The sequence below is a fragment of the Phacochoerus africanus genome, chromosome 9, assembly GCF_016906955.1.
Source record: "Phacochoerus africanus isolate WHEZ1 chromosome 9, ROS_Pafr_v1, whole genome shotgun sequence".
NCBI lineage: Eukaryota > Metazoa > Chordata > Mammalia > Artiodactyla > Suidae > Phacochoerus > Phacochoerus africanus.
Genome location: NC_062552.1, coordinates 26115801 through 26186150, shown reverse-complemented (window position 1 = coordinate 26186150; position 70350 = coordinate 26115801). Strand labels below are relative to the sequence as shown.

Here is a 70350-nt window from a genome sequence, read left to right as displayed (position 1 = left end):
TCCAGGGGGAGGATAGCAGGGGGCTGAAGTCGTGGGTGCCTCAATAGCTGTAAGAATAGGGTCTCAGGCCCCATTGCCACTGCTGCCAAGTTACCTGTTGCTGTGGGTGCCACGGTGGCCAGGAGGCCAGTGTTACATGCATCTGATTCCTTGCTGCTACTGGATTTTCTAGGGCTGCAGGCTCAGCTGTGGGAGCCTGAGGGCTGGGATGGCAGTCCCTGCTCTGCCACTGCCATGGTTTTGCCTCCTGTCTTGTGTTCCTTGAGGGGTACAGATGGGTGGAATTCTCTGGCGTTCTGCTGTGTTGGGCAGAGGCACCTTTGTTGTGCTGTGGATGTCTTACTGGTTGTAGATTAAAGGGGACAGAAAAAGGGAGTGTTTCACTTTGCTGTGCTGTGGACATCACAGTAAATTTATAGATCTGTGCAACTGTCACCACAACCCAACAAAGACCCATGGAAAATATGAGGGAAGGGGCATGGGGCCTCCGTGTCTGCTTCAGGTGCACCATTCTCCCAGCACCTCCAAATGTTCACCAGCTGGAAGCTCTCCAAACCCTGTCCTTTTGGGTTTTACAGAGGCTTCCTTGCATAGTCATGATTGATTAAATCATTGGCCATTGTTTCAACCTCTAAGCACTCACTCTTTCCCAGAGGTCAGGAAGTGGGTCTGAAAGTCCCAACCCTCTGACCACATGGCTGCTTCTTCTGGCAACAAGCCCTCATCCTTAAATGTGGTCCAGATGTCACCTCATTAATATAACAAAGAGATACTTTTGTTGTTCTCATTAGTTATAAACTTCCAAGGGTTTTCGGTGCTCTGTGCCAGGAATGGAAACAAAGACCAAATATAGAGTTCATTTTATAAATCACAGTATCACACTCTGGGAAAAAATTAAGTTATGTTTTGTGTAATTAAAAATTGTTGGAGTTCCCTAGCGGTTCAGCAGGTTAAGGATCTGGTGTTGTCACTGCTCTGGCATGGGTCTGGGAAGTTCCACATGCCATGGGCATGGCCAAAAAAATTAGATCTCATGTAAAGTATTCTTACCACAATAAGGTGGGGGAACACAGGGAGATTTTGGAGGTGATGAATATATTTATTGCCTTGATTCCAGTGATGGTAATACAAGGGTATGCCTATGCTCAAACTCTTCAAATTTTATACATTAATTAAGTGCAGGGTTTTTTTTTTCATATGTGAATTATATAGGAATAAACCAGATCCTGAGAAAACACTCTCTTTGTGGAAGAATTAGAGCTAAGGAAGAAACATTTTCACGCTGCAAAGAAGCTGGGACAGAAGGTTCTTCTAGAGTGTCAGCATCTCCACTTCAGCTTAGGAGTCCTGCAGGAGACAGAAGAGAGGGTGGTTTTCAGCCCTAACTCTTCGTGCAGCTTCTTTTCTTCTCTCTCAGGGCCTCATGTTAAGGCACTGCCGTAGGAGGGGGATAAATAATTCTTCAGTCTCCCTGAGCCAAAGCTGCTTTAGAGCACAGGCCTCTTCATAACTGATGAAAAGCTTTACTGCCAACTGTCTGATGAGAATTCAAAGTCTTTCTCATTTTGTCTCTCTCCTGCCTTGTCATCTCCACTACCATTTCTAGGAGACCCAATCTATTGCTAAAAGAGGATTAAAGTCCAGAGTATCCTAGGAAAGAGAAAGATGATATATACTTAAAAGATATGGAGGTGGGGTTCCCGTCATGGTGCAGCAGAAACAAATCCGACTAGGAACCATGAGATTGTGGGTTCGATCCCTGGCCTTGCTCAGTGGCTTAGGGATCTGGTGTTGCTGTGAGCTGTGGTGTAGGCCGGTGACTACAGCTCCGATTCGACCCCTAGCCTGGGAACCTCCATATGCCTCGGGAGCAGCCCAAGAAATGGCAAAAAGACAAAAAAAAAAAAAAAAGAAAGTCTATGGGGAGTCTCAGCTGCTGACAGGCTCCTTACCTTTCTAATACCTGATGGAGATGAACAGTCCCATCCCCAGGAAGAGCAGGCCCAGAACCGAGGCCCCGATTCCACACAGCATCTTGCCTTGTGAAGAGTCACGCTGCGCCCCTGAGAAAAGGAGCTGGTTTTAGTGATTTTTACCCCCAAGCCAACTTCATTAATTGGACTCTGCGATTGAGGGCTTTGAGATTAGGGGGAAGGAGGCTGCCTTGGAGGAACTAGAATAATTAGCCATTTGTGGAAAAAGAGATTAAAATGAACACTGAGTACTAGAAGGTTCAGGCATCGAACTCATTTAAATATCACCACCCTGACACAGGTCCACGTGACCTCAGTATCTGATGGGTGAGGAGCCTTGGACTGAATGAGCTTAAGCAATTTGTCTAGGGTGACAGAGCCAATCAGACGCAGAGCTGGGTTGGATTCTCCTCATGTCAGACAGGTCCCCACATGGTAGAGGATGTGCCTCTTCTCAGATCACAGGGACCAACCCAGAGCAGCAGTGTCAGAAGCACGAGCCCAGTCAGACACAGGGGACCGCTGCCAGGGGCCACAGGGCGACCATGACTTGAGACACGGCTGAAAACAGGGACATCCTCCATGCTGCCTGTCAGGTAGAATTACCTCCCCAGGGGGCATCGGTGTTTGGAGACACTATCACAGGGTGTCTGTAACCCATCAGAGCATTTCTAGCACAGGGCGTCACCGGGCTCCCCCGTCACCTCAGCTGAAGGACAGGAGAACAGGCAGCAAGTGGACACAAGCTGAGAGGAGAGGAGACACCTGACACTCAGGGGCAAGTATGTCCCCTCCTTGGTGCCTGAGGGACTAGAGAGTCAGAAAGCCTCTCACTCCATTCCACTGTGACGGGGCTCGTCAGGCTGGGGTGCTCCACTCGGCAGGTGTAGACCTCTCCACTCTGAGGAACCGTTTCAAGCATCACCATGGTCTGGAAGGTCCAGTCTCCATTAGGGATCAGGCCTGTGGAGACCACCCCCGCCGCCTCTTCCTGGCCGTTCCGGAACCACCTGACCTCCACGTGGCCTGGGTAGAACCCGGTCACAGAGCAGACCAGGAGGTTATGGTGCTGCAGGGGCTGGGTCTTTGCAGGATACATCGTCACTCTGGGCTTGACTAGGAGACAAACAACAGACAGGAGTAGTGAGGAGGACAGAGCACGTCTCCTGACAGACTGCAGCCTTGGGCAGGCCAAGCTGCCCATGTGGCTTAAACGGAGTCGATGTCATGAGTGTTGAATTTAATCCTTAAAGCAGGGGGCCGTCAGGTTTGGGAGATGTTGAGGAAAATTGTGGGTTTTTTTCCCCCATAACTTGAAATAGTTATTTATTGTCAAATTGAGGTAACCAAAAAAAAAAAAAAAAAGAAAAGATAATGCTTAGAGCAGTCAATACAATTGGCAAATAATTATGTGACAAAATAGAACTTTAGAAATAAAAGAAATATAAGTTAAAAAGCATAAGATATAAATTTCCAACTAAGCGGCAATATTAAACATAAAATCTTACAATGGGAAATGTGAGGTGAATTATTTACAACTATACAAAGGGATAACATAACAACTCAAGTACTACTGACATTATTAAAGTGGTAACATCGGTATGGCAAAGTCAAGTAATGAAATTATATCCAAAAGCTGGCTTCACAATCATTTCAAACATGTAAAAATATGCACATTCAGAAAGAAAAAAGTAGCCTCAGAAGGTCAGAGGTGCCTGGGAGGTGCCTCTCCACTGCTTTCTAGAAATTAGTTTTCCCCACAAATTTCCACAATGAAGTGCTCCTGCACAGACATAGGCCACTTATTTCAGGATGGTCAGAATGAGGGGGCGTGGCCAAGAGCAGGTGATGACTCCTCTCTTCACAGACTCTGGATCCTCTCACATTCCTCACCTCTCCTGCCTAAGACCTTCCTGCAACCACAGAAGCCTGGAAACCTCCTCCCCCATCTCTTAACCCACCCCCCCCCCCCCCCCCCACCACCCCCCCCCCCCCTCAGTTTCCACCCCCCCCCTCCCCCCACGACTTCCCTCCTCCCGCTAGATGTCCTCCTTCCCTTCACCTCCGCCCACAGGGACACCAAGGATGCCCGGAGCCTCCCTCCTGGACGCCAGTCCCCACCCCTCTCCTCCCTCCTGTGCCTCTCAGACCCCAGGCACCTCCCTCCGCCCCCTCTCCCTTCCCACAGTTACACCCTCGCAAAATCACACAGTCTCCCTTGATCACAGGCTCTCACTTGTAACCTTGTAACTTGTGCTCGTCCACAATCCTACGCTCTCACCTCTGGCTCAGTCTGTCTCAGTCTGTCTGTCTGACTCACACACACACACACGCACACCCTCCCCTGGCTGCCCATCCACCTTGCTCACCTCGTCGCTGCACCGTGCAGCTCTCAAAAAATTCATAGTTGCTTCTGCAGAACGTGTCCACTGCGGCTCGCATCCGCTTCAGGATGTCCTTCTGGCTGTTCCAGTACTTGGCAGCCGGCTGCCCCATTGGGGTCACCGCCCTGTACTCCCCCATGTCGCTGTCGAAGCGCACCAACTCGTCCCAGTTGTAGATGTATCTGTCCAGGAACCGCACCTGCTGCGTTCCGTTGGAGAAATGACACTCGGACTTACCCTGTATCATGAAAACTGCTGGAGGGACAAGAATGATCTTGTCACCCAGGCTCTTGGGAAGAGAGTGGAGGCAACGCCCCTGGAGGCCCTTAGGACCCCCTCATAGGCTCCATCAGCACCCCGACAACCAGCACTCCAGTAGTGGAGAGAAGATGTGCTGGGTGAAAGAGACCTCTCTGCCTCTGAACCTTTTGGGGTCCACGTGGTTTCCACACTTGGCTGAACATGTCCAAGTTCACCCGAGGTCCAGGATATGCTCCATCACCACCTCCTCCTAAGAGCCTCCACCGGAAAGACACCCAAATGCTTCATCTTTGCTTCTCGTAGACCTTCGCCCATTCCTCAAACCGACCCACCTCCTTCATTCTGTAAATATTAGGTTAGGGCTGACCTGGTGCCAAATCCATGCTAATCATTGGTTTAGGTGTAATAGGGTGGACATGAACTCACTCATAAGAAGTATGATTTAGAAGAGAGGGTTTCTCCATACTACTTAGATTTAGACTATACCATCTGTGTTTTAGCATTAACTATGTGATGCTGGGTAAATTATTAAGTTTTTTGAATTTTAGATTCCATATATATGTTTTTAATTGCTCTGCGTGTATTAGAAGAGACATGGTAATTACATACAGAATTTTGTAGACCTGGTACTTTGCAGCTCCAAAATGTTTTGATTCTCCAGCTCATAGAGAACAGTTTGATTTGTCACTCTGTCCTCATCACCTAGGGTAATAATCGCTGTGTTCCAGATCACCAGTAAATATTGGCTGTATGAATTAATAGTTTTTAGCATAGCTAAGCACCACTGCATACAAGGGCACTCTTGCTGATAACTAAACATCTCTGGTTCTCAAGTCCTCCCAGCTTGTCTTCAGGCTCTTTAATTCTTATATTTTAGGTTTAGTTGACTTCCCAATCCCAGGACATAGTCTTTCCTTGAGGTCAATGATTCAAGAAAGCCATCATAATCCACCCTATCTTCTGCAGCTCCCATTCTCTCTTCAAAAGATCCAATTCAGATCTTGTTCTATACGTTCCACTGCCTGTAAGGTCAAGTCCACCAAGCCCGGTGCTCACTTCTCTGTCATGTTCTCACTTCACGCACTTCTTAGTCATACTCAACAGAGTAGCCACTCCTTCCTTCCTCAAAGAATCTACTTTGACTTGCATGCATCACATTTCTCTTGGCTTTTGTCAACATCACTGGGACTCTTGTTTTGTCCCCCTTAGTTATCATTGGCTCTTGGCTCTCTGGGCTTAGCTCTTGCCCTCTTCTTGTTTTTTACATCCACTCCCTTTGCTTTTCTGGAGCTTATCAGCGTGCCCGTCAATGTTCAGGGCATATATACTTCCAGCTCTGGCCTCACCCTGTCTTACACATTCAGGGGGCCTCTTGATAGCTCCATCCAAATGCAAACAAATCATTTAAAACTTAACTTAAATGAAGCCTTTCTTCCTAACCATTTGCTTCAAATTCTTTCCTTTCACAGTCTTCACTGCCTCAATAAACAGTACTACATTCTACCTAATTATTATGCAAGACAAAATTCTGAGGCTTAAGCTTGATTTCCTATCCTCCAACTCCCACCATGTAATTTATTAACTAGTCTCACAAGGATCTGCCCCAAATTTGTTCACTTCATCTTTACTATTGTCGTGGTTACTCTTACACTAAATGAAGCCACAGGCGCATCTTCCCTGGAGAATTCGCTCGAAATGGTCTCCCTGACTCCACTTGGAACCACTGCAGTCCAATCTCCATGTAGTAGCTACAATTATTATTATCATTATTTTTTAAACATGAATGGACTCTCTTTGTAGCCCCTCAGTAGCATCACATGTTATTGTAAATAAAAGTCAAGGTTCTCACCATGGCCATCAGAGTCTAATGTGATTGGCCTCCTGGTTTCCTCTCCAACCTCATCTTATTCCACTCCCCAATTTGCTTGCTCTGCTTCAGCTTCTCTAGCCTTCTTTCCATTCTTTAAATACAGCAAACATCTTCCCACACGTTAGCCTGTCCCCTGTCCCTTCTCCCTGGGGCACTTGTCCCTTAGATCCCTCACATGTCTGGCTTCTCATCATTTAGGTCTCAATTGAATGTCACCTTCTCAGGGAGAGCTCCCCAGACACTTTCAGTGAAGTTAGATGAATACAATTCTCTCGGTCCCATAACCCTGAGATATATATATATATACATATAAAATACATATTCCCCCCCCCCAGAGGACTTATTGCTCTTCGAAATGTTTTTTCTTGTTAAATGTTTATTGGGTTGTTGTCTCTCCTCTCACCCTGCCCCCATCATTAGATAGGTTCCATGGTAATAGGGAGTTTTCTATGTATTCAAATAGAACTCTCTAAGCCTAGACCAGAACCCAGTGTATAATAGGTGCTTGGGAAAGCATCAGTGGTCTAAATGAATAAACTCATGGTTTGGGGAGTTGATTATGCCTGGGATCCTGGAAAGCAAGAAGGAGCTCCAGCTCCACCACTTTCTAAAATAATTATGACACATTATGTCCCTTCTGCTTCCCGTGAGAACTTCAGACGAACTTCCTCTTTCCCCTCTTACTACTTGAAAGAACGATCCACAGGCGAGGAAAAGGTGATTTTAAGAGTCAGGGACCATTTCGTTATGTTTCATTTCATCCAATGGATCTGTTATAGTGCTGAGGGTCTATTCAAACTTTGCGGATTTTTCAGGACTGGTGATGCCATAGTTGGGAAAGAACAGGGAAAAACCAGAAGGAGAGGTAACACAGATGGCTAATTATAGAAAACAGAGGGCATGATGAATCAGCCTATGAAATTTAGGCCCCAGACTCCAAGAGGCCAGGAGCTCCCTTGCTTGCTTACCGACTTTCAGCCCTACGGGATGGAAACCTCCTTCACAATCTCTGTACCCTGCTCCGGGTGTGTGGTTTGACCATGTGGAATTGCTTATATTTGACTATTTTTGGCTTACAAAAATAGTATTTCATTTAATATATTCTATAAATCTCTTCTTGGGGGTTCAGGCCAGAGAAAAGGGAGCTATAAGAGAAACTAATAGTATATAAAATAGAGTCATAATGAACACTAACCTGTGTTAGGTTTTCAGTTCTTGTGAGTTCTTTTTTGAAAAAAAAAAAAAAAAAAGGAATTCCTGTTGTGGTGCAGTGGAAATGAATCCAACTAGGAACTAAGAAGTTGCAGGTTCGATCCCTGGCCTCACTCAGTGGGTTAAGGATCTGGCATTGCCGTGAGCTGTGGTGTAGGTCACAGATGCTGTTTGGATCTGGCATTGCTGTGGCTGTGGTGTAGGCTGGCAGCTGTGGCTCCGATTGGACCCCTAGCCCAGGAAACTCCATATGCTGCGGGTGCGGCCCTAAAAAGACAAAAGACAAAAAAAAATTATTTTTTATTTTTATTTTTTCTTTTTCTGGCCACACCTGTGGCATAGGGAAGTTCCTTGGCTAGGGCTGAATCAGAGCTGCAGCTGCCAGCCTACACCACAGCCATGGCAATGGCAGTGGTGGATCTGCAGCTTGCAGCAGCATGGGATCCTTAATGCACTGAGTGAGGTCAGGGATTGAACCCACATCCTTAGCGACATGATGTCGGATTCTTAACCTGCTGGGACACAACGGGAACTCCATCTTATGAGTTCTTTGAGAACAGCCCTTAGACACTCTTTATCTACAGGGTCATTCCAAGCACTAAAGATCCCTGCTTAGCTCTGGGATGCTTTACCCAGGAGAGAAAAGAGAGAGAATTAACCCCAACTTTGGTCACAGAACATCCAGTATAGGGAACCAGGCCTTTTAAACAGTGGGGTTTAGAGAGAAAGAAAAGGACAAGATGAGAAGGACTTTTTTTTTTTTTTGTCTTTTTAAGGCCACACATGGCATATGGAAGTTCCCAGGCTAGGGGTGGAATTGGAGCAGCAGCTGCTGGGCTACGCCACGGCCACAGCAATGTGCAATGCAATCCGAGCTGCATCTGTGGCCTGCACCACAGCTCACGGCCACGCTGGATGCTTAAGGCACTGAGGATTGAACTGGTGTCCAAGGATCGAACTGGTGTCCTCATGGATACTCGTCAGGTTCGTTACCACTGAGCCACAACAGGAACTCCCCAGGAGATCTTTCTAATTCCTTTGGAGTCCCTGTAATTTTCAAAGATACTTTCCCATTTTCTGGCATAGCTCAGTATAATAAAGGGAACCACTGATGGGAATGATTTTTAGATCATTTCTAAATCACCTCAAAACCTTGAGGGAATGGGATGCAAGGCTAGCGAGGTTTTATTCAAGGAGAGTTAAGAATAAATAGCTTATGCATTTGTATATATATTTATATGTATATGTACATATACACACATATATACATGTGTATGTGCATATATATAGAGGATATATATATGTGTGTGTGTATATAGATATATATGTATACATACATCTACACACATACATATGCATGGTGTGTATTTATATGTAGAGAGAGGATATATACACACACACACACACAGAGGATATATATACACAGAGAGAGAGATCGAGAGAGCAAGGAGCAAGGGACAGGCATCTTACACAGGTCTCACAGAGAGGCAGGTTTTGTTTGTAGGAGGAATTGAGGATCCATATGATAAAGCTTAGTGGTCACTGAAGAAAATGGCTCGTTTTTAAGGGACCTGGCCTGGATGCCTGCAGACAAAGCAGAGTTCCTTCCGCCCCCGACACCACGGCAGCTCACCACACGAGGTATGCACTTACTTCGGGTGTCCCCTGCCCAAGCCAGGGGAGGGCTCAGCACCATCAGTATCACTGTCAGAACTACTGTCCAGGAGCTTCCAGGGGACCAAAGACGCACCATGCAGGAGAAGAGCAGAGGACAGGGTGCAGGGAAGCAGAAAATCTCACTCAGGGAGGACTAGGGCCCTCCCCCATGCACATCTCAAATATTGCCAACCAAGGAACTCATTTCTTGGTTCCTGGATTGGGTGCTCTTAGTTTTGGAGAACCAATCAGTATTGTATATGAATAATATCATCGGCTGCTGGTCAGAGATTCGGTGTGAAGTTCCTCTTTCGAAACTCAGCTTTCCTTCACTAGGAGGATTTTTTTGATGTAGTGCTTAAAAGGTTTAATCCAGTTGTATTTGTAACATTTCAATGGGGGCCCTATTGTGGGCCAGCTCTGTGCTGGCCAGTGAGGGTCACTCAAGTTTTCAGGATTGTCACCTGGTGCTGTCACAGAGTTTAGTGGCACGTCCAGAAAAACACAGAGAAAGGGCCTTATAGGAGGTGACCTATCTGGGATGAAGGGTACCCCTAGAGACCCTAACTGAGTGACAGAGCCAATGTCCAAACCACATTATACAGGGGCTGGAAGATTGACAAGGAACGCCAATTAAGCCTTTGGGATGGCAACTCTGCTTTGGAATAACTATTTTTCGAGAAAAGATGATCTGTCTCTTACTCCCGGTTCCCATTTGGATTTCCTCATTTTATTGGGAAGACGTCCCCTCATTATGTTCCCCTCCTGCTTTATCCTAAGGAAAGATACAAGAAGATGTTGCTCATGAATATATTGTACAGTGTTCAATAAATAGAACCCTATGAAAAAACTATGAATTACATTCTTGGATGCAATCACAGAATTTAAACATATATTCCTACTTTTAGATTATTGTACCTTGTATTAATATAAATGCAGTTTCTTAGATTCAGAGTGGACTCTCTTAGTTCTGTTTTAATTCACACTCCACCCAGTTCTTTCTTTCTTTCTTTTTCTTGCTTTTTAGGGCTGCACCCATGGCATATGGAGGTTCCCAGGCTAGGGGTCAAATTGGAGCTGTAGCCACTGGACCTACACCACAGCCAGCCACAGTAACGCAGGATCTGAGCTGCCATTTGCAAACTACACCACAGCTCATGACAACACCAGATCCCGGACCCACTGAGCGAAGCTGGGGATCGATAAATCCGCATCCTCATGGATACTAATCGGATTTGTTTCTGCTGTGCCACAGTGGGAACACTTATACTTTTGTTTAATCCTCACATCATCTCAGTGATTGAAGTACCTGCAGGTGGAGAGAATAAAATGGTGACAATTAACAATTTTTGCAAGGATGCAAGACTGGTCAATGGTACTCTCCTGATTGAGCCAAGTTATATGTGACTCCAAACCCCACAAGTTTAGCTGTTACATCATAACAATTTGCATTCAGTTTCTGAAGAGAACTGTGTCCTTATGTTAAGACAATTTTTTTTTTCATTTTATTTCATGGAAATGTGATTGTCCATTTTAGGGAGTGACAGTACTTTCTATAAATTGAGGCAGCTTCGGGATAACAATTCTAGTTCCTCTAAAAGGTTCCCCTCATCAGCATTGCTAATCTCTGGAAATGACAAAATTTGCATTGACCTTATGGAATGACGCCATAGATTCTGTACAAGTCTCCTTATTGAAGAGAACAGGGGCCTCCAAATTCCTAAATCCAATCTATTGCTCTCATTCATTATTTCAGATTTTTCAACATAATGTAGTGCAAGTTTGAATATTTCAGAGTGGAGACAAAGATAGTATCTCATTTATTTTGGAAAAACATATTTATATTCATATGAAAGTTCACCATTTCTTGGAGAGGTTGAGGAGAAAGTCACGTTTGTTCCTGCAGTGGAGAAGAATCTGTGTCTTCAGGATGCCAGATGTTTGCCATTGAGCTGTCCCAGAACACCTGGAACTCTCAGAGATGTGTCCATTAATATTGTACGTAGGAAGAGTCTTAGTTTTCTTTCTCTTTGACCTCGACCTTGTGTTAGTCGTGCTGTATCTACCTCTTTATCCAGTACAAATACTAGCTAGGTTATTTTTCACAAATTCCACTTTGGCTTGGAGGAAGAAGCAGTTCTCCAAATAGGTCCAGAGCTTGAGGTGGTAAGAATTTGAGGTAAGAAAATCCAGCGGTTCTCCAGTTACAAAGCATCCCAATCCTGGAAACAGCTTTACTTTAGTTGGTGACGATTGTTTAAATTGAAATACTTTCCCGTTACAGAATAACCTTTGCTGAGGCTGGGAGACTGAACCCCGTGCCTGGCAAGTGGAGCAGGACTTGGGCGTCTGTTCCTGGGTCTGCGGTGTCGCGCGCCCCCTGCTGGCCGCCGGGCACAGAACAAGGCACGCGCTGGGGAAGAGAAAGTGAAAGTGGAGCCAGGACGCCGTCGCTTGCAAAGCATCGCCCGCAGACCGAGTGGAGACAAAGTTGAGTCAGCGCGAGGGGGCTTCCGAGCTCAGCCCTCCGCACTTAAAGGAAAGACCCCCGGAGCTGCAGCCCAGAAGCCGCCGCTGGTGAGTGGTGCGGGTGGAAGCCTGGAGCGCTAACAGGACGCAGCCCACCCTCCACCCACTCTGCAACCCTACTTCCTTTCCTTCTGGACCCGGGGAAGCAAAGCCAGGGAGCAGGGGTGGGGGACTGGTGGGTAGCGTCCACGGGAATTTTTTTTTTTTAAGATGAGGCTGCAGGTGGTCAGGCTTCCCAGCGCCTTCGGTCAGGCCGAATGCCTTGGGTCCTAGGAGGGAGCACAGGGTACTCAGGGTAGGGTTGGGTAAATCGAGTGAGAAGCCCATGGGCGCGTTGGGAGGAGTGGGAATGGGGAGGGTAGCGCCGAGGACTGGGACTCCACCCCTGGCACTTCTCCCCTTCTCCCCACAGACCTCGCCATGCGGCTCCCTGACCTGAGACCCTGGGCCGCCCTACTGCTGGCGGACTCGGCCTTACTCTGGCTGCTGCAGGGACCTCTGGCGGCTGTGCTTCCCCGAGGGCTTCCAAGCCTGTGGCTGGAGGGCACCTTGCGACTTGGAGGGCTTTGGTGGCTGCTGAGGCTGGGAGGGCTGCTGGGATTTGTGGGGACACTGCCCCCCCCCGCGTCTGGTGATCCCTCTGTTTTCCTGAGGGTTCTGGTCTCAGGAACCTTGAGTGTGCCCCCAGCAGAGTGGCTTCAGTCCCTTGGTGCTGCTGCTGCTGGGGTCCGGGGCTGCAGAGCTCAGCTGGGCAGTGTGGGCTGTGCAGACTGTGCAGTTTGCTGGCTTAGGAGCAAGATGTCTGCTTTTATAAGGAGGCCCTCAAATGATGCTGGCACCTGTGGTGGCCAGGAGACCTGGAACGGACCCTCTGCCTGCTCTTAAGGAGGGTGAGGAAGCTGGGGGAAGGGCGCGCGCACGGAGGGGCGGGGGGAAGGCAGGGGTTCTGGTTCTACAGCTGCTCCTGGGGTCCCTGCCACTTAGTGGCAGGGAGGGCAGGAATGAAAGATTCTCAGGCCCCCTTTTCTTCTCCCTCTAGATGCTGCACTTGGCAATGAAGGTGCTGTTGCTGAGCTGTGGGCTGCAGCAGGTCCTGGCTGGGACATCACCCAGGGTGGGCTGCTGTCCTTTCTGCTCTACCAGGAGAACCTGGGCTCCTACAAGCAAGTGAGTCAGGAGCTGTGCAGGCTCTTTTTCCCACCCCCCTGTTTTCCCCTCTGGCTTCTGGGCCTTGGGTTTTATTTGTTCCTCTTTAAAATACAAAAAACAAAACCAAACAAAAGCAAAATAACTCTAATTTGTTTGCTATGGAGAATTTCAAACAGATGCAGAAAACCCCACTCCATGTAATGAACCCCCATGTACCCATCCGCTTTAACAGTTATCACCTGAAGGCCAGTCTTGTTTCATCTGTTTCCCCATCACTCCTCCCATATTCTTTTGAAGCAAATCCAAGATATGCTTTCATCTGTAAATATTTCTGCGTGTATCTCTAAACATAAAAAAAAGTTATACAGATATAACCACAAAGCCACGATCACACCAGAAAAGTTAACAGTAGCGTCATCAGTCAGTGGTCAAATTTCCGCGTGTCTCTTAGAGGTAGGAGAAGTGTATACACTAAGTCGATCTCTTTCTCTCTCTCATCTGTGGGGGCACCATCCACCAGTGCTCAGAATCCGTCACATTACTGGGGGCTGCAAAACAGTGACCCTCGCCATTCCCTCCTTCATTAGCGGGGGTTCATCTCTCAAGGGAGACGTCTCCTCATCTACTGTGTGGTTCCCAGGGGTGCAGTTTGATGAAGAAAGGCAGAATGAGCATTCAGCTCCTTGCCTATAATTACCAGCTTCCAAAAATAATTAGTCCCTGCATCTTGGGCTTTATTTGATAATTTTCGTGGACATTTGTTAAACATCGTTATGTTGGAGAGCTGCGTGGGAGGCACTCTGGGGGCTACAAAGATGAGGTGGGCACAGCGCCTGCCTTTAAGGAGTCCCCTGTCTCATCAGGCAGAGCTGTGCAGGGGTCACAGGGACCAGTCCCTGGACAGGTTTGGGGTGGGAGGAACACTGTGTGGGAGGAGTGTGGATGTCTCCTTCCTTTATGCTGCAAATTGGAGTAATGGGGGATTGGGGCTGATGTTAAATTCCATCTGCATTTATTTTTTTGTCTTTTTAGGGCTGCACCCGTGGCATATGGAGGTTTCCAGGCTAGGGGTCCAATTGGAGCTGTAGCCACTGGCCTACGCCAGAGCCATAGCAACGCATGGCTGAGGTGGTGTGGGGCAGGGAGTGCGTGAGGAGGTGAGAGGTTGAAAGTAGAACTTTTGATCTATGATCCAGCAATTTGACGTCTGATATTTTCCCAACGAACACAGAAACATTACCTATAGACTCAACCCTGTATTTATCGCAGCATTATTTACAGTAGCAAAGATATGGATGCAACCTATCTGTTCTATCTGTTCTATCTGTCAATAGAACAGATAAAGAAGATACCACAGTGGAATGTTACTCAGCCATGAAAAAGAATGAAATTCTTCCATTTACTACAACATGGATGGACTCAGTGGGTATTATGCTAAGTGAAATAAGTCAGAGGAAGACGAATACTCTATGATTTCACTTGTTGGTGGAATTTAAGAAACAAATGAACAGAACAAAACAGAAATTGACCCAAGATACAGAGGACAAAGAGGTAGTTGTCAGAAAAGTGGCGGGTGGGGGCCAAAAACATAGCCCGGCAGTTTCCGGCTCCGATAATGAGTTAGGAGCAGGGGAGCATCTGTGTGTATGTTCTGTCCCCAGTTGATCACGCATTCTCTTCATGGGTCAGGTCCCTGTGGTCTTGGTCCCAGACCCCCAGTTCTCAAGGACTTAAGGACCAGCATGTTCTCAAATACTGGGGGACAATTGTGGGATGTCTGAAAAAGCCTAAAGCCTCCTTGGGGGGAGGCGCTCCCACATCCAGTGTCTGAGTCTTCCCCAAATTTCCAGTGTCTGCTCGGGTCATCTGGGAAAGAGATTAGGGGCAGAGAGCGTCCCTAAAGAAAGACCCGAGCTGGCTTTGTTTCCTTCACGGTGTCTCATTTTTCTCTCCCCTCCTAGTGCAACCGGAGGTGACAGTGCATCCGGAGAGGACCCCATCCCTGCAGCTCCGCAACCTGCTGCTTTGCTCTGTGACAGGATTCTACCCAGGTGCCATCGAGATCAGGTGGTTCCGGAACGGGCAGGAGCAGAGAGAGGGGGTCCTGGCCCCTGGCCTCGTCAGGAATGGAGACTGGACCTTTCAGACAGTGGTGATGCTGGAAATGACTCCTGAGCTTGGGGACGTCTACACCTGCCTTGTTGATCATCCCAGCCTGCTGAGCCCCGTTTCTGTGGAGTGGAGTGAGAATCAGCTTCTTGTACTTTCGGGGTCCATCTGACTCAAGACGGGTCCTGAGCTACCTCCATGCTCATCCTGGTCAGAACACTAGTTCGTCCGTCCTTCCCTGATCTGAGGGAACCATAGAAATTGGGGTCGTGGGAGGAAACATGCAGAGATCTGTCTTTGTATCTTCCAGACACTAAGGAGGTCTAATCGTCTTGTCCCTTACTTCCAACTTTGGGAACTAGTGTTCCCTACACTTTGGTCTTGGTGTTTAAGGGGGATTCTTTTTTTTGGGGGGGGGGGGTCATGCCTGCTGCCTGGGGAAGTTCCTGGGCTAGGGATCAAACCCGTGCCACAGCAGTGACTCAAGCCACAGGAGTGACAAAGCTGGATCCTTAACCCCCTGCACTACCAGGGAACTCCTCATGGAACATTCTTAAGGGCCATCAGAATCAAAAACGGAAACTCCATGGGCACAAACCTTGGCTTCGAGGATGTATTACTTCCCTAGATAACATTGGATTTGTGTCCTGCACAGGATCTGGGGTTTTAAGAACTTACATCAAAGCCTTTTGTTAACTTTAAGACCTGTTACTCATAGGAGCTCACTCTGAACATTCTTGGAGAAAGGTGCTGAGTGGAGTTGCAGCCTTCCTGGTGGGGCTCATCTTTTTGGTGGGGATTGTCCTTCATGTCAAGGGTCCGGAAAGGTAATGAGCTCTGAGGGGTCCCTGCCCCCTGCACCCCAGCTTCTCCCATTTCCTACTTTTCCTGATGTCTACGATGCGAGCCAGGGAGGGCTGACTCTACTGCTTCAGGACCCCTGGGATGGTCTTTTCTGAGGCTGAAAACATTTCAGGGGTAATCGGGGGTGGGGTTCTGGAACTGCAGGCACCAGCTACACCAGTGAAGCAGAAGGGAACTGTGACACCACGCCCTGGACTGTGTACAAGAAAGTGCAGACTAGAAAGTGAAGACCCAGAAATTGAATGGAAAGAAAACAAAAAGCCATGAAATGAGAGTTAACTAAAGTCAGAAAAGAGAGTAATAATTAAAAAAAGACAAAATCAGGAAGTTCCCCGGTGGCCTAGAGGTTAAGGATTCCGCATTGTCACTGCTGTGGCTCAGGTTTGAACATTGGCCTGGGAACTTCTGCACGCCATGGACCCGGCCAAAAAAAACCCCAAACCAAAATAATGTTAGAACTGAAGACTAGATTACACATGGGTAGTATATTTAAATAAAAAGATAAAAGAAGGCATTGCAAAAAGGCATAAAGAGAATCAAGAGAATGACAATCTAATAAACTAGGTAAACAGGTATCAGTGCTTATAATGGTTTCCTACTGCAAAACAGATGACTGCCACGGCAGGTTAAAATAATACACATTTGTTTTTTTCATAGTTTTTGTGGGTCAGAGGTCCAGTCATAACCTAAAAACTGGGTCCTCGGAGTTCTTGCTATGGCACAGAGGGTTAAGAATCTGACTCCAGTGGCTCGCGTTGCTGCAAAGGTTAGGGTTTGATCCCTGGCCCATGGCAGTGGGTTAAAGAATCCGGTGTTGCTGCAGCTGGGGCTCAGATTTAATCCCTGCCCGGGGAATTTCCATATGCTCCAGGTACGGCTGTAACCCCCGCCCCAAACTAGTCTCTTCTTCAGGGTCTCAGGCTGCAACTGAGGCATTGTTCAGACTGTTGCGTTCCTTACTGGGGGCTCTACTGTCCAAATTCATGCAGGTTGTTGGCAGAATTCACCTGCTCTAGATGGGAGCTCTGAGGTCCCTGATTTCCTGCTCAGCTCCTAGAGGTCACCTGCAGTTTCCTGCCCCATCGCACTCTCCCAGGCTTAGAGCCAGCCAAGGAGAGTCTCTCCAGCATGCTAAAATGAAGTTTTTTGTAAGAAACGTAATCAGGAGTGACATCCCATCACCTCTGACCTATAATATCTTATTCACAGACCTCCCGTCACCTTTGACCTATAATATCCTATTCACAGACATCCTGTCACCTTTGCCATATTATCCTGGTTAGAAGCAAGTCACAGGTCCCATTAACTTTCAAAGGAAGAGATTATCCGAGGACTTGATTCATTGGATGTCACTTTAGAATGTGTCTGCTCTCCGGCCCTTGATGAGCCTTGTCCCTTCCACGTGAACAAATCATCGTCCCATTCCAAGTTTCCTTAAAGTCTCATTCCAGTATAGCATCGGATGAAAGTCCAGAATCTCATCATCTGAATCAGGTGCTGGTGAGGAGGAGGCTACTGGTGGTACAACTTTGTGGAGCTGTGAAACTAAGAGGCAGGAGATCTGTCTCCAGTACAGCCAACTTAAAGTTGTCAGGCAGGCGTTGGGTAACTGCTATAAATATTTCTGTCCAAAAAGGAGTTGCTGGTCCATGGCAATTCTGAATTCCAGTTGAGAAAACTCCAGCCAGAGTCCTTGGTTAAATTTCAGAGACTAGGGACAACCCAGGTCTGAAGTGGGAAAGGCCAGTGTTTGTTCCTAAAAGGTGGCAACTGGCCAGCTGTTATTTCTCTGACTAGTCTTCAGGGTACCTTGGCTCTCTCTCTGGATTCTTGGCCCTGCCCTATTGGTCAACTTTTTTTTTTTTTTTTTTGAGGTCATAGGAGGTAGCCCTTGCTTACAGTGAGTAGTTTCATCAGCCTGCTTCCTGCCAGTGGAATATGGGGAGTCTGATAGCCTCCTTTCACGTTGTGCTTCCTCCTTTAAATCCAGGCAGCAGTATGTCTTTTTTTTTGTTTTATTATTTAAAAAAATTATTAAAGTTGATTTACAATGTTCTGTTGATTTCTGCTGCACAGCAAAGTGACCCAGCTCTACATCCATATACATTTTTTTTTTTCACATTACCCTCCATCATGTTCCATCGCAAGCGGTCAGATAAAGTTCCCAGTGCTATACAGCAGAATCGCATTGCTTTTTAAAAATTTTAAAACATTTTTATTAAAAATTTTTTATTATAGTTGATTTACAATGTTCCATCAAGTTCTGTGAGAAGTTTCTTAAAACCTTTGGATATCTTCTGTGGGTTTTTTGTGATGCGTTCCATCAGACCGAAGCCACATCTAAAAGGACACATCTGTCCTTTTAGCGACAATCACTTCTCTGAGTTGGCCCTGCCGGGATGACTGAGAGGATTGGTGAGCCGCACGTTTCATCTCTTGAGAAGGCTCTTTGCATGACTGAATTCTCTAACTACTTGGTATATAAAAGGATATATAAGTATATATATATATATATGACAGGAAACAGACAGGAAACGGATTTACCTAAAATATCATGAGCCAGAAAACACTGGTAAATACTGGGTGCTGCAGGAAAGGCAGTGTAAGAGAGGTTTTGGGTGAGGAGATGAAAGGGAGGCAAGAGACAAATCTGAGCAGAAGCCAGGAGGAGTGGATAATGGGGAAAGGGGTTGTAACAAAGGTGTTATTTTAAAACTTGCCCTTGGATAAGCAATGAGACCGTCCTGTATATAGCACAGAGAACTGCATCTAGTCTCTTGGGATAGACCGTAGTGGAAGATAATAGGAGAAAAAGAATGTGTATATATATATATATATATATATATATATATATATGGCTGGGTCACTATGCTGTACATACAGCAGAAATTGACGGAACACTATAATCAGCTATACTCTAATTAAAAAATAAATGAAAAAAACCTTGCCCTATGTGGCATGATTCAATTTTCTCACTGCCACATCCTTGGAGACCTAAATTACATTAAACATTTTAGAATTGTATTTGGTTTTTCTTTTGATATAAAACTGCTAACGTACACTGATTCACTGGAAGTTCAAGGTCCCTCTTTCCGTCCTAGGACATTGGCAACCACAAGCGTATTGATTGGGCCATGTATACCAGCAGATGGAGACATTGCACTTTAGAAATTCAAGGCAACCTGAGCTTTCCCTTCTCCCTTTCAGATGTGGAGTGTGGCATTTCTTCCTAGAGGATGGGAATCCAGCTTGGCCAGCTCTCATTGCCCTGACTAGTCCTTTCACATTTCCAGAATATGTCAAAATCAGAGATGTGGTTTTGGATGTTTGGGAAGCAAAGAAGCATAAAATGGAGCAGAAGGTAAAGCCAGCTTTTGCCTGAAGATGGAGTTCAGTCTTTTTACATGTTGTAGCAGGTAAGAGATTGCTCCTATAAAATCGTGTGCTTTAAAAGAAAATCATCACCGCCATCACTCAAGTGCAAGCCACTATCCTTTTTCACATTGAGTTTCCATTATTCTCTGCTGTTGTCCAATGCGTTCTTGATACTTCAGTAAGAGTGGTATTTTACTTTATAATATACGTTTGAAAATTATCACTGGGGGTGTGGGATGGAAATCCTATAAAATTGGATTGTGATTGTCATTGTACAACTATAAATATAATAAATTCATTGAGTAATAAAAAATTATCAGAAGGAGGAGTTCCCATTGTAGCTCAGCAGGTTTAAAGACCGGACGTTGTCTCTGTGAGAATGTGGGTTCGATCCCTGACCTTGCTCAGTGGGTTAAGGATCTGGCATAGCCTGCAGATTTGGCTTGGATCTGGTGTTGGTGTGTCTGTGGCATAGGCCCCAGTTGCAGCTCTGATTTGACCCCTGGCTCTGGAACTTCCGTATGCTGTAGGTGCAGCCTTAAAAAGAAAAAAAAATTATCAGAAGGATACATGCATGTAGTTCAAAATAAACAGTAGCGATATATTTAATAAAATAGGAGCCCTTCATGCCTTCTCTTTATGCCAATGGAACATACACACAAAGAAAATATCCATATATTCCTGTTTTATTGAATGATTTTAATATGAATGGACTCGGAATTATGTCAAATGATTGTTTTAGAGGAGCAGTAATCTAAGGATCAATGAATTTGTAAGAATTAGAATCATACAAAGTTTGGGCACTGACCAAAATGAAGTTAAATTTGAAATCAATGTATAAACACATAATCAGATATCTGTAAACTAAAACACACTTCTTTTGAATAAAACATGGGTCCAGGAGTTCCCATTGTGGCTGAGTGGTTAACAAACCCAACTAGTATCCATGGGGACGTGGGTTCAACCCCTGGTCTTGCTCAGTGGTTTGGGGATCCTGCGTTTGCCGTGAGCTGTGATGTAGGCTGGCAGCTGTAACTCTAGTTTGACCCTTAGCCTGGAAACCTCCATATGCCATGGGTGCGGCCCTAAAAGGACAAAAGACCAAAAAAAAAAAAAAAGTCCATTGACTCTTTTTTATTATATGACTTCACAGAAGTTTTGTAATTCCTCATGATTCTACAGATTTCTCGATATGTTTATTTTATGCTGTATTTCCCCCTAATTGCAGCTCTGTGCTTCTTGTTGGCCTTCTTAGGGATTTGTCTGCTAGAGACAAGTGATGCTGCCTCACATCTACTCCTCATTGGCTGGAGAGAAAACCATTATATCCTTAAAAATAGCTCTACAAAATCTCTTTGCCGTCATTGTCTTTATTTGAGTGTTAGAGTTGAGCATCAGAGTTTTGGGGAAGGGAAGTAGCTGTAGGAAGCCACTTAGTACGTAAGCGTACCTTCCATCTTCCAGGGCACCCTGCTCTTGCCTCGACACAATTGCTCTAATATCAAAGGGAGGTGGTAGGATCAGCAGTGGGAGGAGGGGACAGAGTCACAATTAGATCATGAATCTTAAACCAGTGGTGGCTCAGCACTAACAGGTATTCAAGAAATAATTAACTATAAATGTTAGCAGCTTTTCCCAAGAGGCAAAAATGTGTTTGCCTCTTGGGAAATCCAGGGGATAGGTCTTGTGTGAAGGGGTCAAATAAATATCAGAGTCAAATAAACATCATTTGTAACCCAGCTGTGGCCCTGGTCCTGGCTCTAATCAATGAAAATGATTGGTGACTCCAGATCCGTTGGTGAGTAGCTGATCCTCACAGCTTCTGGGTCAACCAAAAGGTTCCAGGGTGTATTAGTGGATGAGAAGGAAATAGGGCTGAGGGTTTGGGAAATGTACCCAAATGCCTCCCAATTGTCTGAGAGCGAAGCCATTTTTTAAGGTATCTAAGAGAGAGGTACAACTCTAGTATAAAATGATTGCAGGGGAGTTCCCGTCGTGGCGCAGTGGTTGGCGAATCTGACTAGGAACCATGAGGTTGCGGGTTCGGTCCCTGCCCTTGCTCAGTGGGTTGACGATCTGGTGTTGCTGTGAGCTGTGGTGTAGGTTGCAGACGCGGCTCGGATCCCGCGTTGCTGTGGCTCTGGCGTAGGCCGGTGGCTACAGCTCCAATTGGACCCCTAGCCTGGGGACCTCCATATGCCGTGAGAGCGGCCCAAAGAAATAGCAAAAAAAGACCAAAAAAAAAAAAAGATTGCGGGTCCAATCCTTATTTCTTTCCTTTATCCCATCCAATATTAAAAAGGATAGTTGGCACAGGGAACTATATCTGATCACCTGTGATAGAACATGATAGAAGAGATGATATGAGAAAAAGAATGTACACATATGTATGACTGGGTCACTTTGCTGTGCAGCAGAAATTGACAGAACATTGTAAATCAACTAGAATAAAAAATTAAAAACTATTTAGTTTCTTTGTCCTATGTTTTTGGACTATTGTTCTTGTTCAAATCCATGGGTTACCTTTTCAGTCAGGCCAATGAGGAGGTGAAGGCAGATTTTCAAGTAGCCCTCCAGCCACAATAATGTGTTGCTGTTATATTAGTCTATTTTTATTACTGAGCCTTTTACACGCCATGTAGCTTTTTAGGCACGTTCTGAATACCGGCTCACAGAGTCCTCACAGCAATCCTTTGAGGAAGTACTGTGAGGATGAGCATCCACAGTTACGGATGAGGAAACTGGCACAGAGGAGTTTAAGAGCTTGTGTGATGGTACAACCCTGGAAAATTGTAAGACCCCAATTCAATACGGGCAGAAGATAACTGCTGCCAGAGGGACCTGCTTAACTACTATGCGACACTGCCTTTCATAGCCGGGGACCCACTTCTGTTATTCAGATGAGATGGTTGAATATGGTCTGCCCAGAACTTCTTTCATGTTACCTCATATCAAAGACCAGTACTGTCTTGGAAGCTGGAAATTGGCAGTCTTTTTTTTTTTTTGCCTTTTAGGGCCAAACTCAAGGCTTATGGAAGTTCCCCAGCTAGGTGTTGAATTGAATCGGAGCTAGAGCTGCCGGCCTACACCACAGCCACAGCAACGTGGGATACAAGCCTCACCCATGACCTACACCCCCAGCTCACGCGGCAACTCCGGATCTCCAACAGAGGCCAGGGGTTGAACCCTCACCCTCACGGCTACTAGTCAGATTCATTTCTGCTGTGCCACAGTGGGAACGCCTGAAATGTGTACTCTTGTTGCTGACTCAGCTCTTTTCCATCAGGTCCCTTGAGGGGCAAATTCTGGGTGGACATTTCTATGTTCTCAGTACTTGTAATCCCTGGTATCTATTAAGTAGGTGCCTAATAAATTAAAATAAATTCTTTATAGACAAACACACACACATATAGGCATGAATGTGTGATTGTATTCCATACAGAACCTGCACAGATCAGAAGCCTGAAACTATCTTTATCTTATGTGGGAATTGACACCCTTTGTGGTCAGGAAAGCTGGTCTTCTCACACCAAGGTCAAGTGTGGCTGTAGGAGGCGGAGCCTGCAGGTGCAGCAGCGTGTGGAGGGTACTTCTGACGCCCCCCTTCTCCCGAGGAAGAGAGTGTCCTATCCCAGTCGGCGTTCCCATCTTACCCGCTGGACACCCTCAGACTTTTAATGGCTTCGAGGTTTAGACCACACGTGCAAGTGTGAGATATTTCTCTTCTCAATTTTTTTTTTTTGTGGTGTATGATAGGAAGTCATTATTTTAATTCTTGGAGATGAATTTGTTTACAGTATTAAATTACACATGAGGGAAATGAGAAGGGTTGACGACAAAGGTCGTGTGAAAAGATTGAGAGGTGTGTTTAACAGTTCAAATTAGATTGAAAGCTGTTAATGGGTGGCCTTGAAGGTCGGAGACACCTCAAGCCTGGTGGAGAGAAACAAGGGGACAGAAGAGACAGAGGGGCTACTTCAAGAGTTCCAAATATTATTCTGACTAATAGTTCAATACAAATTTTATTTTACTGCTGGGTTTATAAAGCCGGTCACAGATCTGTCAGACCACGTTAGAAGCAGGAAGAGGAGAAAACAAGATCCCTTTTATTGTAGTCTAGATCCTTGGGTGACATTTTATTCCTTCCACCTTCACAGGTATAAATGTAGATATAGATATAAATAGAAAAATGGTCAGAGGCTTGAGATCATAGTAAACAGGCCAATTTGTCGCTAAGCTTTGTTTTTAATTAATTTTTTCCTATCCGTTTTATTGTGTTATGATTGACATACAGCATTGGCGAAGTTTAAGATATAAAGCATGAGGAGTTCCCTTGTGGTGCAGCGGGTTAAGGATCCAGTGTTGTCACTGAAATGAATCAGGTCCCTAATGTGGTGCAGATTGAATCTCTGGCCCAGGAACTTCCACTGCCTCGGGTGCAGCCAAAAAAAAAAAAAAGATATACAGCAGAATGATTTAACTTGCATACATCATTAAATGATTATTACAAGTTTAGTGAACATCTGTCATCTCAGATAGATACAAAATTAAGGAAATAGAAAAAAATATTTTTTCCTTGTGATGAGAACTCTTAGGATTTAATTACTTAACAACTTTTCTATATAACATACAACCGTGTTAATTATATTTATCATGTCGCACATCATCTCTTTAGTACTTATTTCTTATAACTGGGAGTTTGTACCTGTGGTTTGCCTCCTACCTGCTGATGGTCATAGATTTATAAATAGATTCTTAATTAAACTATCTTCAAAGTAACCAATTTAAGCATGCCTTCTTTTTCTTGCAAGGAACCTGACTGATATACATTTAAATCCAGAGAATTTTGTGCAAAGAGAAAGGACTTGCTTTATATATGTCATGGAAAATTCACATACCTGCTTACTTCAGTGTTCAGATAGAGAACACGTGTGAGTAGCTTCACAAAGATTTAAAAAAATTTCGGGATAGTGATTTGAAAAAATGTTATCCAAGGAAATAATATTCCGGGGGGAAGTATTCTAATTATATTACTAATCCTATTAAGGAGGTCACGGAACCTTTCAGGATGTACCATGTTTTTGTTTCCTGAATTGAATGCACAACAGGGTCCTGGATCGCCTTTCTGGTGACAAGATGACTATTATGTTCACAGTTAGCCCCACTGAACAAGCACAGATTCCAGGGGATGCTGATCCGGGAAGAAGATTTCCCCCCAAATTTCCACAAGGAAGTAACCCCTTTCCACAACTTTCATCTCCCTGCTGTACAGAACAGAGAATGAACCGTGAGAGTCTCCCTGCAGGAAACCTGACCCGTATCAATGACTTCCTTTTAAAATTTTATTTTATTTTATTTTATTTTATTTTATTTTATTTTATTTATTTTATTTTATTTTATTTTTTTGCTTTATTTTAGGGCTGCACCCATAGCATGTGGAAGTTCCCAGGCTAGGGGATCCAATTGGAGCTACAGCTGCTGGCCTGCACCACAGCCACAGCAACGTGGGATCCAAGCCGCGTCTGCTGCTTACACCATAGCTCATGGCAAGGCCAGATCCTTAAGCCACTGAGCGAGGCCTGGGATTGAACCCACATCCTCATGGTTCCTAGTTGGGTTCGTTAACCACTGAGCCATGAAGGGAACTCCGACTGTTCCTTTTTATTAAAAACATTTTAAAAAATTTTATTTCTAAGGCTGCACCTGAAGCATATGGAGTTCCCAGGCCAGATGACCTGAGCCCCAGCTGCTGCAAATGTGTGGGACCAGGGGATCAACCTGTGTCCCAGCACCGCAGAGACCCCGTGATCCCATTGTGCAACAGCAGGAATCCAATGACTCTTTCTTGATCCCACTGTTTAGCTGCATGGAACACACACTTTCTTTATTCTAAGTGTCCTGCCTTCGCAGAGGCCCAGTGGGGTGATTGGAGTAAGTCCTTGGAATCAGAGTGTTTGTCTGTATTGCCTTCCTCTCAGGCCAGGCCAGCAGTGAGTGCCCTGAGTAATACAGCAGGGATGTGGGCAGTGCAGAGAACTCTAGAAAATGTAGAGAATGCTGCCTGGCTCAGGAGGAAGCAGTGAGCAGAAGCCCACACTGGAGCTTTGCAGTTGAGGTTTTAGCCAATCAGAAGAAGGATTTTAAGCTGACGCTCTGGTTGCTGGTTGAACAGTCCGTGAAGAGGCCTGCGTGACTCGGGGGATCCCCAGGTCTGACGCAGCCTCCACTGCACAGCCTCAGAACAGAACAGAGGGAATCTTCCCCTTAGGACAGGAGGGAGGAGATGGGCCAAAAGCCTCTGTTTACTCCAGGGGACCCTGAGGTGGAGTCTGAGGGAACCGAAGCCCCTTCAAAAGCTTTCTCTGACTGTTCTTTGTTGCGCCCCCCATCCTATTACTGGTCTGAGTTTGATGGTCCTCCTTTAATGTCTCTATCCCACCATGGAAGCCCTCCTTACTCTGGAGTTACCCGGATCCTGTGAACATCACTGTTAGTGGAAGCCCCGTGACAATTTGCCCGTCTCACGTGCTCTAGGACTATGGACCTAATTCAGAGTATTGAAATAACTCATTGTCTTCATGTGCCACTAAGAGAAACTTCTCATCATGGTCTCTTCCCTATTTCTTTTTACCTGGTGAACTCCTTCTGGTCTGTTTTAGATCCTGTCCTCTGTTTTAAAAGAAGAACCTAAAATTCAGGAAGAGAGGGAAGGAAGGAGAGAACACAGGAAAAGAACCTTTTTGTCTTGTTTATTAAGGTCTGCCAGGCACTGTCTAATTGCTCTATAACCATTTAATACTGCCCCTAGTCATAGGCAAGAGGAGTCTGATAAATAATACATTTATTAAAAGAAAAAAAAAACACGTGGATACCTCTGCCATTGGGGATTTGATGTTTAGGGCTGTCACAGTACATTCTGTAACTATAAGCATCTGCTCTCTCATTAACACTATTCAAGCCCCAGGAAACACTTCTCCACAGCGTTTGCTGTCTGTACTCAAAACTAAAGATGGCTGTGTCTGAATGCGGTTAATGTTTGTGGATTGTGCCTCTGCTGACACCAGATGGCTCAGGGAAGATCTGAATTGCTGAAGAGATCTAAAGAGAAAAATCAACTTGAACTTTCCGGATATTTTCATTCAAAGAGCATGAATACAATAGATCCTTGTGTTAATGACAGATCACTTGCCAGAAGGACCAGCTGTCAAATTTTATTTGCCTGTTTTCTTGCTCCACTTTTTAACCTGATATTGCCAATAGCTACACATGGCAGCTGAGGAGCATTTCACGGTATTAAACAAGTCATGTTACCCTTAAGTTTGTGTGTGTGGAGCCCTAGATATAAAATGTGTGAAATGTGAGTCACATTTTACAAAGAGAAATCTGAGGCAAAAAGGTACATTGTTTTGTTGACGCTCATAAAGCACAGCAGAGGGAGAACTGCAGTTCTAAACCCTGTCAAGACTCGCTCTCCCCACCACAACTTAAGGCTCCTCAGAGTATCTAAGATAATAGACTTGAACATCTCTGACAATAATTTCCTCTCCCTGAAATATGATCCCCACTATTTTTCCCCTGCCCTCAATCCCAAGAACAATAAATTTTAAAGAAAGATTGCAGAGATGTCCACTCTTGAAAGGTGTTTTTGTTCTTTAAACTCCTAAGATGCTGAGTTTTCAGATCTTTCATAACTGAGAGAAAATCTTCACCTCAAATGATCATCCAGTGTAGGGTGATGAAAGCACAGTGCCAGGCATTAAATTGAGAACCTTCATAAAAAATGTCTACCCAGAGACAGATGAGGTCATTGAGTTCCTCAGTGCTGATTGGTACCTTTCCTAGGGACTCTCCAATCCTGCCCTACATGGGCACTTCCACAGGTTTTTATTCTCTGAAGGGGGGATACGAGAACCACTGAGTGGGAGCTGTGTTGACTACCATTACTCCTTCATTTGTCCTCAATTATGTCTGGGATGGTGGCTCTGCGGCTCCCCAGAGGCCTTTGGACAGCGGCCGTGACGGTGATGCTGGTGGTGCTGGGTGCTCCGGTGGCTGAGGGCAGAGACTCTCCACGTAAGTGCAGCCACCATTCAGGGGACCAAGCTCTGAGGGGCCCTTGGGCTGGGGCGTGATGTCGAATATTGTCTTTATCACACATTTTCTCTCTTGGAAATGTGACCTATGTTGCAATCTCATTTCCACCTTCAAAGGACAAGGGGAGGACAGGCTTAAGGCTTAAGCCTGGGGATGTTTGGGGGGTAGGGGGAGGATAAGACAAAGCGTGTGTCTACTTCGAGTGCTGGGACAGAGTAGGCGAGTTTGTGTTTGTCTGTTTTTTTTAAGACGCAAATTTCTTCAAAGAAGACACAGCAGGATTTGTCATTTCAGGGTTCCCCAAGATCTTGTCGGGGCTCAATACTGTGGGGTTCTGGGACTGGGGAAATGTAGGGCAGCAGTGGTCTCTGTAGTCTCAGAATTTGAGGAAAAGGACTCACATTCCTGACTCTGAGTGGAGGGTTCACAGAAGCAAACTCTTGGTACCTGAGTGAAGCTCACTCTGTGACCCCTGACAGAGTCTGAACCTCCAGTTTCACTGATTTATGGTCAAATAGAGACTTGAGTGGGATTCAGAGACTTGAGTTGAAGATGGACTGACTTTAGGAGAAAAGAGAACGGAAGACGGGAAATGTATTGAGAAACCATTCATTTCAGACACAGGATTATCTTTATATAAATGATAAATTCTCTCTCAATTTTCCCAGCACCCGTATGTGGAGGTATAATGACTTTCCTTTTACACAATTATAGTCATGATATGGATACTCAGAGCAACGCGTTCAAGCTGGTAACGGTCTTGGTTTAACTGGAATCCAGTTCACCTACTTTTGAAAGTCTGTGTTCTTTCCATGAATAAACTGTTCTTTTTAGGACTGGGACCTGGGGTGGGGGTGGCAGAAACTCAGAGAAAACCTGGGCGCGGGGAAGAGAGTCACTTTGCTAGGGACCCAGCGAATACGGGTGTCCAGACGAGGACCGGCTTAATTCTACGCCTCTTTTGTGATTCCCTGGGACACTAGTGTTCATGTGGGGACTTGTCTGTGAGGGTCCCAGGAGTTTGAGGGGAAATGAAGTTTCGCGTGAGAACCTCAAGTACACAGACGCCATAGCATCAACCCTCCTTCCTCGACCGGGAACCCTCCTGCCTCAGGGACAGGCCTCCTCACAAGAGGGCCATTCTGGAAGCCCTCAGAGAGGAGCCGCCTGGAGGATCCGGGGCTGGAGCGCGAGGCGCGGGGCCGGGCACGGCCGGGCACCCGGCTTGGGCGGCGGGTTTCAGGTGGATGGGCCCAGCTGGCGGCGGCGGACGTCTCCCCGCCCGGCCGAGCGGTGGCGGCGTCTGGCGGGCAGAGGCCTGACTGACGCGGTATCTCCCCGCAGAGGATTTCGTGGTCCAGTTTAAGTTCCAGTGCTACTTCTTCAACGGAACGCAGCGGGTGCGGCTCCTGACCAGATACATCTACAACCAGGAGGAGCACGTGCGCTTCGACAGCGACGTTGGGGAGTATCGGGCGGTGACCCCGCTGGGGCGGCCGGAGGCCGACTACTGGAACGGCCAGAAGGACGTCCTGGAGCGGACGCGGGCCGAGCTGGACACGGTGTGCAAACACAACTACCAGATAGAGGAAGGCACGACCCTGCAGCGGCGAGGTGAGTGCCTGCCCGCCGCCCGCGGAGACTCCGCGCGGAGAGAGGGGGGCGGGTCCCCAGGCCCGGGGAGGGGACGGCGAGGCCCGGCGCCCCGCGGAGGGCACAGCAGGCGACAGACTTTGGCCCCCCGGGAACATTCCCTGAAGAGACGGCCGGGCCTGCCCCCTGTGCCCCATCTCTCGTGGGCCAGCCCTGTGAGCGTCTTCCCACGAATTCTGCGCGTCCTCGGCCCGCGCCTTCAACATCTGCCTCCTGAAGGCTGACAGCCAGGCGGGGGGGGGGGAGCCAGGGCTGCTCTGCGTCTGTGCCTGTGAGAGAACGCAGTCTTGAAAGAATATATTTACACTTCCTGGTCTCAAATTATTATTCATCTTCATTCTGATTTCCTAAATGTACGTCACTATATCATTAGTCTTGGACCTCTTTCAGCCCAGGGACTGCCTTAATTATCCCTGTATGACACATGGGCAGCTAGTATGAACTCCATAAACTCTTATTAAATTAATGAATAAATGTATTTGTTTGCCCAACCACATTGGCTCAAGAGAGAACACAAGGGTAAACACAGTCTTGAAAACTGACTTTGCTATTTTGCTTAATGCTTTAGAGCAAACTCTTATTGACTTGGGTCTTAATAATTTAGAATTTGTGAATGCAAAGTCTGAGAAAAAAGTGTTTGCTAAAAATAAAAATGACACTTGAATGGTGTTGTAAGGCAGAGTTTAAATTTCTTAGAAAAGCTCAACAAATAGCAGAATAGAAAGAGCTGAAGTTTTGGGGGTAAATAAATGGACATCAGTAAATTACTGAAAGAAAATTATTTATTTCATACCAATTTTGGCATGTATAAAGGGGTGATGGCTAGTCACTAAGGTAGGTGTGAAATGAAGTGGCATAATATAGATGCCATAATATAAACAGGTTTCTTTTGACCTAGAACCTGCCTATCCTCCTTGTCCCTGCACCCTTCCCCAGCATCACCTTCTAGTTCAGGGGTATGCATTTTGAGAGTTAATTATAAGTTATAGTAATAGTTAAATTATATTTTAACTAGGACCTTTTTCTAGACAATAAACTTACCAAACACCATCTGTATTATGCCACTTCATTTCAGAACTACCTGAGTGATTAGCCGTCGCCCCTTTATACATGCTAATATTGGTATGAAATAAACAGTTTAAATAGTTACACACAATTATTCACTTTCTTGAAGCCTCCCCTGAATCCACAGCAGTCATCATGTTCTTTACTACATGTGTATAGAGTCTAGTGGAGGCAAGGCCTTGTTAAAGCCAACTATGACCAGAAGAAGCAAACGAGTCTGTTCCTGCCTATTTCAAAGTTGGTGGGATGAAATGATACATTCGAGGGATTGAAAACTCACACATTAATCCCTGGTCTGATGCCATGGTGGTTTATACATTTTCGCATAACTTTTAGCTTACTTTACGTTCTCTTGCCCTCTTCTTCTTTTCCTTTTTATGGCCGCACCTGTGGTATATGGAAGTTCCCGGGCCAGGGGTGGAATCGTAGCCACAGCTGAGGCCTATGTCACAGCCACCCCGGCGCCTGGTCCAAGCTGTATCTGAGACCTTTCTTGTAGCTTGTGGCAGTGCTGGATCTTTAACCTACTGAGCAAGGCAGGGATTGAACCTGCATCCTCAGAGACAACGTTGGGGTTGGAACTACAATAGGAACTCCTTCTTCATCCTAGTGTCACCAAGTACTTACGTTTTTGCTATTTCAGTCTTTTTCATAAAAATTATTCTAGCAGTTTTCTTTTGAATTTGTGCCCTTTGTTTTTTTATTCCCAATCTATTTAAGATGAACAGATTTTGTAAGTCCACCTAGCTGACTGTGATTTCAGTCACATTCCTGATTAGGAGTTAAAGTCCCTATTGAAAACATGATTCCTTCCAGATGATGGCTCATGACCGCTGTGTAATTGGGATGCTGAGACTGCCTGCTGGCCTCAGCAAGTCCCAGTTATCAGTTTACATAACATTCTCATTAACTCAGGCCAACTTCTGCAAGAATCTCAGAATATTTTCTATAGAGAGCATATGTGATAATGTTTGATTTCAGAACAAGGCAGTTATTCCTAACATCTAGGGGATGGAGTAGGGTAGGCAGCCAATAGTTAAGCTCATTTGAATGTTAACAGAAAATTAGAGGAAAAAAGAAAATGAAAGGATATAATTTTTTTTTTTTTTTTTTGCTTTTTAGGGCTGCTCCTGAGACATATGGAGGTTCCCAGGCTAGGGGTCTAATCGGAGCTGTAGCTGCCGGCCCACACCAGAGCCACAGCAATGCAGGATCCTAGTTGCATCTGTGATCTACACCACAGCTCACTGCGACGCCGGATCCTTAACCCACTGAGCGAGGCCAGGGATCGAACTCGCAACCTCATGGTTCCTAGTCGGATTCGTTTCCTCTGGGCCATGATGGGAACTCCAAGAATATGTTTTATCAAATGAATAAAACATATATGAAATATTTACCATGGTTTCACACTAAGGGTATGAGGGAGATGCAGTAAAGTGGCTAAAGAGGTAAAAGATGAGATATGTAAAATGGATTGGGAGGTGAGCGATATTTGGTCCTGAGTAGCAATCTGGGAAGATAAGGGCATTGAGGTGTGGGGATAAGCATGATGTTTTATCAGATTTACGTGTTTGCAAGTTTCACTTTCTTTTACTTTAAAAATTACAAACTTTTGAAATGACTTTTTTTTTTTTTTTGGTTTGGTCTCTGTTACTAGATTGCAAGTTCTGTAAAGCAGGGGCCATGGTCTGTGTTTATCTTTGGATTCCCAGTGCCTGTCAATTTATATTTGTTGAATAGATGAATAAGCGAATCAACAAATGAATAAAATTTAGGTGGCATTTATGATGTGGCAATGGAAGTTTCTGTATTTAATAACATAATTGTTTTTCCGGGAGTTCACCACAGATAACATTCTGAGCTCAGATTAGGCTAAAAGCTGAGAGAGATGCTTTGTTGACTGGCAATATGGAAGAAGTGCTCTTGCTCTTAAATTCCACATTACAGGGTCCAGGATTGTACATACAGCCTGTTTGAGACACATTACTTTGTAGGAAGGATGTGACGGTCACTGTGGTCCTACTTTGCTGGACATAGAAATGCCTATATTTTCTTTTTCTTTTTTTGTCTTTTTGCCTTTTTCTGGGGCCACTCCCGCGGCATATGGAGATTCCTAGGCTAGGGGTCTAATTGGAGCCGTAGCCACCGGCCTACACCAGAGCCACAGCAACGCAGGATCTGAGCCACGTCTGCAACCTATACCACAGCTCATGGCAATGCTGGATCCTTCACCCACTGAGCAAGGCCAGGGATTGAACCCGCAACCTCATGGTTCCTAGTTGGATTTGTTAACCACTGTGCCATGACAGGAACTCCAGAAATGCCTATATTTTCTTAATTCTCAGTCCATGTTGCTATTCCTGGGTCCATGGCTAGTCCTAATCATCTCATGGCCAACACTTAGGAGTCAGAATAGCTGGATTTTCTCTACTGTGAGGGGCACTGACTAACAGGAAATGGTGCCACTGTCCTAGCATGAGTCATTAGAGCTGACCCTGAAGGTCACGTTCAATAGTTGTGGGTGAAAACAAGCCTGGGTTTTTTATTTTTTAAAAACTTACCAACAGTGGCCTGTACAATATAGCAATGTATAATTTTAAAGTGCTTTATCCTATCAATTAATATCAACAGAATAATTCCCATAGAATGGTTACAATTATCTCTTGAGATGCTGAAAAGTAAACTGACTAGTGTTTTTATTCAGACTAATTAAGTGGTCAAGTGTGGATCCTAATCCAAGACTTGGAGTCCAGGGATCTTTCCACCTGGATACAAAGAAAGGGTTCTTCCCCGGGGAAAGACTTGCTGTGTGTTTGCACATCTCACTGTGTCTTTTCCTGTCTGTTACTCCCCTCAGTGGAACCTACAGTGACCATCTCCCCATCCAAGACAGAGGCTCTAAACCACCACAACCTGCTGGTCTGTGCGGTGACAGATTTCTATCCAAGCCAGGTCAAAGTCCAGTGGTTCCGGAATGGCCAGGAGGAGACAGCTGGTGTTGTGTCCACTCCTCTTATTAGGAATGGAGACTGGACCTACCAGATGCTCGTGATGCTGGAGATGAATCTCCAGCGAGGAGATGTCTACACCTGCCGCGTGGAGCACTCCAGCCTCCAGAGCCCCATCTCGGTGGAGTGGCGTAAGGGGCAGTTGGTTTTCTTTCCCTGTGGGCCCCGCAGAACAGAGGGCAGGCAGAGCTTCCTGGGTCCATCCCATCTCATTCTTTGTCCCCGACATCACTACTGAGCTGGACATCACTGGGCACATGAGTGCTCTTGCCTCATAGCAAGGGCATCAGGAGAATCTTCATCTCCTTGTCTTTCCAGATACAGAGCGATCACTACATACCATGACCCCAGAGCCCAGCTCTAGTAGCTCTGCAGGATTGACTAGTGACTGGGGCCTTAAGGTCTCAGATTATGAAAGGAGCAGGGATCCACTTTCCTTCCCACTTACCCTCCCACTCTGTCCAGGGAGCTATTGGCTGGTCCCTCTCCTAGGGGTGGTCAGAATGGATAATGGGGTTCCCCTGGCACCTCCACCCCCTGTACCTCAGACTGGACTTCAGGCCTCCCAAAGGGGCACTGTGGGGTGTGGTGACAAACTCTGACACTTGGGCTCTGCTCCGCAGGGGCACAGTCTGAATCTGCCCAGAGCAAGATGCTGAGCGGTGTCGGGGGCTTTGTGCTGGGGCTTATCTTCCTCGGGCTGGGCCTTTTCATCCGTCACAGGAGTCAGAAAGGTAAGGAGCTCTGGGGAAATGGGGAGACGGGCTGTGGTTGGGACCGTCTGCAGGGAGGCCTTGTCTGTAGATGAGCTCTTTCCTCCTGACCGTGAAAGGAAGGAGACTGGGCTGGTGGTGAGAAGAAACGAAACAATCTAGGGTGACACTGGAGTCTGATTTCACTGATTGAAAGGTAGCCCCACCGCAGAGGTGACAGGTGGAATTTATTCTAGGGCTTTTTTCTAGTGACAGCTCTATTCACTTGGGAGGATTTTATTTTAGGTCACTTAAGGCCTTGTGGGTAGGGAGGGAATATATTTCCAGTTAAGTTGCTTATCTCATTTCCCTTTGGGGTGAGTGAGACACTGTGCCATGAGACATTTTGTGGGACCTCCTGGGCAGGTAATGTTTCTGCTCTGATTCACCAGGGGTTGTGGGGACAGGGAAAGGCGGGGGGAAGGGGTGAGGTGAGTGTACCTGGGCACAATGGTCTCGTTCACAGCCTATTTACTGCTGTGGGATCCAGAGATAGGGGAGAAGTTTGCTCAGTTTCTATAGGAAGCTCCTGAGGTTGTTCCCTAGAACCAGGACATAACTTTGGTGGCACCTTTCTCTGAAACTTGGAGCCAGAGCTATGGCTTGGGTATTAGACACCAGGACGATGCCTCATGTTAGTAGCTACTGCCTATGGGCATTTATAAGTGATTGCAAGAGGCTATGAGTGGTGGAAAGAAAGTGGGTTATTAAATTTACTAAAAGGATTGAGGAGTTTCTATTGGGGCACAGCAGAAATGAATCTGATTATCCATGAGGATGCAGGTTTGATCCCTGGCCTTTCTCAGTGGGTTAAGAATCCAGCGTTGCTGTGGCTGTGGTGTAGGCCGGCAGCTGCTGCTTCGATTTGACCCCTAGCCTGGGAACTTCCATATGCCATGGATGTGGCCCTCAAAAGCAAAAAATACAATAAAATAAATAAAATTTTTAAGAAAGGTTTGAAGTCATCATATCATCCAGAAGGATAATAGCTGCTCCCTGCCTCTCACACATGTACGTCAGTCTGCAGTGCTGTGTCCTCGTTAGCTGATTCACCTTTACACAGATGTTAGAGGCGGCGATGATGGCATGTCCTGGACCTCAGCTCTCTCTGTCTGATGCTCAGGGACCCCAGAGGAGAGGATGTGCCCCTCAGGGAGCTGTGTGCTGACCACTCTCTCTCTTCTACAGGGCTCATGCGCTGAATCCTGAAGATACTTTGGGGTTGGTTTTTGCTCTTTTTAAATGCCTGTCTGTTCTTGCCTGGAATTCCCATCCCCACTGCCAGCTTGTCCTCTCTGAGGTCAGATCCTACAGTGACTGATGCAGTCACCAGGGTGCTTCCTGTGATCCCCACCTCAAGGCTCTGGCTGTGAAGCTTCTTCCTGAACTGACCCCAGCGCCTCTGCCTGAGTGCAGCCAGCTGTGTCTACTCAGACCACAAGGGATTTTCCTGTTCCTATTTCCCCTCAACAGACTGTGCAAGAGAAGCACATTGAAACCATTTACCTGGCTATAGAGTGCTTTTTTTAAAATCATAATTAAACATGATTATGAGTTATCTGTGCACCGACCCTCCTTAAATGAGCAGAGGTAAGAAACAGTGGCAGAATGAAGAAACATATTCTGGGGACCAGAAAGAGGGATTGTTTCTGAAGAAGATTAGAAGCATCATGGTGTGCTGCGTAAAGGTCAACAGAGGAGAAAGAAAATCAATTTTTCTCTATTTGCGTCTTTATCACTCTTTATCGCCATCTCTTTATCTTGCTGTGTTTCTCTTTTCATCTCTATTTTCTATATCTTTCTTTCTCATCACCTCACAGCTTATCTGTGTGTGTGTCTGTATTAATTTGTCTCTGTTGTATATTTCCAGAGCGTATACTACAGTTTTAATCATTTTAGGGAAGATGCTGACCAGCCCAGTCTGGGTAACATGCACACCTCTCAGAAACATCATCCTGTACGTGGGATGCAGACGGTTGGCATTGGGCCACCCCCCTTATAAGGAACAGGGACTGGATTTCCCAGATCTTTGTGCTGCTGGAAATGACTTTCCAGCATGGAGATGTCTGCATCTGTCACATGGAGCATCCCAGCCTCCAGTGCCACCTGAGTGTGGAGTGGATAAGGGGCAGTTTGTTCTTCTGAACCCCACAAGACAAATGGCAGAGTTCCCTTTGTCTCTAGGGTCCCTCATTGGCTCCAGCCAGAGCTGACTCACACCCATCCCAGCCATTGCCTCCTGCACAGTCACCTGATGGCGCTGCTGAGCTGGGATTCTCTTGTCTGTGAACATAATGACCTGTTGATTTGTGATGACACTGTCTTCCCAGGCATTAGAAGAGTCACTCTACTGAAAGTGGTCTTCATCTCACACTCTTGGATTTGTCATTAACACGAGTGGCTTAGAGCTTTTCTCTGAGGTTATGAAACTGCTGTGCCTCTAGGAGCAGGCATCCTCTCTTCCCTGATCCCTCATCTACACACTGGACCTGAGGAGCCAATGGCGGGTCCTTCACTCTCCTGGATGAGGTTAGATTGGAGAACTAGGCTTTCTTTTGGAGAAAGAGCTTGTATCCCAGGGTGTACTGCAGGTCATCAGCCAGGGACACTGTGGAGTGTGGGAGTCTCCAGATTCTGCTTCTCAAGGTCATAGTCTGTGTCTGCTCAGAGCAAGATGCCAAGTGGGGTCAGAGGTTTTGTGTTGACTCTGTCATCTTCCTTAGGGTGGACATTGCCATTCACAATAGGAGTAAAGAGAGAGTGACACCATGGAGAAATCAAGAGGACTTGTGCTGGGTGTCCAGGGAGCCCTCAGGTCTCTATAGGTAGCTCTTTTCTTTTGACCCTGCAAAGACAAGAGGCAGGACTGGAGATGGAGCCAGACTCAGAGTTCAGGCAGACATTGAGATCTGACTTTTCTAGTTGACTTAAGACCTAATATAGGGATGAAAGTTCAAGTGTATTCTAATGACATTCTTATGGTTCAATGTTGTTACACTGGCTCCATGCTGGAAGCTTCCTTCTTAATGAGAAAGAGTCTTTTTTCTTTCCTTCCAGTGACAGTTTCATAGGAACAACTTTTTTTTTTGTACCCAGATTTCATTGGGTAATAAAATCCTTTATTGATCATTTAATTAAAAATACATATAAACAAGTTTGCTAACAAAAAATCCCAAAGTTTTAGTAGCCATATACCTTGGAGAAAAATACATGGGTGTATCCGAGAACAGCCCACTTGTCATGAACATTTGGTCTCACCTTCAATCATGTCACCCAGTATCTCCCAGCTTCCCCTCCAGGTTAGGTTGGAGTTGTGACTGGTACCAGCCGATGGAATTTAAAAGCGAGTTTAAGCTCTGTCTGCTTTGTCTTTTCCTTCTACTGCAAGCCTGGAGGCCATTGCTGAGATGATGGTGTATGAAGTGTTGTAACCCTGAGTCATAACCTAGATCCCTTGAATGACTGTGGAATTGAATCCCTGTCAGTGAGCTAAGCCACTCAGATTAAATTTTAATGCAGGTTAAAATATTGCTGCAACATAACCTTGCCCTTCCCGACTACAATGGGATTGTTTAGCTGAAGGAACAGAGGTCGTAAGTTGGAAGATGAGTCAGTGGAATTAATGGAAGTTAAGAGATGATGACTTTTTAAAAATATTTGTTTGTTTTCTTCCACCTGAAAATATATGTATTCCCAGTGACTAGAATGGTGTTTCTCGATCCACCTCGATTTCTCCCTCTGGGAATGAAGGGTTTATTCCCTCAGCTGCTGATGTTGCCTGCTGAGAGCCCTCAGCTGTTTGCCCTCCTTTGGCATTATCTTGGGTGAGGGGAGCTGTCTCACCCAGTTTTACTCCACTTCCCAAGGGAATTCAGCTGCAGTGACTGCTCATTGCAGAGGTGTAAAGTTTGTGATCCCACCATAACTTGGGTCAACTCTGAAGAGCCCTTGAAGCTTCAGAACTCTTTGGGGGTTAGGCTGAGCACATCTTTGTGACTATTACATAGACAGTGGGTAGTAAGCAGCCCCTCTTGGTTACACAAGCTCTTCCATCGTTACTGAAATATCAATAGTAAAACAAAACAAATAATACCCCCTTCTCCCTTCACTGGTTATAGGAAATGGGATCTAGCTTACTAGTTTTTGGGGCAAGTAAAATCAAAGTGCTGTATGGTAATAAGGCACTTTTTGGACTGGTCTCTTTGTCACATAAGAAATGTAAAGTTCCCAGACTGGTGGTTGAATTGGAGCTAAGCTGCAGCTGTCAGCCTGTGCCATAGCCGCAGACACAGCAATGTGGGATCTGAGCCACATCTGTGACCTACACCACAGCTCATGGCAACACCGGATCCTTAACCCACTGGGCGAGGCCAGGGATTGAACCTGCATCCTCATGGATGCTAGTCAGATTCATTGCCGCTGAGCCACAATGGGAACTCCCTGAAATTTTTAAAATGACACATTTAGGAGTGAGTCTTTTTTCATTCATTTTGCTAAATAATTGACAGTCCTCTTCCATGTAAAGAATTAGTTCCAGGAGTTCCCACTGTGTCTCAGCAGGATATGAACCCAACTAGTACCCGTGAGGATGCGGGTTTGATCCCTGGCCTTGCTCTGTGGATTAAGGATCCAGCGTTGCAGTCAGCTGCGGTGTAGGAGGCTCTGATCTGGTATGGCTGTGGAATGGCCAGCAGCTACGTCTCAGATTTGCCCCCTAGCCTGGGAACTTCCATATGCCGCAGGAGCTGTCCTGAAAAAGGAAAAAAAAAAAAAAGAAAAAAAAAGAATTAGTTCCTTTACAGCTGGAAAATTTCCCCTTATTACTTGCTTTGGTAAAATAGTCCCCCTTAATTTTCTGTCTTATCTTTACCATGAATTACATTTCTTTGTATTTTTTTTTTTTAATTTCAAGGAGATTTTCTTTTTTTTCTTTTTCTTTTTCTTTTTTTTTTTTTTTGTTGTTGCTGTTGTTGTTGTTGCTATTTTTTGGGCCGCTCCCGCGGCATATGGAGGTTCCCAGGGTAGGGGTTGAATCGGAGCTGTAGCCACCGGCCTACACCAGAGCCACAGCAACGCGGGATCCGAGCCGTGTCTGCAACCTACACCACAGCTCACGGCAACGCCGGATCGTTAACCCACTGAGCAAGGGCAGGGACCGAACCTGCAACCTCATGGTTCCTAGTCGGATTCGTTAACCACTGTGCCACGACGGGAACTCCTCAAGGAGATTTTCTTGATTGAATTTTCCACTTTTAGCCCCGATTATTACTTCTATAAATGCAATATCTTTTTCCTTCTAATAATTCTAATTAGAAAAACTTTAAAGTTTGTTTAAACAAGTTTGTTTTCTCCTACATGAACTTTCTCTACTAAATCTGTGATAATTTTCATTTTATTCTCTTCTCTTTCATATTGCAAGACTTTCTCAAACATTTGCTCTGCCCTTAATCGTTTTCTTTACACACTGTACGTCATCTTATTTTATCTCAAGTTACAGTTTTTCAAGTCTCTTCTAAACTCTACCAAATCATACCTCGTGTCTGTATAATACCTTGTTACTTTCCATTATAAATTCTTCAGAGTTTGTGATTATACCTTTGTGGAATTATTTCATAAGTGCACACTTCCTTCCACTGGAGTGTAGATTCTTTGAAGACAATGAATGTATCCATTTTCACGTTATTTTAATATAGTGAGAACATAATACGTTGTGTATCACAACATTGGTACTCAATGACCATTTTTGCATTATTGATCAAATTAATGATCATATTAACAAAGTTTGGGGATTAATCCAGCCAATAATGAAGGGAGCATCACTTTACTTTTCCTTTGCTATTATTCTTTGTTGCATACTTTTATATTATTTTATTTTACTTTATTTTATTTTTTGTCTTTTTAGGGCTGCACATGCAGCATATGGAGGTTCCCAGGCTAGGGGTTGAATCAGAGCTGCAGTGGCCAGTCTACATCACAGCCACAGCAATGCAGGATCCGAGCTGCGTCTGCGAACTACACCACAGCTCATGGCAATGCCAGATCTTTAAGCCACTAAATGAGGCCAGGGATTGAACCTGCATCCTCATGGATACTAGTTAGATTCATTTCTGCTGAGCCACAGCGGGTACTCCAATATACATATATTTTAGGTTTACATGTCTGAGAGGTTTCTGTAGTTGGGACTAGCGTTTGTATACTCAAAGTTTCCTAAGTGTGACGAAAACTTTAAAAACCAACATAACTTCAAACAATGTTTCTCTGCCTACTTTTTTTTTGTTTTCCCCAGAATACTTTTAAAAAATCTTTGTATTATGGAAAATTTCCTCTGTATACAGTAGGGAGAATAGTACCCTATATCAACAGTCCAGCTTCAACAATTATCAGTTCATGGGCAATTTTGTAAAATAAAAAATCTATCTACTTAATCTTACATGTGCAGTGGATTACTTGGAAGATAATCTTAGAATATTTCACTCATAAATATTTTATTATTAAATATAAAATATAATGACTTTTTATAGATATAGCAATAATAATGTCATTACCACACCAAAAATTAGATAATTCTTTAACATGTTCAGTGTTCAATTTTTCTGATTGTCTCACAAAAATTTTTAACTGTTGTTTTCTTTGAATATGAATCCAAATAGAGCCTGGCATTTGGTTGATAATATTTTTTTAAATGTATAGTTTCTCTGTTCTGTTTTTCTTTTCAAATTATTTGCTGAAGAAGTTGTTTGTCCAGTAGAACTTTCCATATGCTGGACATTGATGGCTATATCCCTAGGATGTAATTTACTATAAGATTTGTGGTTTGGGTTCCAGAAAATAGCAATACTGCCAATTGTTAACATCTGTTTACTGCTTACTACATGACAGGCTGTGTGTGAAGTGCTTGATTTGTAATATTAAATCCTTCAAAATCTTAGTTTGCCTGTGGTTTGTAAGTGCAAACCTGAGATATTTTATGTGATTTTTAATTGTGTAGATTTAACATAGTGGAGTTCCTGCTGTGGCACAGCAGGTCAAGGATCCAGCATTTTCTCTCTGGTGGCTCGCTGCTGAGTCACAGATTTGGTGCCCTGCTCAGCGATGTGAGTTAAGGATCCGATGTTGCCATGGCTGCAGTGTAGATCACAGCTGCAGCTTGGATTTGATCCCTGGCCCAGAAACTTCTATATGCTGTGGGTGTGGCCAAAAAAATTACAGTATTAAATATTTATAAAATCATACTTTATACATGCAATCTGAAATAATTAAAATAATTCGAATAATTGCTCAGGAATCATATCATTTTAAATCACGAGGACTGATTACTAACTTTGTTTATAGATTGTCATGTAGTGGTGCCACTTTTAACTTTTGGCTTGTTAAAAATATTTGCTGTTTTTTTTAGACTTAACTTTTTTTTCTTTTTTGGCTACCCCACTGCATATGGAGTTCTTGGGCCAGGGATCAGATCCCAGCCACAGTTTCAGCCTATGTCAGAGCTGCACTAATGCTGAATCCTTTAGCCCACTGTGCTTGGCTGAGGATTGATCTGGTGTCCCAGCATTCTAGAGACATAGCTGATCCTGTTGCACCATGGAACTCCTAGAATTAATTTTAATTATGCTATTTTAAATTTATATGAAGACCTTATGAATGAATCCCTTTAATAAAGCGGAACTACTATGAAATTTGCTTTCCTTAGTACTTCATGGGGAAGGAATCTGAGTAGGGCCACATTTGTATATTTCTAGGTCATAATTCTATTCAATATAACCCTATATAACCTTAACATACATACATAAATACACATATACACATGACTACCTGCGAAATTCTGGGTTCTTACCTCATGAGTCATTGAAATTTATATAATATTTTTCTGAAATTCTATTGCCAAAAAATTATCAGCACATTTGTGTATTTTTAGGTTATCTACATTTTTTCCCATACTTAAAATTTTTATTTTATACATTTATACATTTGGGATCATAATTACTAATATTTTATTTTTTTGGTTTTAAATACACTTATTTTAGAGCAGTTTTAGGTTTATAACAAAATTAAATGGAAGGTACAGAGATTTCCCACATATCCCTTGCCTCTCACCCCCCCATGCATAACTTCTTCTATTGTCAATATCCCAACCAAATAATGTGGAACAGTAGTCGGTACAACAACCTACACTGACATGTTGTTATCACTCAGAATCCATAGTTTACATTAGGATTTACTCTTGATGTTGTACATTATACACCTTTAGGAAAATGAATACAACATGTATCAACTATTATAGTATCATTATAGTGTCATTTTTACTGCCCTAAAAATCCCCTATGCTCTATCACCTACATTTTCATGATCACTTCTGGTACAAAGTCCCTGCATCTATTGATTCCTAGTCTGTATTTTATTTTTATTTTTTTTGCTTTTTAGGGCTGCACTCACAGCATATGGAGGTTCCCAGGCTAGGGGTCCAATTGGAGCTACAGCTGCTGGCCTACACCACAGCCACAGCATTGTGGGTTCTGAGCCGAGTCTGCAACCTACACCGCAGCTCACAGCAACACTGGATCCTTAACTGACTGAGTGAGGCCAGGGATCAAACGTGCATCCCCATGGATCCTAGTCAGGTTTGTTAACCACTGAGCCACGAACTAGGGAACTCCCCTAGTATGCATTTTAAATTATTCTCTTGCTTCCACCTACAGGTTGCTTTTAATCTTCCCCAGCTTCTCCTCAAAGTAAGCATGGATAAAAATCTCTTGTATGTAACCTAGATTGGCTAAAAATTTGTAGGCCATAAGGAGGGGACATATCTTTAATTAGAGAGTAAAACCCAAAGTCAAATATTATAACTTTCTCTAAGAGTTCTTTTCATTTATTTATTTATGTCTTTTTGCCATTTCTTGGGCCGCTCCCGCGGCATATGGAGGTTCCCAGGCTAGGGGTCCAATTGGAGCTGTAGCCACCGGTCTACATCAGAGCCACAGCAATGTGGGATCCGAGCTGCGTTTGCAACCTACACACGCAACGCTGGATCCTTAGCCCACTGAGCGAGGTCAGGGATCGAACCCACAACCTCTTGGTTCCTAGTCGGATTTGTTAACCACTGAGCCATGACGGGAACTCCTCTAAAAGTTCTTTTAGCAACCCCTTCACCAATGATACGTCACTGACCACTAAACCCCATGTATTTTCTCAGCCTTCCCCAATCTCAGCCTCCTTCAATCTGGAGAGGGAGAAAAATCCCCAATAACATATGAAAAGAAATTTATCTATAGCATCACGTTTGAATCACCTAAGTCAATAAAGTGTTCAGCGGCACAAATGACCTTTCCTTACAGAAAAGAAAATCAAGGACTTGGAGAACAGACTCCTGGTTGCCAAGGGGGAGGGGGGAGTGGGGTGGCCTGGGAATTTGGGGTTAATAGATGCAGACTATTGCCTTTGGAATGGATAAGCAATGAGATCCTGCTGTGTAGCACTGGAAACTATGTCTGGTCACTTATGATGGAGCACGATAATGTGAGAAAAAAGAATGTATACATGTATGTATAACTGGGTCACCATGCTGTACAGTAGAAAATTGGCAGAGCACCATGAACCAGCTATAATGAAAAAAATAAAAATTATATATATATAAAATAAAGGGTTCAGAAAAACAAAAGTGCTTTTCATATAGTATAACTCACTCTTTTCATGTAATATAATCCATATATTGTATGTAAGGCACTTCCTACATAACAAGATTATTCAAAATCTGGGTTATTGTTCCCAAATAAAGGCTGGGAAAAATAAGATTAAAAAATGTCAGATACTTTACCCAGTGTTATAAAGTTTAAAATACTAGCTATAAAGTGCGGAGCCCTGGGTTTGGATTTAGGTTTCTTTGCACCAAACTATGCTGTATCAGCTATTGTGCTCATATTGTGTCTTTACTTCCCAATTACATTTTAAAACTCACTGTTGCAGATGGCATGGGTAGGGACAGTCTTGTACATTTTATAGCTGTTCCGTAATACCACCTGAGATGCAAGGTATGAACTCAGTAACTATGGAGTGAAAAGACTGGGGCAATGTGCCTAGAACATTCTCAAAGGGCAAAAGGACTCCTAGTCAAGTCACATACACTCTACTTTCAAGGGCAATTGGACACACTCAGGAGAGCCAAAGAATCCCACCTGCTGATCCATTTTCTCTGCAAAGGTTTCCTTCCGCTAGGAGGCAGTGAGTCTAGAGTAGGATATGGCACCCTTAGCAACTGCTACATTATCTCAGTTGTGTTATCTCTCCTGGGATCTTTCCCATAGGCTTGTGCTTTCCTTAGCCAGAAGGGGTGAGGGGCAGGAGCTGGGGACACTGAGGTTTTCTGCTGTACCTCAGAGAACACAGGGATGAACAGGGACTCAGTGAGCCAGGCTTAGCCTTATCTGCCTGGAAACATCCTGCAGCCATATTCACTCTACTGTCCCTGACATGGCATGTCAGGGAAATCTATGTGGTTATCTAGCAGGAATGCAGGTAGGACATGGGGCAAACTACACCTGTGTCCCAGGGACCCTGAATATGGCTTTTTTTTTTGACCATTTCTTGGGTCGCTCCCGCGGCATATGGAAGTTCCCAGGCTAGGGGTCCAATCGGAGCTGTAGCCGCCGGCCTACACCAGAGCCACAGCAACGCAGAATCCGAGCCGCATCTGCGACCTACACCATAGCTCAAAGCAACGCCGGATCGTTAACCCACTGAGCAAGGGCAGGGACCGAACCCGCAACCTCATGGTTCCTAGTCGGATTCGTTAACCACTGCGCCACAATGGGAACTCCTGAATATGCCTGTGGTTTATACCATCCTTTTGTTACTAACACTTAGCAAAGACAAAGTATTTGGTTCTTCTCAGATACCTACCTTATTGTCTTATTCTAATGTTTTCTTAACTAACTTTCATTTCTTTTCTTGCCTGGATAATTCTTTTTTTCTTTTGTCTTTTTAGGGCTGCACCTGCGGCATACGGAGGTTCCCAGGCTAGGAGTCGAATCCGAGCTGTTGCTGTCAGCCTACAACACAGCCACAGCAATGCCAGATCTGAGTCACGTCTGCGACCTACACCACAGCCCATTGCAACGCCAGATCCTTAACCCACTGAGCGAGGCCAGGGATTGAACCCAAAACCTCATGGTTCCTAGTTGGATTGTTTCTGCTGTGCCACGATGGGAACTCCCCTTTTCTTTTTTCTTTTTTTTTTTTTTTTTTCTGCTTGGGTAATTCTTATCTCTTCAAGGGAAGAGGGGGGAAAGTTTCTCTTATCACTGTTCATTCTTTAAAAGTTAAATCTTTTAGAAGCCAATTTTGACTTTTGGTATTTTTGAAATTCAAAATTCCTTTCTCTTATTTCCCTGTCGTAATTTAAAAAGTGATGTTAAAATGAATGGATTTACTTCTTGGGTTTTGTATTTTTGTTCTAACAAATCTACCAAAGGCAGAGGGTATATATTACATTCACTGATACCTGAACTGGGGGGTGGGGTGGGGGTGGGTGACAGTGACCAAGAATGGGAACAAGAGGAAGAGAGAAATGCAAACCTTGGCTAAGACAGCAAAATATTTATTGCCAGTCTATACATGCTTCTCCTGTGTTACTGGGCATGAACCATAACCTGGGAAATGAGATTAAATGGGCCTGAAGCGCAAGAGACCATGGTCCTAGTCAGCCTTGAGATGAAAGACAGGAAAGAATTCAGTACAAAAACCTCATGAAGTGATTTATTGTTTCCATGTACATATTAGTTTAGGGTCACTGAGGGATCAGGTAGCCGAGTGGGATATCTCAGAGATCCCATAACAGGTAACAACTGAGAAAAGAAAAAGACCTAGAAGGTCAGGAAGAGGATTCCAAGGGCATATGAATTCTGAGATGACACAGCACCTTAAGTTCCAGAGAAGAGGTGAGAAGAAGAATGTAGGAAGAGAGAAGGTATATGATGAATTTGGCCAGAAAATAGTTCTAGGTCGTTGAGCACATCCACTCTTCAGCTCTTGTAGGCGGGCAGTGCACCTGCAATAGGACAGACATGAGATCGGAGGGTCCTTGGGGGCTTCTGTGCTACCATCACACTGTTTCCCAATTCTCCTACAACTTCTCAACATTTGTGTGTACAGCCTCCTCCCACTTTCCTTCCTCCTGTACTGTGTCTCTGGTTCTGACAAATCTGAATCCTTACCTTCCCTTCTGGAGTGTGACTCACAAGGACCCTTGGTGTCTAGAGGGACCACCTGAGCGCAGGCCTTGAATGATGAAGACAGTGCCCACCACGATGCCCACAAGGCCCACGATCAATCCCAGGGCGCAGACCACTGTCTCTGTCAGCTCTGACATGGGGGCTGGAATCTCAGGTTCTGCAAAAGTGAGGTTGTGGAAGTCAGAACACAGAGTGTTTCTGTGCACGTAAGTGGGATGGGGTGAGGAGGGGTTGGTCCTGCAGACTTGGGGCAAGGGGCTTAGGAAGGAGAATGAGTTCGAACATTAGAAAGTCTTGAAGTGTGAAGTTTAGAGCCCTGAGGATAGGGGATAACAGACAGGGTGTTCTGGACTTGACAGAGAAACAAAGGTTCCAAAAGGGGTGGAACTCGTCCATACCCCAGTGTTTCAGAAGTGGCTTATCCAGGCCCCAGTGCTCCACTTTGCAGTCATAAAAATCATCATCAGAAGGGAGGAAGGTGAGATAACTGATCTTGAGGAAGGAATGATCATTTTTGGAGAGGAAGCTGGTCTCAGAAAAACCTTCTGTGACAGAGTGCCCGTTCTTCAACCACGTGATGTTGATCACAGGAGGAAAGATGCTGTCCACATGACAGATGAGGGTGTTGGGCTGACCCAGCATCACTGGAGACTTGGGAAACACAGTCACCTCAGGAACCTCTGTGGTGAGAAAACAGCACTGATGTGAAAATTTATGGGAACGGCTCTGCCCTGAGTTCTGCATTGTGTCCTGGAGGAGCCCTCCCACCAACGTTCCCCAGTCTGATGGCGCAAGAGCTCTTGTTTCCCTTCTGCTCAGGGCCTCTGCTTTGTCTCTGTCCCCTTCTTTTTGAGGACCTGGCTGTTGGGTAAGAGGTCTATGGGACCTCTCCTTGAAAGATTCAAAAATTGTGATATGGGAGTTATGGGAGAAGAGATCTTTGCATTATATGGAGATACATGATGGGTAAGATGGGAGAGGATGAAGGTCCAGCAATCTCCATGGGAAAATCTGGAGGCTCCTTGGAAAGGAGAGAGTTTTATAAAGGGGTGAGGGGTCTCTATCCCTAGGGAAGAAGGGAGAGGGGACTGATGTGAACGGGTAAAGAAAGGCAGAATGATGAACACATACGATTGACAGCCGCGGTGTTGTTGGAACGTTTAATCAGGATGTTCAAATTATATTTTGCCGTAGCTATGTTCCTCAGTGCACCCTGCGGGTCAAAACTTGTAAATTTACTAAAGAGAGGCAGCTGCCAGACAGTCTCCTTCTTATCCAGGTCCACGTAGAATTGCTCGTCGCCATCAAATTCATGGGTATAATAGCCGCTGGGACCGTAAGACTGGTAGACATTTAAGCCATAGGAGGCAACATGGTCGGCTAGGTCGGGGTCAGCATGAAGGTAGACAACAAAGGGAGAGAAAAGAACCTCATTAAACAAAGTGACAAGAGAACTTGACTTTCAAATATCAAGGGCTTCATCTGTGGCACAGTCTCTAGATAAAATCCCCATCACCTGCTTCCTCCCCCCTTAGTGCTGGCAGTTGTCCAGTCAGTTAGAAGGCCCTGAAGCGAAGCCTTCTTATCTTTGCAATCAGCCTTCTTCTTCTTCTTCTTCTTTTTTTTTTTTTTTTTTTTCTTTTTGGGGCTGCACCTGCAGCGTGTTGAAGTTCCCTGGGTTAGGGGTTGAGTTGGAGTAGTGGCTGCCAGTCTACCCCACAGCCACAGCAACACTGGGTCCCAGCAGCATCTGCGATCTATGCCGAAGCTCGTGGCAACACCAGATCCTTCACCCACTGAGGGAGGCCAGGGGTTGAACCCTCATCCTCACGGACTCTATGTCAGCTTCTTAACCCACTGAACCATAGCGGGAACTCCTACAATCAATCTTCTGGATTCATTTTTCAGACACGAATATCTGCAATTATTCTTTTCATCTGGTACTTGCCCTTGGGCTGCCAACTGTTGATAAAGAACATCACGCTGTTGGGTCAACTGGAACTAAATTCCCTTGTACAGTTTTAGTCCTACTCAGCAAGGGTCCTTCTGCTTTCCTGCACCATTTCCTTTCTGCCACTAATCTCTGCCCCCTCTAGGGGTCAGAAACTGTGTCTTTTACCTTTGAATCTCCTAAATTTATTTTATTTTATTTTATTTTATTTTGTTTTTTCCATCATGGCTGGTTTACAGTGTTCTGTCAATTTTCCACTGTATAGTAAGGTCACCCATACATATACACATTCTTTTTCTCACATTATCATGCTCTATCATAAGTGACTAGATATAGTTCCCAGTGCTATCCCAGCAGGATCTCATTGCTTATCCACTCCTTTGAAGGGCTCTGGATAAGGCAATAGTTTGCCTTTGGAATTAACCTCAAATTCCCAGTCCATCCCACTCTCTCCTAAATTTAGCTTGCTGTGTGTTCAAAAATGTGTACTGAATGGGAATTGCTAGTCTCAAGAATCATGGACACAGAGGCAGCAGAACTATATGAAAGTCAGAATCAGTGGTGACCAGAAGGGCATTATGATTTGTGGGCATTATGATTTGTGATGGTTGCTTCTGTGAGTCCCTTCTTTTATAAAAATATTAAAAATTGTATTTGACCATATTGGTGCAAAGACAAATATAATTCAGGCTGGATTAAAAATTAAAACATTTCCCCCTACCCTAAGTGGTTCTTTTTTCTTCTAATTTTAAAAAAGAAAAAACCTTTTTTATTGGACCCTACAAGCATTGCAGATCCCTGGCGCTGTGCCCGCAGTATTTAACATGTAAGTTGAGCATGACCAGGACACTCTGGTGTGACACTGAAGAAAGAAATTTCAGAAGGGCTCTGGATAAGCAGGTGAAACTTTTACTACTACCAAACAAAATTAGAATGGGAGCAGCCATGGCTAAGAAAGTCGTTGAAGATTAGAGTAACCTTCATTTCATGTCCCCTCTGAACCATTTAGCTTTTCCACTTTGGTTTTTACAAACCCATGCTTCTTGTTTGTAAAATAACAGAGATATGAGCCAGGGAGGGATCCTGGAAGGAAAGGAGGATAAAGGAAGGTCTGAAGAGAGAGAAGAAAGAGGTGGACAGCAAAGGTCAAAGATTCTGAGATCACACAAACACCCTGTGCTTAATCAGTTGCCCTCTTACCAGTCTTCATTAGATTAACTGAAAGATAGGGAATTTGGGCTGACAATTTGAGAATGATATAATTTTTAAAAAATTAATTATTTTTTTTTGTCTTTTTGCCTTTTCTAGGGCCACTACCTCGGCGTATGGAGGCTCCCAGGCTAGGGGTCGAATCGGAGCTGTAGCCACCAGCCTATGCCAGAGCCACAGCAACACAGGATCTGAACCACATCTGTGAGCTACACCACAGCTCATGGCAACGCCGGATCTTTAACCCACTGAACAAGGCCAGGGATTGAACCCACAACCTCATGGTTCCTAGTCAGGTTCATTAACCACTGAGCCACAATGGGAACTCCTAAAAATTAATTTTTTAATTGAAGTACAGCTGATGCACAATATTATATACTGCAGGTGTACAATATGAATTGTACACCATGAATTTTATTACTTTTATAGTTGTACAATGATCATCACAACCAAATTTCATAGTATGTCCGCCCCAACAGTTTTTAAAGGTTATACTCCACTTATAATTATTATAAAATATTGGTTATATTTCCTATGTTGTACAATATATCCTTGTAGCTTATTTTATACATAATAGTTTGTACCTCTTAATCCTCTGCTCCTATATTATGTCCCCCCCCCCCCCCCCCCCCCCCCCCCGCACTGGTAACCACTGGTTCATTCTCTATATTTGAGTCTGTTTCGTTTTTGTTATAGTCACTAGTTTGTTGTAGTTTTTAGATCCTACATACAAGAGATATCACAGTATTTGTCTATCTCTGTCTGACTTATTTCACTGAGTGTAACACCTTCCAAGTCCATCCCTGCTGTTGCAAATGGCAAAATTTCAGAGAATGATGTAATTTTATTCACCAAATTTTTCATCATAAAGTTCTCATTTTAAAATAAAAATGAAGATACTCTCTGCTTTGTCATTGAAAAAATTTATAAAATTACACCTGGGATAATAATTAAAAAATAAGAATAATCATTGCAATTTATGTGTCTTCATGACTCAGAAAGCATTTCTACATACCTATTTTATTTGATTATTTGTGAGGTGCCACATACGAGGTAACTGAGATTAAGTGAGGACCATGTGATAAAATGACGGGTGTAAAGGCTTGCTTACCCCTCCCCACCTGTGCCAGGTTCCGGAATGAAGATGTATGTAAATCTGAGACTGATGGAGTTCCCGTCGTGGCTCAGTGGTTAACAAATCCGACTAGGAACCATGAGGTTGCGGGTTTGATCCCTGGCCTCGCTCAGTGGGTTGAGGATCCGGCGCTGCCGTGAGCTGTGGTGTAGGTCGCAGACGCGGCTGGGATCCTGCGTTGCTGTGGCTCTGGCGTAGGCTGGTGGCTACAGCTCTGATTCGACCCCTAGCCTGGGAACCTCCATATGCCGAGGGAGCGGCCCAAGAAATGGCAAAAAGACAAACAAACAAACAAACAGCTGAGACTGAGAAAAGGACACCCTTCTTTATATCTACATAGTATACATAATTCATGGAACTATTTCCCTCAAGAAAAACTGCAGAAAAAATATATAAAAAGCTTCAAAAGTTGTTCAGAGAAATTTGAGAGCAATGGTTCATGAAGTTTTGGCAACATCACATTGACTTGGGAGACACCTCTAATCTTTGGAGCGATCATGGATGAATGTCCTAGAACCCCCTCAGGACATCGTCGCTGGCTCCAGTATCAGAAGTACAATAATATCCTTGGCGAACTCTGCAATGGCAGAGGTAGCAGAGAGAGTGGGTTGGGACTCTGGTTTCCTGCCGGAAATAACTGTAAGTTTTAGGTTTGCTTACTATTGAGAAGGCTTTGGGACGTCTCTACGACTTTTATGCCAGACTCTATCTGCCCCCCACCCCGCCTCCTGTTCCCCCTACTCTAGTCCCCACGTCCCTCGGCTTTGCACTCACCTGCAATGTCTTCACCTCCACAGGCGCTCATCACGGTGGTCAGGGCTAGGGCCCCCCACATCAGAACTCGGCCTGGGACCATGCTCTTCTCAAGGTGGTCTCAGCTGTTGCTCTTTGGAGTTGTAGAGCAATGATGAGGATGGAGCTGAGAAAGAACTCTAAAGACACCCAAAGCCCAGCGGCCAGGTCAGGTTTTGGCCAATCAGAAACTTCCCCTATGATGACACCTCTGTTGCCAGTTGAAGACTTTGTTTGAAGAGGCCTGGAAGGGGTTGGGAAATCCCCCGGTTCTGAGGCCACCTCCTCTCAGACTAGAGCTGAGGGGACTCTCAGTGAAAGGAGGGAGGGGATGAAATGAGAATCATCTCGGAGGTGTGTATGCCTGCCACGGACAAGCTGGGCGGGAATTTCTGAGCTGTCTCATGGATAGATGAGGCCAACACTAATAATTTGTCCAACCGTATTTCCTGAGTTACAGCTTCCGGGGACACTCCTGAGGTGACCCCCCTCTGAAAGGCACTACCCCCCCCAACCCCCTTTGCAAATGTGGGTTTGCTGCGTTTCTTTTTGCTTCTCTAGTGCACATGGAATTCTTTAAATATTGAGTTGACTCATCTACCTAGGGAATTTCTGTTGGTGGTAGCCAAGGAATATCTTTTCTTTTTCTACTTTTATAAATCCAGTTGAGTAAGTTTTCTTTCTCCCACAAGCTCCAATATTTGCAGCCAGGGCAATAAAAGGACTTGAAATATCATGTAGTGCTGCCTAACATAACTGCATCGTCTTTCATCTGAATTTTTCTCCCTGGCTTGAGTATTCTTCCTTCTCTGTGTTTTAATCTAAAGTAAAAGGAATTTGGGGGACATTGATTATATTAAAAAGCTCTGACTGTAGCTTGCTCTATGACTTAAACATTTTTTTTTTTGATTTTAAGAATGTCTTAACAGGAGTTCCCATCAATGGTTAATAAACCTGACTAGTAAACATGAGGTTGTGGGTTCGATCCCTGGCCTCACTCAGTGGGTTAAGGATCCCGCGTTGCCATGAGCTGTGGTGTAGGTTTCAGAGGCGGCTTGGATCCTGCCTTGCTGTGGCTGTGGTGTAGGCCGGTGGCTACAGCTCTGATTTGACCCTTGGCCTGGGAGCCTCCATATGCCGAGGATGCAGCCCTAGGGAGACAAAAGACAAAAGACAAAAAAAAAAAAAAAGAAAAAGAAAAAGAAAAAGGAATGTCTTAACAGAACACTGTAAATCAACTATACTTCAATTAAAAAAATTTTTAAATTTAAGAATGTCAAGTGCTCAAGACATAATCCAAGGAATTGTTGTGACTTAGAAAATTGTTTTCCTTCCACTTACCTACTAGGTGTTTTAATATTATTTATCCCGCTGCATGAAAATTCCAGATAATTATGAGGGATCAGGGATTGAGCTGAAGTTAAAAGCAGTTTTTATTTTATTAAAAAAATTTTTAAAAATATTTTGTCTTTTGTCTTTTTAGGGATGCATATGGAGGTTCCCAGGCTAGGCATTGAATCAGAGCTGTAGCTGCTGGCCTACACCATAGCCGTAACAACACAGGATGTGAGCCGAGTCTGGCAACACAGCTCATGGCAACGCCTGATCCTTAACCCACTGAGCAAGGCCAGGGATGGAACCCATGTCCTCATGGATACTGGTTGGGTTTGTTAATCATTGAGCCATGATGGGAACACCTCGAAAGCAGTTTTTAGAGGGAAACTTTTTTTTTCCCCCAGAAAAATCAACTTTCTCAGTGCTGTGGAAGCCACATGTTCATGGGGATTCCTCTTAGAATCAATCCCCCTGTCCCTGTTAGATGGCCCCCAGTTTCTGAACACTGTCTTACCTCATAGTGACAAAGACTGTAATAAAAGGGTGAGATAGAAAAAGCCAGGGCATCTGGGAACTTCCTGTACTCACAACTAGGTTTTGTTATTTTCTTGCTGAACATAAGCAATGCCATAAGGAGCATTAGACAGCTGTTCTGTGACCATGATGGATTAAAACAGAAAACAAGGTCATTCCGTAATCACATTTCAACACAGACAAAACGATATCCAAACCATGAAAAGATCAAGCATACTTCCCTCCTGGATAATATGAGTGACCTCTACTTCTTTATAATTATAGCTTAACCTCTGTGTCATTTTCCTTTCTTCTAGGTAAGATTTATTAAGATGTTTGATTATAGAATTACCCCACTACCCAATTCCTGACAGAGTCTATTTAAGAATAAATTCTCTCTTTCTTAAATCCTCCTCAAAATCATCGAACACAAGCCCAGACACTGTAATAGTTTTATGTGTTGCATGTTTCTGTATTTTTTTTTCCTGGGTCAGAACTTACCTGCTTTGTATCTTGTAGAAAGGTAAATGGGACAAAAATCTTTCCTGACGATGCTTCAGAATTTCACCTATTAGTATATAGGTAAAACGAATTGATTAATATAGTTAAAATTTTAACTCAAATTTGGAAGGCGGGGTGTCAAACACGCAGGACCAGAACTGCATCTTGGATGGGAAGCTGGAGGGCCAGTCTCAGACCTCACATCCTGTGGGATGAAGGATAAGTCCAAGCAAGACAGTGCCACCAACGTAGAGACATAAGACGAGCTCTCTGGCTTTAATCTGACTCTACGTCTCTCCTTTTTCTTCTGTCACACAATGGACCTTGTTCTGGTCGCTTCTGTTTTCAGGTAATACTTTTAACATAAGGTAAAATTATGAGGGAATTAAACTCAGGTAGAGGAATGGTGTACCACTTTGACAAAAGCTAATTTGTTACCTTGTCTGAAAGAAAAAGATCCTTTTCATAAATTAATGGTGAAATGAAATTTGCAGATTAAAATATTAGCCTGTCCAATGATTTTCTTAAAAATCATTAATTTCCAGCAATTGATTTAATGCCTAAAATTGTCAACATAAATGGAATGGACTATGTCATTATAACTTACATCTTTTGGTGTCCTCTAGGAAATTATTTACATAGAACTTATGTTACTTTTTTTTCTTCTTCTTTTTTTTAGGGCTGTACCCATGGCATTTGGAAGTACCCAGCCTAGGGGTCAAATTGAAGCTACAGCCGTCAGCTTATGCCACAGCCACAGTAACGCGGGCTCTGAGCCTGTCTGTGACCTGCGCCACAGCTCATGGCAATGCCAGATCCTTAACCCACTGAGTGAGGCCAGGGATTGAACTTGCATCCGGATGGATACTAGTCGGATTCGTTTCCGCTGCTCCACAACAGGAAAACCGAACTTATGTTACTTTTAATTAAAAAGTATGATGTTCTCTAAGAATCTGTGCATCTTCAAATTTTTTAGTTCTGGCTTTCAACTATTTTGCCCTGATACAACTTTGGTGAGGTCTTACTAAAAACGCCAAGCCTCTACCATCTTGCAGTAATTAAAATGCTTCACGGCATTTTAACAGCAGAGTCTAGAGTAGTAAAAAGAAGATGGACTTTGTTGTTGTCTTTACTATGTCTTTTTGTTTTTTTTTAGGGCCTCACCCGCGGCACATGGAGATTCCCAGGCGAGGGGTCCGATCGGAGCTGTAGTCACCCGCCTACGCCACAGCCTCGGCAACATGGGATCCGAGTGGCATTTGTGACCTACACCACAGCTCATGGCTACACCAGATCCTTAATCCACTGAGCAAGGCCAGGGATCGAACCCAAGTCCTCACGGATGCTAGTCAGGTTTGTTAACCGCTGGGCCACGATGGGAACTCCAAGAAGATGGACTTTGTAATCAAATGAGTAAATGTTCAACAATGCTTTCAGTTTTATCAGCTGAATCATCTTGGGCAAGGGATTCAAAATACGTGAGCCTTATGGTACTTCACTATAGAAATGGGATGAAAACTATTACATGATAATTAATACGGACAAAAATAAATAGATAAATATAAATGATAAGTTTTAAATATAGCCCAGTACTTGGCACATAGTAAGTATTCACATACGAAAGCAACTATATAATGACAAATACTAACCATGCCCAGGTGAGGGACAGCCTATGGCTTTTCTCTCACTGTTCCAACCTTCTCCCCATGGCAGTCTAGGTATGTGGGAGTATAGGAGTCACAGAAGAATATGAGGGCTCTACGAAATAGAAATTTTTTGAAGAGGGTTATTATCAGTCACATTTTAATGTAGCAAACGACTCCAAACTATACTAACTTTAAACAAGGTTTTAGTATTTTCTCAGGCTGCTCTAAGACAACAGGTTGTGTTAGGTCCCCTTGGGCAGTTGCATCTGGGCCAGGTTGGCAGTGTTCAGATGCTCGCATATTTGTGGCGTCCTTTGGTTTATCTGGGACAGCTGGGGTTCTCTTCATTTGGGTTCACCATCCAATAGGTTGGCTGAGGCTTCCTCACTGGGTGCTGGAAGGCTCCCTTGCACAAGAGAGAGATGGCAGGGCTTCTGCCCAAATTTAGACTTACAACCTTACTTCCTCTAAGTTCTACTGGCCAGAGCAAGTCACAGCCCTGGCTCAAGTCAAGAGCTGGTGTTAACAGACTGCGTTTCTTAATGGGATGGAGCGGCACAGAATCTGTGGTTTGTTTTAATTTACCACAAATGTCCTCCAACTTTTACGTTTATAGAAGTGAGTTTGAATATGGGGATTGGAGTTCTTCCATATAAGAGATGAATTCCACCCATCCACCTACTAAATTTTACTTTATCCCCATTGAAGGCGCAGCATGCTGTTCTCAAAGGAGATTTGAACTCAGAGCTTTTGAATGGCTCTATGGACTAGGTGCTATGATTTGTTCTTACAAATAATGTTTTGGAGGTTTCCAGAGAAAAATATAGAAACTTGGAGAATTTTAAGTGATCTTTGTCAGGTCACCAAGCACGCTCTGAGGCAAAGGCCTGTGGACTGATAAAGGTAATGACACGGATGGGCCTTGCAAAGGTAATTATTCTGTTTTTCAGTCTATAGCTGTGCCTCCAACAACTCTTATGTGTATGAACACATTACTTTCTTAGCAAAACTATTCCTTAGCAATTTTTCACTGAAAAACCTGAAAAATTGCCTCCACATCCAGATCTACTCTCACCATAGCTTGGGAGAGCTTGTCAGCTAAACTGAATAGGTTATTTGATGAGGATGGTGTGTTAGGATTATAGTATATGATCAATGAATGCTTGTTGAATTGAATGGAAGCTCTTAATTCATCTGAATCAGGTTACAAAACTGACTGCCTGGAAACAGATGATGCTTTTCATGTCCAGCGGTGATTGGTTCTCTTTCCAGGAACTCTCCCATCCTCATGTACTTACTGTGAACATTAGTTGTTCAAAAATATTTACTTAGCATTAGTCAATAAAGCAAATAAAAAAAGAATGTAAATGATAACTTCAGGAGTTTCTGTTGTGGCTCAGTGGATTAAAAACCTGACATAGTGTCTGTTGGTGAGAATGCGGGTTCCAATCCCTTGTCTTACTCACTGGGTTAAGGATTTGGTGTTGCCACAAGCTGCCATATAGGTCACAGATGTGGCTTGGGATCTGGTGTTGCTGTGGGCCTGGCTGCAACCCTGATTCGATCCCTAGTCCGGCTCAGGTGTGCAGCCATAAAAAGAAAAAGAAAAAAAAAGAAAAACCTCAAATGCATTTGTTTTTTTTTAAATTACAATTTTTTAAGTTTATGTCAATACATACAATTTGCTAGAAATTTTAAAATTGTGATTTTTCAAAATTTAAAAGTACGAATGATAATATAGGTAGAATTCTGATGTTTTAATTACTGATAATATTAGGGAAAAGAAATCTACATGTATGTGAAGTTTGGCAATTTTGAAAAATATGTCAAACCAAAGAAATGTCTTATAAAATTGTAGTTACAACAATAGAACTGATTACATATTATTCTTACTGGAGTATTTCTCTAGAACTGTTTGAAATGTAAGCCCAGGTAGTTGATTTTTCTTTTTTGTAATGCAAATGCCTATCTCCCATGATCGCCAGAGGCTCCACTTCAAAGAAGACTAGGTTGAATTTGTCAGCCAAAGGTCTAGATAAGGAGCCAGGGCCCCCCACTGTGATATTTTCTTTGCTTAGGGATTTAGTTGATTGATTGATCGATTGATTGAATTTATTTTTTTTCCCGTTGTACAGCATGGGGACCAAGTTACACATACATGTATACATACTTTTTCCTCCCATTGTTGTGCTGTGATATAAGTATCTAGACATAGTTCTCAATGCTACACAGCAGGATCTCATTGTAAATCCATTCCAAGAGCAATAATTTGCGTCCATTAACCCCAAGCTCCCGATCCCTTTCACTCCCTCCCTCTCCCCTCCCCGCCCCCCCGCCTCTCGGGCAGCCACAAGTCTATTCTCCAAGTCCATGATTTTCTTTTCTGTGGAAACATTCATTTGTGCTGTATATTAGATTCCAGTTATAAGTGATATCATATGGTATTTATCTTTCTCTTTCTGACTTATTTCACTCAGTATGAGAGTCTCAAGTTCCATCCATGTTGCTGCAAATGGCATTATGTCATTCTTTTTTATGGCTGAGTAGTATTCTATTGTGTATATATACCACATCTTCCTAATCCAATCGTCTGTCAATAGGCATTTGGGTTGTTTCCAGCTCTTGGCTATTGTGAATAGAGCTGCAATGAACATGCCTGTGAATGTGTCTTTAAGGAAAGTTTTATCTGGATATATGCCCAAGAGGATTGCTGGGTCATATGGTAGTTCTATGTATAGATTTCTAAGGTACCTCCATACTGTTCTCCATAGTGGCTGTACCAGCTTACATTCCCACCAACAGTGCAGGAGGGTTCCCTTTTCTCCACAGCCCCTCCAGCACTTGTTATTTGTAGACTTATTAATGGTGTTCATTCTGGCTGGTATGAGGTGGTATCTCATGGTAGTTTTGATTTGCATTTCTCTAATAATCAGGGATGTTGAGCATTTTTTTCATGTGCTTGTTGGCCATCTGTATATCTTTCTTGGAGAATGGTCTATTCAGGTCTTTTGCCCATTTTTCCTTTGGGTGGTTGGCTTTTTTGCTGTTGAGTTGTATAAGTTGCTTGTATATTCTAGAGATTAAGCCCTTGTCCACAGCAAATATAATACTCAATGGAGAAAAATTGAAAGCCTTCTCACTCAAATCTGGAACAAGACACGGATGCCCACTCTCATCACTGCTATTAATATAGTTTTGGAAGCCCTAGCCTCAGCAAATAGACAAACAAAAGAAATAAAAGGCATCCAAATAGGAAGAAAAGTGATAAAACTGTCACTGTATGCCAGACAACATGATACTATACATGGATTTAGTTGATTTAGATAACTGACTCCCCACCTTCTCTTCCTGTGCCTTAATTCCCACTCTGATTTTAAAAATTCGCCAATAAAGAGTAAACCTGCAAAATCTTAGTTTTGCAACCTGGCTAAAAGCAGAACCCCAGCTCTCTCTCTCTCTTTGCAACCTCACTGTGTGGCTCCAGGTGTGTCATGTCATTTCCAGGACCTGTAGGTAATAAACCTTGTCTTTTTCCATTCCTATGGTTATTGCTGAGGATGTCTTGCAATCACATTAAGAATCACAAGGGCTGGTCCAGCCACAACATTGCTTATTGATAGGCTGAGACTGGTACAAAGCACTATCCCATTAAAAAAGATTGGTCAGGGTCAGTCTTGCAACTGGAGAGAGGGCAGAGGGTGATAAGGGCTTGATAGGGCTTAGAAGGTGCCCTGGAGGGAGAGGGTTAGGAGGCAGGGCACCCACAGTCCATTTGGCCTCTCCTCTCTGCCTGTGTGCTTGAGGGAGTCAGTCACCAAGGTGCAGGAATATTGGAGTCCATGGAATTTTCCCAGTCTTTCATAAAAGGAAGTTAGTTCTTCATGTGGTAGAAATAGGACATCACACAGAAAGCCGAGTTTGTGCAAAGAAATGAAGAGTCCTGGCGATGGCATAAATGAATGGAAAAATCATTTTTTCTTTTTCTCTTTTTTTAAAGAAGTTTCTTAACCTCAGAACTATTGACGTTTTGAGAAAGACATTGAAAGATGACATAAATGGAAAGACAGCTCATGTTCATGGGTTGGAAGAATTAATATTGTTAAAATCTCCATATTAGCCAGAAGCATTTATAGATTGAAAGCAATCCCCATCAGAATACTAGTGGCATTCTTCACACAAACAAATAAAATTCCTAAAATTTGTGTGGAACCATAAAAGACCCTGAATAGCCAAAGCAATCCTGAGAAAGAAGAACAAAGCTTCAGGTATCACACCTCCTGATCTCAAACTATACTACAAGTCTGTAGCAATAAAAGCAGTATGGTACTGGTATAAAAAATAGACATATGGAGCAGTGGAACAGAGTAGAGGGTCCAGAATTAAACTTCTACATAAACGGTCAACTAATATTTGTCAAGGGATCCCAGATCATCCAAAGGGGAAAGAATAGATGCTTCAACAAAATGCTGGGAAAACTGGACAAACATGTGCAGAAGAATGAAATTCATAAAAATTAACTAAAAATGGATCAAAGTCTTAAACATAAAAGATTGTTTTTTAAAAATACTGGTTAATTGTACTTCATGAAAATTGAAAACTTAGGAAACCCCATTTAAAAAATCTAAATGCAAGCTACATACTAGGGGAAAATACTTGCATCACATATCTGATAAAAAACTGTATCTGGACAGTATCAAGGATTCCAATAATGTAATAAATGGACAAGGAAGCCAATAAAAGTAAAAAGAAAAATATTTCATAAAAGACTATGTGAGTTGCCAGCACAGGCATGACAAATGTTCAACATGTTTAGTCATGGGGATAAGCAATTGGTATTGTCCTTGTCCCAAAGCAACACACAATAGGTTCCCCTCTTGAATAGAGTCGATCAGTAGCTTTGAGTTTCAGGAAGAGACAAATTAGGGAGAGGGTTTGTTGAGATGTTATTTTTAGCTTTTTGGAGGTAGATCTTGTGATTGGGCTGTCTGGGTACCTCAGCCTCAGGTCAGGATGCTGCTCCTTCTGTCCTTTCCTGTAATTCTGCTCTTGACACTGCATCTGCATTAACACTAGATACTTCACTCTTTGTGTTTCTTGATGGATTCACTGGGGTGCCAAAGCCTGTACCTCAGGGCTCTTCCTTCCCATCTGATTATGAAGCAAAGACATACCCATTTTTATGGTGTTAGTGCAGTGATTCTCAACCCTGGCTGGGTATAAAGATCCCCTGCGAGATTTTATTTTATTATTTTTTAAAATTTTGTTTATTTATTTTTGTCTTTTCCAGGGCTGAACCCTCGGCACATGGAGGTTCCCAGGCTAGAGGTCTAACGCCACAGCCACAGCAACACAGCATCTGAGCCGCATCTGCAACCTACACCACAGCTCACGGCAATGCCAGATCCTTAACCCACTGAGCGAGGCCAGGGATCAAACTCGCAACCTCATGGTTCCTAGTCGGATTCGTTAACCACTAAGCCACGACGGGAACTCCCACCCTGCGAGATTTTAAAATTCCCTTGAGCTCTGCTCTAGGTTATCCCCATTTAATGGGCAGGGGATGAGGGCTGGACGTATAGGTGATTCTTTTGTACAGCTCCCTTTGAGACCACTGCTCTGAAGCAGGGCTTCTAGAACTTTATTTTACATCTGAATCATCTGGGGATACGGTTAAAATGCAGATTCTTATTCACTAGATCTAGATGGTTCCTGAGATTTGGCATTTCTTATGAATGCCCCAAAGCTACAGATCACTTTCAGGGGCAAGGCTCCAGAACAGGATTTCCAGTACTATTTTATTTAATTAAATTTTTGTTTTAAACATTTATTTTATTAAAATTATTCTTGGGGGCAGGATAATTCCTGGATGTTGGGGGGGGCTGTCTTGTGCATTGTGGAAAGTTTAGCAGCACTCCTTGCAGAGCTCTACCCATTAGATGGTGGCGAAAACCAAAAATACCTCCTGTAGGGTATTCCCGCTGTGGCACAGCTGGTTAAGGATCAGGTGCTGTCTCTGCTGTGGCTGGGGTTCCCATCCCCTGCCCAGCACAGTGGGTTAAGGATTCTGCCTTGTGATGGCTGTCACAGCTGCAGCTGTGACTCAGATTCAATCCCTGGCCCGTCAACTTCCGTATGTCAACTTCCATATGCCGCATGAAAAAAAAAAAAAAACAAAACCCTCCAGCGTTACCAAATATCCTTCTGGCAGGGGGTGGGGGAGACTGCCTTTGACTGAGAACCATTGTTCTACACTACTAGTCCCCCAGGTTTGCTGGCATCACCTGGGAAGACTTAAAGATACTGACGTTTGGTTTTATCATAGATCTTGAATTAATTGATCTAGGGTGCATCTGGGCAGCACACACTGAATCTCCTTTGGAGAGTGGGAACTCCAGGGTGCTCTTCTATTTCAACTTTCTTAAGAGGAGATTCGTGGAGGGATTTACTGGTGGTGGCTTACAGCAGATGATATTTCTAGTTTGCTGAGTGATATTTGATATTCAAAGCATATTAAGCTTCTTTTATCCAATGCTTCACTGCGTCAAAGCTGTTTACTACTTCGAGCTCGCTCCTCATAATGGATAAGGTAGATACTCTGGTGTTGATTAATGGAAGAAATAAGTACCAGCTACAGTCTCTGGTCAAGAATGTACACAGGTTTGGATCACCCTAAGAGTGGAAGCTCTAAGATGTCTCCAGTGTGTATGGGTGTGTCAGGATGGACTACATTAAGAGAAGCGTTGCATTTCATAACACCCAGGGCATGGCTGGAGTTCAGGTGAATTCTGATTCTTTATCAGAAGACTGATGGCAACCAAAGTGGGGTGGGGGTGGGTGGGTGGGAAGGGTGAGGCTTGAGTGGTTGAAGTTCAAAATAAGATAGCAGTAGCCCATGAGATTACTGCCTCCGATATTTTTGAGAAGTTCTCTGTGAACTACAATCACTTTTGTAGCATCATCTAGATATTTTAAACACAGAGGCTGTTTTTAGGACCTGTGGATCTTATTTTTCCTAAGTGGGCAAAGTCTGGACAAGAACCCAGATTTGATCTAGTACACAGCTTTCCTTCCCTTACTCATGCCAATTTGGCTTTCTGTCTCTCTCTCTCTCTCTCTTTTTTTCTCTTTATGGCCATACCTGTGGTATATGGAAGTTCCCAAGCTAGGGGCTGTATTGGAGCCGTATCTACTGGCCTATGCTACAGCCACAGCAACCCTAGATCCAAGTCACATATGCAAACTACGCCGCAACTTGCGGTAACACGGGATCCTTAAACCACTGAGTGAGGCCAGGGATGGAATGTGCATCCTCGTGGACACTAGCTGGGTTCTTAACCCAAGTGAGCCACATGGGAACTCCTAGCCTTCTCAGTTTTGAGTTTAGGAGATCATGTGACCTGTAAGTCACATGCTTTTAGGACAAGGTGTGGTAGTGAACAGCCCAGTTAGCAAAGATTCAGTGTCTTTACTGCTTTAGTCACATTAAAAAGATGATGTTGCAATTACTCTTCTATAAAATGCAAATTTATTTTCTCATGACCCATCACATAGATTAGCATAATGAATAAAATGAGCATGTTTTCCTTAGAGCCATCCCGGTCTTTGGGGCTGAAAAGGAGAGACTTATGATCCTTTAAATAACTGAATACAAGCTGTCATAAGCCTAGAAAAGCTTTGTTCTTTATTTTTATTTATTTATTTATTTTTTGTCTTTTTGCCTTTCTAGGGCTGCTCCCACGGCATATGGAAGTTCCCAGGCTAGGGGTCTAATCGGAGCTGTAGCCACCAGTCTACACCACAGCCACAGCAACTCAGGATCTGAGCCATGTCTGCGACCTACACCACAGCTCACGGCAACGCCGGATCGTTAACCCACTGAGGAAGGCCAGGGATCAAACCCACAACCTCATGGTTCCTAGTTGGATTCGGTAACCACTGTGCCATGACGGGAAATCCAAAGCTTTGTTCTTTAAAACACCTTGGCAATGGAGTTTGAAAGACTGGTGAAACAAGTTTTTGGATGTGACACCCCGAGTCTCTCGTGTGGAGAGGCCCATCTCCAGGCCAAGCATGTGAAGCAATCATAGATTTTTTTTTAAAATGTTTTATTGAAGTATAATTAATTTACAAAGCTGTGATAATTTCTGCTGTACAACAAAGTGACCCAGTCACACATATACACATATCCATTCTCACTGATTCTTTTCCCACATAGATTATCACAGAATACTGGGTAGAGATCTCTGTGCTATAGGGCAGGTCCCATTGCCCAATCATTCCATACACCTCGAAATGCATATGCCAATCCCAATCCCCCAGTCCCTCTCTACCACCCCCCACCCACCCCTGTCCCCTTTGGTAACCATAAAGGGGTTACCAAACTGGTAACCAGTTTTTCAAAGACTGTGAGTTGGTTTCTGTTCTGCAAACAATTCTTTGGTTTTTTTTTTTTTTTTTAGATTCCACATTCACAAGTGAAGTCAGTCAGACAGTGAAAGACAAACATCAGGGAATTCCCGTTGTGGTGCAGCGGAAATGAATCCATGAGGTTGCAGGTTCGATCCCTAGCCTCACTCAGTGGGTTAAGGATCCGGCATTGCCGTGAGCTGTGGTGTAGGTCGCAGATGCGGTTTGGATCTGGCATTGCTGTGGCTGTGGCATAGGCTGGCAGCAACAGCTCCAGTTAGACTCCTAGACTGTGAACCTCCGTGTGCTGCGGGTACGGCCCAAAAAAGGACAAAAGACACACACACACAAAAGACAAACATCGTATGATATCACCAATCATAGACTTTGAGAAGGCTCTTTTCCAGCTTTGTATTTTTCAAATACCTTGCGCATACCACCTCACAGCCTGACATAAATGGCTGGCTGTGAGGTGACAAGGGATTGTAAATTTACAATCAGGAGTTCCCGTTGTGGCACAGTGGTTACCAAATCCGACTAGGAACCATGAGGTTGCGGGTTTGATCCCTGGCCTTGCTCAGTGGGTTAACGATCCGGCGTTGCTGTGAGCTGTGGTGTAGATTGCAGACGTGGCTCGGATCCTGTATTGCTGTGACTCTGATGTAGGCTGGTGGCTGCAGCTCCGATTCAACCCCTAGCCTGGAAACCTCCATATGCTGTGGGAGCGGCCCTAGAAAAGGCAAAAAGACAAAAAAAAATTACAATCAGAACTAAGGTGATGGTGTTTCTGTTGTGGTTCAGCGGGTTAAGAACCCGACTAGTATCCTTGCTCAGTGAGTTAAGGATCTGGCGTTGTCACAAGCTGTGGTATAGGTCCAAGGTGCAGCTTGGATCCCGTGTTGCTGTGGTGTACTCCAGCAGCTGCAGCTCAGATTCATCCCCTGGCCTGGGAACTTCTGTATGCCGTGAGTGCAGCCCTAAAAGGACAAAAACAAAAACACAAACAAAACAGAAAAAAAAAAAAAAACTAGGGTGAAATACCCTACTCAGATGTCCAGGTCACTTCCATGGTAAATGCAGAAACCATGAATCCATGCCTGCCTGCCTTTATGTGTGGGGCTAGGGAGTTAATTTTTTCTTGCATGTCCCTTCCAACTGCTGACTTTAAGGTCTATTTCATCCCCTCAAACAACAGAAATATTTGAGAAATTATTGGATCCAATTATTGGATCCATAAGAAAAGAAAATGCATGCTTAGAAAGAAACGTGGATTTACAGAATAGACTTGTGGTTGCCAAGGAGGAGGGGGAGGGAGTGGGGTGGTTGGGAAGCTTGGGGTTAATAGATACGTTTGTATTGCCTTTGGAATGGATTAGCCATGAGATGCTGCTGTGTAGCTCTGGGAACTATGTCTAGTCACGTATGATGGAGCACGATAATGTGCGAAAATAGAACGTGTACATGGGTCACCATGCTGTGCGGTAGAAAAAAAAATTGTATTGGAGAAATAACTATTAAAAAAATAGCAATAACAGAAAAGGAAACATTTTGGAGAAGACGGTAATTATAAACCAAGTGGTGAGATTACTAAGAGAAAAATGCTCCCTGGTCTTAATCACACTATTAATTTTACAATTTCATGCAGCATTTGATTTATATTTTATCTTTTCAGTTTTTATGTTACTTTAAATACCTTTGTAATGTTCTGTTACATTTTGTTTTTGTTTGTTTCTTACATGTTACATTTTGCTGGCCTGGTGAAGATAGACACTTGTATCTGTCCACAATAGCTCTCTTCCTGGGACTTCTCTGAATAGCTTAGTTTTCCAGAGACAAGCAATGCTGCCCTTCATCTGGTCCCCACTGGCCGGAAAGAACATGTTCAAAGCCAACTTTAAACTGGGGTTCTAGACACTACTGCAAAAGTAGTATGTTCCTAAATTCTAAGTTAGCTCATGTTCTCTTTGTGGGCAGTAGAGCAAGGCAGGGCCACAAAGTCACTCTAGACAGGTTCTTTTTTTCTTCTACTGTCTTTTTTTTTTTTTGCTTTTTAGGGCTGCACTTGTGGCATACGGAGGTTCCCAAGCTAGGGGTTGAATCGGAGCTGGAGCTGCTGGTCACAGCCACAGCCACAGCAACACAAGATCCAAGCCACGTCTGTAACCTACACCACAGCTCATGGCAACACCGGATCCTTAACCCACTGAGCGAGGCCAGGAATCGAGCCCAAATCCTCCTGGATACTAGTTGGGTTCGTTAACCCCTGAGCCACGACAGGAACTCCTCCTCTAGTATCTTGAATCTGTCTCTAGGGGTCATTTCTTTCTCTTTTTAAATTTTTTTGTATTAAAGTGTAATTGATTTATGATGTTGTGCCAATTTCTGCTGAATAGCAAAATGACCCCATTCATGTACTTATACATACATATACACATTATACATATATACATATATATTCCATATATATATATACATATCCGAGCTGCCTCTGTTACCTACACAGCTCACGGCGATGCCAGATCCTTAACCCACTGAAGCCAGGGGTCGAACCCACAACCTCATGGTTCCTAGTCGGATTTGTTTCCACTGTGCCGCCGGGAACTCCTACATTTTTTTCTTATGTTATCTTCCATAGGATTCATTTCTTTAGGCCCAAACTATAATTATTAATATTGTGATGAGAGAACGTGAAATAAATCCTCTCCAGAGAAGAACAAATTAATGCAAAAAAGAAAGAGTGTTTTTGAAAATTAAGCAGTATACTGGGGAAGAAAGCTAATTATTTTTTCAAAAGTGCTCAATAGAGTAGCAGTATTGTATATACAGACTTTTCCTATTGATTTTTGGGAACACAATATTCCATGTAGATTTTGACTGAAACTGCATGAAATCTATATATTTTCTATTTCCTTTCTGGGAACAACATATTCTCCTCTTGTTATTCATCTTCTTTTGTGGTCTTGGAGAAATTGTAATATTTTCACCAAGGACTCTACATTTCTTATTAATTGTATGCCTTGGTATTTTATTTTATTTTTTGCCCTTGTTAATGGATACTTTCTTCTTTTTCTATAATTGTTTTTTCTTATAGTCTTTCAGGGCTTAGTCTGCCAGAGACAAATGATGCTGCTTTCCACTCGGTTTTAATTTGCCTGGTTGGAAAATTTCCATTGTCTCATTTCGATTTCACGTCAATGCAACTTCTGCAAAGTTTGTTTGTACCAAATTTGGCTAGAGACGAGTGGGCTGTGGAGACTAGGGGCTGGGTAAGGACACGTAAATAGCACTTACACCATGGGCGTGCCTTCTAGGGTGCTCTAGACAGAGAACTGTCTAGAAGAGTGTTCCATAAGAAAAGAGAAGTAAGAAGCCCAGAAGTCAGCCATGGGAACACATACTGTATTACCTTTTTTTTTGGTCTTTTTTTTTTTCTTTTCTTTTTAGGGCTGCATCTGTGGCATATGGAAGTTTCCAGGCTAGGGGTCTAATCGTAGCTGTTGATCCTGGCCTATGCCACAGCCATAGCAACGCCAGATCCGAGTCGCGTCTGCCACAGCTCACAGCAACACCAGATCCTTAACCCACTGAGTGAGGCCAGGGATTGCACCCACAACCTCATGGTTCCTAGTCAGATTTGTTTCCGCAACGCGGTGAGGGGAACTTCTCTATTACCTTTTTGATCTAGGTCACAATCAAGTATAGGAACTTAAAGCAAGAGCTCCCAGCCATATGCTTGTGGGAAATGACAACTATAACTATAGTGTGTTAAAGCATTTCTGGAGTTCCCATTGTGGCTCAGTGGGAACAATGGCAGAATCTAAAGCACAACGTGGCTCTTCCTCTCACATTCTCTCTCTTCTCTACTTTATCTGCATCGGAAAGAAAGGCAGGCTTCTTTTGGCTTTTGACCCTGAGACTTTCTTCCCAGACATATTGGATCCTTATTAGCCAGGCTGGTGAGAAATTGAAGACAGATTGCCATGTACCCTCCAGCCATGACGGTAATGATAATGAATAATAGTGATAATAACTGTAATGCCTGAAATACTGAGTGCTTGCTATATGCCAGACACTCTTTGAAGTGCCTTTACTGTAGCAACTGACTTAATCTTTAGGATACCATGAGGTTGGCACATTAGTTACTTCCCTTCCCCATTTCATCAGTTAGGAAATTGTAGCATGGAGGAGTTGAATCCTTGCCTAAATCTACACCATTAATAAGAGGTGGATCCAGGTTCAAACCCAGGCAGTCTAACCTCTGGCTATACAGGGCTTTTGGGCTATACTGTGGCACAGAAGACCACTGATGCTGTACATTGCCTCACAGGCACTGGACCCCTTCTTAAATCACCCACTTAATTCTTCTAAAGTTATATTTTTGCAGCTGACTAAGCTCTTCTCCGTGGACTCCTTATGGGCAGAAAAGGGGTCTTCTTCGTCCCCTTGTTTCTCGTGCCTGACATAGTACTTGATTGATGGATGCGTGGATGAACACTCCTGGTGAGATCCACGATCATTTATCTTCAGGTTATTTTAAAAGATGATATACTTTGGAATCTTCAGGTTCAGCTGAAGAATCTGAAATTTTACACAGACTTTGAAATCTTATAGCCTCAAACATGCTGAGGCTACTAAATCTTTCCAGCTTTATCAAAAACCAAATGTTCCTGAGCTGAGGTCCCTGCTAAATGTGGACAAAGGGTCGAGGCTAAACCCAGTGTCAGAAATTCCAACACAAAAGGTGCTATATTTTAACTACAGACTGGACATTTCTTCTGAAAGTTTCTTTTTGCAGCAAAAGAATGTGAATCTCAATAGTGGTCTTCTATCTGCTTACTTGGGTACCGCAGGTTTCATGGACTCTGAATTTTTTAAGTCTCATTAGATTTAAGGACTATTCAGATTGTTTCTCTTCTCTATCTCTGAAGTACAAAGTAGTAATTATCTCAGTTCCATGAAGTGATTAAAAACAAGAATATTTTGGAGGGAAATGAGAAGTATAAATGACTAAAGATATTTTATAATAACTTTATATAAAGTATAATGTATAAAAGTATCAAATCACTATGTTGTACACCTGAAATGAATATATTATTGTAAATCAACTATACTTCAATTAAAAAAAAAAAAAAGACCAAGGGTATGTAAAAGGATTGAAAAGTGGACTTGAGAGCTCAGCTAGGATTAGAGACTTAAGTATTTATGGCCATGATCCCAGGGGACCATGAAGCCTTGTGGGAGAAAAAGAAAGGTAGGGCATGAACGCAGTGGGGGCAGCATAGGCCAATAGCTTCAGAAATTCTACATAATGCTCTATATTCAAATATTTCACATACAAATTCCACTGAACTGCGACGTAAATAGAATTTCTTTTTACGTTGGCGGTGGCCATTCCTGCCCACCACCACGACTCTGAGTATGCTTTCTGGACAGTTTAGTCTGCCAGAGACCAGTGATGCTGGCTTCCTTCCTTCATCTTATTAGCTGGAAAGAGATGTATCTTATGACACACCACGATTGTCATCATCCTTCTTCTTTAACCACAGCCCTGGTTTAATAACCACTTCCCAAACACTTCTTCCTTTACTACAAGCATCAAATGGATTATTAGTTTCTCTGAGGTTTTCCGTATATATATATTTTGTTTGTTTGCTTTTTGTCTTTTTTGTTTGTTTGTTTGTTTTTTTTAGGGCCGCACCTGAAACATATGGAGGTTCCCAGGCTAGGGGCTGAATCAGAGCTGCAGCTGCCGGCCTACATCAGAGCCACAGCAATGCCAGATCTGAGCTGCATCTGTGACCTATGCTGCAGCTTGCAGCAATGCCAGATCATTGAGTGAGTCCAGGGATGGAACCTGCATCCTCATGGATACTGGTTGAGTTCTTAATCTGCTGAGCCACAATGGGAACTTCCTTCAATGTAATTAGATAGCAATATAGGCTTTGATTAGTCCTCTAACAATCTTCACCCGAGATGTGAAAACCATAAGAACAAACTCTTTAACAGTAAGTGTATCAAAGGAACATAGGTTAAGCTCCCAACTGTAAAGGCAGTTTTCAGTAAGACACTGTATTCTACGGGGTGTTTTCTGAGTATATGAGTCCAACATACTAGTAACTACACTGTAGAATGTTCTCAGAAAGAGAAAAGAGCATTTGGGAAACTCATTGCAGTAGGAAGGATCTGAAATTGGTATGGTTGTGAGGATTGCATTGAGTTCGGCATCAGACGGAATTAGGGCCATTGTTTTATTATCTGACAGAGACCAGGGTTTTCAATGGTGAGGACTGCATTTTCCAGGGGTCTGGGATTGAACCCACATCCTCATGGATCCTAGAAACTAACCTGACTAGTAACCAACTGGCAACTAACTAGTAGTTAACTGGTAACTAATATGAGGATACTAGTCAGGTTAGTTACCGCTGTGCCACAAGGGGAACTCCTAAGCTTCTAAATTCTGTAACCTCTTTCCTCCAGTAGATTTTCTATATCTGAATTTAAATTTAAGACTAGGAATCCTTTCTGACATTTGGACACTGAAGGGAGGCACCTCTCTCTTTCCTTCTTTACTTACCTACCTTCTTGTGCACTGGTGAGTCTGGAGGTCACAATGCAACCCTGGAAATGATCACTTTCTCCACTGGCCACCTTGGTGACTGAGATCTTAACATGGGAGTCCTT

At 43.9% G+C, this 70350-nt stretch overlaps 4 protein-coding genes across 10 annotated transcripts; 2 read left to right on the top strand and 2 right to left on the bottom strand.

Moving 5' to 3' along the window:
* Positions 1-1078: 1078 nt before the first annotated feature.
* Positions 1079-9504, bottom strand: LOC125135682 (HLA class II histocompatibility antigen, DRB1 beta chain-like). Of its 2 annotated transcripts, none has more exons than XM_047796030.1 (4): positions 9354-9504; positions 4343-4612; positions 1953-3089; positions 1079-1347 (listed from the first exon to the last, which is right to left on the bottom strand). In XM_047796030.1, exons 1-3 carry the CDS (start codon positions 9451-9453, stop codon positions 2746-2748), a joined length of 714 nt encoding a protein of 237 aa, XP_047651986.1. In that variant the 5' UTR covers positions 9454-9504; the 3' UTR covers positions 1079-1347; positions 1953-2745. The 2 variants fall into 2 exon arrangements, with proteins under 2 accessions (XP_047651986.1, XP_047651987.1); XM_047796031.1 differs by having other exon boundaries at positions 4343-4609; positions 9354-9498.
* Positions 9505-11764: 2260 nt separating this feature from the next.
* LOC125135684 (HLA class II histocompatibility antigen, DO beta chain-like) lies at positions 11765-26700 on the top strand. Of its 6 annotated transcripts, none has more exons than XM_047796035.1 (7): positions 11766-11933; positions 12298-12775; positions 12925-13052; positions 14996-15277; positions 15862-15970; positions 19215-19423; positions 26042-26700. In XM_047796035.1, coding segments are annotated over exons 3-6 (567 nt in total). In that variant the 5' UTR covers positions 11766-11933; positions 12298-12775; positions 12925-13051; the 3' UTR covers positions 19390-19423; positions 26042-26700. The 6 variants fall into 6 exon arrangements, with proteins under 6 accessions (XP_047651993.1, XP_047651991.1, XP_047651990.1 ...); XM_047796034.1 differs by lacking the exon at positions 26042-26700 and adding an exon at positions 24194-24757; XM_047796033.1 differs by lacking the exon at positions 26042-26700 and adding an exon at positions 20638-21412.
* Positions 26701-26831: 131 nt separating this feature from the next.
* LOC125135681 (SLA class II histocompatibility antigen, DQ haplotype C beta chain) lies at positions 26832-35512 on the top strand. The gene is made up of 5 exons (XM_047796029.1): positions 26832-27455; positions 28821-29090; positions 33052-33333; positions 33826-33936; positions 35143-35512. Exons 1-5 carry the CDS (start codon positions 27347-27349, stop codon positions 35154-35156), a joined length of 786 nt encoding a protein of 261 aa, XP_047651985.1. The 5' UTR covers positions 26832-27346; the 3' UTR covers positions 35157-35512.
* A 10166-nt stretch (positions 35513-45678) lies between these two features.
* LOC125135460 (SLA class II histocompatibility antigen, DQ haplotype D alpha chain) lies at positions 45679-51407 on the bottom strand. Its single transcript, XM_047795637.1, has 5 exons — positions 51251-51407; positions 47313-47561; positions 46580-46861; positions 46164-46338; positions 45679-45997 (listed from the first exon to the last, which is right to left on the bottom strand). The coding sequence occupies exons 1-4, from the start codon at positions 51330-51332 to the stop codon at positions 46184-46186; spliced, it is 768 nt and encodes a 255-aa protein (XP_047651593.1). The 5' UTR covers positions 51333-51407; the 3' UTR covers positions 45679-45997; positions 46164-46183.
* Positions 51408-70350: the final 18943 nt, after the last annotated feature.

Bases quoted from the DNA above. Each gene is read 5' to 3' on its own strand.
- LOC125135682 (XM_047796030.1), bottom strand. From the start codon at position 9,453: ATGGTGCGTCTTTGGTCCCCTGGAAGCTCCTGGACAGTAGTTCTGACA. The intron at 4,613-9,353 runs GTAAGTGCATAC...TTGTCCCTCCAG, and splicing joins TTGGGCAGGGGACACCCGAA to CAGTTTTCATGATACAGGGT. The intron at 3,090-4,342 runs GTGAGCAAGGTG...TTTGTCTCCTAG, and splicing joins CTGCACGGTGCAGCGACGAG to TCAAGCCCAGAGTGACGATG.
- LOC125135684 (XM_047796035.1), top strand. The intron at 15,278-15,861 runs GTGAGAATCAGC...TGTTACTCATAG, and splicing joins CCCCGTTTCTGTGGAGTGGA to GAGCTCACTCTGAACATTCT. The intron at 15,971-19,214 runs GTAATGAGCTCT...TCTCCCTTTCAG, and splicing joins CATGTCAAGGGTCCGGAAAG to ATGTGGAGTGTGGCATTTCT.
- LOC125135681 (XM_047796029.1), top strand. From the start codon at position 27,347: ATGTCTGGGATGGTGGCTCTGCGGCTCCCCAGAGGCCTTTGGACAGCG. The intron at 27,456-28,820 runs GTAAGTGCAGCC...ATCTCCCCGCAG, and splicing joins TGAGGGCAGAGACTCTCCAC to AGGATTTCGTGGTCCAGTTT. The intron at 29,091-33,051 runs GTGAGTGCCTGC...TACTCCCCTCAG, and splicing joins CACGACCCTGCAGCGGCGAG to TGGAACCTACAGTGACCATC.
- LOC125135460 (XM_047795637.1), bottom strand. From the start codon at position 51,332: ATGGTCCCAGGCCGAGTTCTGATGTGGGGGGCCCTAGCCCTGACCACC. The intron at 47,562-51,250 runs GTGAGTGCAAAG...ACCCCGACCTAG, and splicing joins TGGAGGTGAAGACATTGCAG to CCGACCATGTTGCCTCCTAT. The intron at 46,862-47,312 runs GTATGTGTTCAT...TTCTCACCACAG, and splicing joins CAACACCGCGGCTGTCAATC to AGGTTCCTGAGGTGACTGTG.